Source organism: Hevea brasiliensis, chromosome 15, assembly GCF_030052815.1.
Source record: "Hevea brasiliensis isolate MT/VB/25A 57/8 chromosome 15, ASM3005281v1, whole genome shotgun sequence".
NCBI lineage: Eukaryota > Viridiplantae > Streptophyta > Magnoliopsida > Malpighiales > Euphorbiaceae > Hevea > Hevea brasiliensis.
The window spans coordinates 5107463-5179551 of NC_079507.1; the positions used below are offsets into that span (position 1 = coordinate 5107463).

The window sequence follows — 72089 nt, forward strand, 5'->3', positions numbered from 1 at the left end:
CGTTTGTGTATTGATTATCGGCAGTTGAATAAGGTGACAATAAAGAATAGATATCCATTGCCCCGCATTGATGACTTGTTTGATTAGTTGAGGGGTGCAGCTGTGTTATCCAAAATTGACCTGAGATTAGGTTATTATCAGCTGAAAGTACAAGAGCAGAGTATTCCTAAAACTGCCTTCAGAACCCGCTATGGCCATTATGAATTCCTAGTCATGCCATTCGGGTTAACTAATGCTCCGGCTGCTTTTATGGATCTGATGAACACTATCTTCAGACCATACCTCGATCAGTTTGTTGTGGTATTCGTAGATGATATATTGATCTATTCGAGGAATGCAGAAGAGCATGATAGACATCTGCGGATTATACTGCAGACTTTGAGAGAGAAATAACTATATGCCAAATTGTGAAGTGTGAATTTTGGCTGAAAGAAATATCTTTCTTGGGGCATGTAGTATCAGAAGAGGGTATCAAGGTAGATCCAAGTAAGATTGAAGCTGTCCTTAATTGGAGGCTACCCAGAAATGTCACAGAAATTCGTAGTTTTCTGGGTTTAGCTGGATACTACCGTAGATTTGTGAAGGGATTCTCCATGTTGGCATCTCCATTAACCAAGCTGCTTAGAAAAGATGTAAAATTTCAATGGACGGACAAATGCCAGCAGAGTTTTGATGAATTGAAGAAATGTTTGACTGAAGCTCCAGTCCTGACTTTACCTACTCCGGGTAAAGAGTACACAGTTTATAGTGATGCTTCTCACAATGGGTTAGGCTGTGTAATGATGCAAGATCGAAATGCCATTGCCTATGCATCACGCCAGCTAAAACCGCATGAGAGGAATTATCCGACACATGACTTGGAGCTTGCAGCTATAGTGTTTGCTCTTAAGATCTGGAGACATTATTTGTATGGAGAGAAGTGCTATATCTATACAGATCATAAGAGTTTGAAGTATTTAAGCACCCAGAAAGAGCTGAATTTGAGACAGAGGAGATTGTTAGAGTTGATAAAAGACTATGATTGTCTGATAGACTATCAGCCAGGGAAAGCTAATGTTGTGGCTGACGCCCTAAGTCGCAAGACTATGGCAAGTCTACAAGTTACTCCTTTGTCTTTGGTACATGAGTTGAGATCATTACATGCCAGTTTAGAGATTAATGATGATGGGCAGACAGTAGTTGCATGGCATGTACAGCCAGTGTTGATTGATCAGATTAGAATGGCTGCTCAGAATGATCAGAAGTATCAGAAGTTGATGGAAGAAGTCCGACAGGGTAAGAAACCAGAGTTCTCAATCAGAGATGATGGTTTACTATTACACCAGGGTAGAATGTGTGTTCCTAATAATGTTGATTTGAGGCAGATCATTTTGAAGGAAGCACATGAGTCTCATTTTGCCATGCACCCTGGTGGCACAAAAATGTATAGAGGGCTAAAGGAGCATTACTGGTGGATGGGTATGAAAAGGAATGTGGCAAAATTTGTATCCAAATGCCTAACTTGTCAGCAAGTAAAGGCAGAGCATCAAGTACCCGCTGGGTTGTTACATCCACTACCAGTACCAGAGTGGAAATGGGAGAGAATAACGATGGATTTTGTGATGGGACTTCCGAGGACACAGAAGAGTCATGATGCAGTTTAGGTCATTGTTGACAAACTGACTAAATCTGCTCATTTTCTGCCAGTTCGGATGGACTACAGTTTAGAAAGATTGGCCAAGTTATACATCAATGTGATTGTGAGACTGCATGGAGTGCCAGTATCCATCGTGTCAGACAGAGATCCTAGGTTCACTTCTAGATTCTGGGGTAGTCTTCAGAGAGCCCTAGGAACTAGATTAAACTTGATCTTGCATTCCACCCACGCATGCATGGATGGCCACCGAGAGGGTAATTCAGATCTTAGAGGACATGCTACGGGCTTGTGTGATTGAGTTTGAGGGTAGTTGGGATATACACTTGCCTTTGATTGAGTTTGCTTACAACAATAGCTACCAATCAAGCATTGGGATGCCTCCATATGAAGCTTTGTATGGCAGAAAATGTAGAACCCCGTTGTGTTGGGATGACGTGGGTGAAAGAAAGATGATTGGACCTAAAATCGTTCAGCAAACTGAAGAGAAAATCAGGGTGATTAGAGGTCGACTTAAGACTGCATCAGACCGTCAGAAGTCCTACATTGATTTGAAAAGAAGGGATATTCAGTATGCAGTGGGTGAGAAAGTTTTCCTCAAGGTTTCTCCTTGGAAGAGAATTATGAGATTCGGCAGAAAGGGGAAACTGAGTCCTCGTTTCATATGAGGTTCTGGAAAGAGTGGGTCCTTTGGCATATCGGTTGGCACTACCTCCAGAGTTGGAAAAGATACATAATGTCTTCCATGTGTCTATGTTGAGGAGGTATCGATCAGACCCATCTCATGTACTACCAGTAGAGGAAATTGAAGTAAATCCAGACCTCACATATGAAGAAGAACCCATAGAGATTCTGGCTTATGAGGTGAAGCAGCTACGAAACAAGCAGATACCATTGGTAAAAGTGCTGTGGAACCATCATTCGGGCCAGGAGGCTACTTGGGAACGAGAGGAGGACATGAGGAGACAGCACCCACAGCTGTTCAGAGATTGATACCAGGTAAAATTTCGAGACGAAATTTATTTTAAGGGGGGGAGAATTGTAACACCCCGTTTGCATAGCCTGGTAGATTTCACTGTTCCGGTGATCGATGTCGGTCCGGACAATTAAAGGGATTAGAACCACACTTAAGACAACTAGATAAACCATAAACACAAATAATTAGTAATGTTCAATTAGTTAAGTATAAACAAGAAAAACAGAACAGGAGAAGTTAAATGAGCCGAGAGTCACAGCGATGGGTGACCTTCTCGGGAATGACTGCGAAGTCATTTTAAACTCAAATTTCGAACCGTAAAAAGTGACGTTGCGGTCCTTAGGACCCTTATGGGCACAGTGGAAAAGAGAAAATCATGAAAAAGAACTGTTAAGTCAGTCAAATAATTAGGTTAGGAAACCGAAAGAAATATGGAATTATTTGCAAACCGGGATGAACCGGCGAGGGGCAATTTGGTCAATTGACCTCGAGAGCTGACTCCTGACCTAACTGTCAAATAAAATCGGAGAAAAGAAAATTTCGAAATCGATAATTAAATTAAAGAACTAATAGAAAAATATGAAAAAAAAAGAGAAAAATGAAAAAAGTAAAAAGGGTAGTGACATCATCAAGGTGACATCACCTATGAGGTCATAAATAATTTTCATTTACTTAATATTTTGACTAAGTCAATTAAAGGTTAAATATCCAAAATAAAGAAAAGAAAAAAATCATTTCCCTCATCTTCCTCAAGCTAGCCGAAACCCTCTCCCTCATCTCACCATTAGTGAAACCCCATTAAAGCTTGCTTCAAGCTTTTAAACACCCATTTGATCTTACCTTACCCCAAATTCACCCATAAAAACTTGTTTTAGTCACTTGAAAAGGAGATTGATCATTTAAGAAAGAAGAAAAGTGGAGAGAAACTAGAGAATTCAAATTCAAGTGAGGTAAGCACATCTATTTGTAAGTTTGAGATTTAGTAGTTGTGTTTATAGCTTGATTAACTTGTAATATATTTAAAATGAAATAAAAAAAATTTGTGAGGGACCAATACTGAAATTTCGGCCAGCCATGGATGTATGAGAGTTTGATGTATTTTGAATGAATTAAAGGTGTTAGTAAGCTTGTATGAGTATGGTAGTAAGATGGAAATGCATAAATGTAGTTAAATACAATAATTTAGTAAGTTAGGGTTTTGGGACTTAGGGTTTGTGAACCAAAAATGCAAGAAATGAGTAAATGGCATGTTTGACCTATTGTGAACTGAAAAATGGTCAATAATGACCAAAGGAGATGTGTGGGAATTGTTAGAATGGAAGTCAAATTCGTAGGGTAAATGGCAGCATGACCAAGCCAACTTTGAAGGACCAAAACGGAAATTTTACAAGTCCAATTGATATGCCACTAATTGGGGATGAAAATAGACATAAAATGACACAATTTTCATTAAGGAACCATGCCCAAAAACTGACCAAAACCTAGTGAACCAATTGACCAAAGTTGGTTAAGAGCGATGCCACACAAGCCCGACCAAATGAACAGTATTTGTTCATTTGGTCATAACTCGAGCTAGGAAGGTCAAAATGACCTGAAATTTTACCAGTAATTAGATAAGATATAGATCTAAAACTTTCATGAAGAACACCAACCCAAATTATTCCATTAACCTAATCAAATGATTTATCAAAGTTGAGTTATTGAACCTGCAAAACTGCAGATTTCCATTTGAATAGTAAAGTTCCAATGGCTATAACTCTCTCTAGAAAACTCCGATTTAGGCGATTCTTGAACCGATGAACATTTTGTATGAAGGAAATTAGACCAAATTATGGACTTAACTTGATCAAATTACTGAACGAAGTTGGATCAAAAATCTGCCAGAACCAAAATTGCAGCATGAACAGTGCATGTGAACAGTAATTGTATTTTGGCTATAACTTGAGCTACAAAACTCCAATTGGGGTGATTCAAAAATGAGAATACACTTAAGACAATAAGGAACATTTTCTATGAAGGAAGGTTTGCCAAATTCCAACAGTAAAAGGACCAATGAAACAGTGCAACTTAGGACCCCAAAACCGAAAATCGGCAATTTTACCTAAAAGACCTAAGCTTTGAGAAAATGACCAAAACCAACAAATTTAATGACCAAAATGTGGTATGTGGGTGAAGTTGGAGTTCCCATACCTATTAAGCCTTAAAAAGTCAACAACTTGACTTGAATAGTGTAATGAATAGTAACCCGAAATACAAAATTTCGAGAATATCGAATTTAACACGTTAGAGCTAGGTAAAAGTGAAGTTAAATTTATTTTGGATTTATGTTAAATTATGGTACTGAAGCACTGTAAAATTGTGTGTTTCAGTTGAAAGGAATACCGAGAAAGAACCCGAGGAACCTAGTCAAGGTCAAGAGGCGACTCGTTTGAGGTTTGTGCACAACGTATACTTTTTGTAATCGTCTTTTGCATACTATTTTGAATAATGTGAAATATTGGATTATGGCATTCTTATAATGTTTTGATTTAAATTGTTGAAAGTTATTATGTATATTGAAATGACAATGTTTAGCAAATTGTTAAGATAAGTTTTGAAACCACAGTGTCATGACCATATATTTGAACAGCTCACTAACACGACTAGTGGGGGTAATTAGTTTCGAATTTTGATTCCTTCTCTGGAGAAGTGTTGAGGTGTGCCAGTAGAAGAGGATGTAAATGGATATCCATATATGAGCTAGCTAGCCTTGTGATGTGATTTCTCTTTAGCCTCTGGCTATTGAGATTCTATTTGTTTCGAATGGCATGATCTAATTGTGGGTTTTATGAAATGTGTTTTGATACTTCGAAATGAACGTGGTTTGCATTAAAATCTCATAATTCATGTTTTGTGTTTAATGCTCATGTTTAGTCAAATTTTTGAATAAATGTGATTTTATTTTTGCATAAAGATTATTTTAGTATGTTGTGCACCACTGAGTCCTAGTACTCGTGATAGCTTTATTCTTTATCGCAGATCTGAGACTAGAGGAGCAGCGAAATGCTAAAGATTGAGGATCATTCAGCCTAAAGTCTTCGGGTATAATTTATACCCTAATTGTAAATATTTCTTTTGATGTATATATTGCACATAAATGTATGGACATGTAAAAATGGGTCTTGAGCAGTTGTATAAAATTTGTATAAAGTTGTAATACATATTGTAGTTTGAAATTCTCTTAATGTAAATTTTGTAATGATCTATTTAAATTGTTTTGTTTCTAACGAAATATGAATGGAACTATTTTATTTAATTTGAATGAAATGGATTGTTAGTATTTTGATGATCATTGGATAGTGGATTTGAAATTGAAAGTTGATAAATGTGTTGAGAACTTGATTGAGATTGCGTATGAAATTGAAGCAGTTGTTGATAAAATTTTTAGAAGTGCTTTTTACAGGTATTTGAAGAACTGTTTTCTCAAAATACAGAGGGAACTCTATCAAAATTTTTATAAAATTTGCAGAAAAATAAAATGGGCTAAAATTTTCAACTAGCTTTCAACTTAATTACATGTTTAAAATACTTATTAGAAATGCTCACCACTTATCAAAAATAAGAAAATTGTTTTAAAATCTCTTGTAGGGTACTTAATGAGTTATTGGTAGGTGAAGTTCGGTAGTTCATTAGGTATTCTACAGGATCATGTTATGCCTTACAGAGGGGTAAGGTGTGACAACACCCTACACTAAACTTCGTCTACTGATAACCCATTAAATACACTACAAGGGAATTTAAACTTTTTTTTACTTCTTTTTACAGTGGTGAGCATTATTTACAGGTGTTAAAAATTTTTTAACTGAAGTGAAACCAGATAATACATTTGAAGAATTAATAATTTTTGTAAAAATTTTGGCAGAGTGCCATCTGTATTTTGAATAAAATAGTTCTTCAAAAACCTGTAAAAAAGCACTTTCTATATTTTATTCAATCCCCAAACTCCAATGTTCAATCAACACAATATGTTTCTCAACATTTGCCAACTCAAATCCAGAATAATTTTTTCAGTGTTTTCAAAAGCTGAGATAAAACAAATACATCACTAATTTTACAAGCGAAAATAATTTACAAATTTAGTTTACAACTTTAATGTACAATTTTAATATACAATTTTAATTTACAACTGCTCAAAACCAAGAACAATATATACATACAGTGAACATACATTACAATACAAAATGCAAAATATAGTATACTCAATATACCCGATGAACTCTCAATGTAGCACTAGCAGCCTAGTTTGCTACCCTATCAGTCTGTCTACCTGCGACAGCAATGAAAAGCTATCGCTGAGCAAATATCTCAGTGGTGCACAACATTAAAAAAATGCAACTTAAAATCATAAATCATAAGTCATATAAATAGTGGATACTTAAAACCATAGTTAAATTCAAAGACAGTGAATGTCATAAAGAATTTAAACTCCATTTCACAATATCACAATAAATATCAATAAATCACACACACAGCTTAATCATGTTCCAAAGTTCAATTCATCCCAAAAGCCGATGGCTAGTGAGGAATAACATAGCTAGCTAGCAAATATATGAGTACTCATCCTATTCGTCCTCAACAGGCACACACCTCAACACTTCAGCCAGAGAGGGAATTCAAAGTCAATTCATCTCACTAGACAAGCTAGCGAGGAATTTAATCAATATACATGATAGCTGTGGTTTCAAACCATTTACAATGTTTTTTAAGCAATAAGTATCCATCAAATATCATTAAGACAATTTTTCACAATTTAAACAATAACAGACAAATAGTCATAATTTATTTCAATTGAAAAATTCAAAAGAAATAACTGTTGTGCACAAACCTCTGAAGTGTAGCCTCTTGGCCCTGACTCAGTGTTTCCTTCCCCTTCCCTGAGTCTTTGTTAACTGAAACACACAATTTGAAGTGTTTCAGTACTCATTTAAACTATCTCTAACAATAAGGCTTAATAATTAATTTATTGAATTCTATTCTTTTTTTTAGTCAACCTAAATTGTTGACCCTCGATGCACTATAGGTGAATTAGGTTTAATGTTACCAATATGTTACATTTTATAGCCCTTTAATATTGGTATATGTTACTAATTTCATTTCTAAGTATATTGCATTTTATTGCAATTTGTCGGATTTCGGTATGCTAATTTGACCTCGCCGGATGACCTAGTTTCCTCGGTTTTCGGGTTTTGATCCAAACTATAAACTTGTAAGTCTATATCTTATTACAGGCGGAGCAAAATTTCAGGTCATTCTAAGTTGTGTAGACCAAGTTATGGTCAGTTTACCAATGTCCCAAAATGGTAACTTTAGGTCATTTTTAGGTCACTTTTGGTTCGGCCAGTTTTTGGACCTAAACTTGTGCAAGCTAGTTGGCTTGGTTCTAGACATTTCTGGGCTTTGGTGTCTTCATAAGAATTGTAGATATATGTCTAAACTATTCATGGTAAAAATTTCAGGTCAATTGGACCTGTTTGGAGTGAGTTATGGCCAAAACACTAACTACTGTCCAAATGATCAATTTTCAGGCTTTCAAGTCACTAATTCGGATTTGGTCATTTTTTAAGTCATGTTCTAGGCAGAATTTTGGTAAGCTTCCTTCATGAAAGTTGGCACTTTTTATGCCTAGTTTCACCTCCAATTAGTCTCATACCAATTGGAGTCACACACTTAAGGTTCTAAGCCAAAACATACACTGCCCTACTACACATTGTTCATCCTTTACTAATTACACATTCAACACTTATCAAGTTAACTCTCCCATGCCAATTCTGGTTGTACCATACCATTAACACATTTTACTTCACATTTTTTATCATTTTGGTAGCTTGTAACAACTCTCAACGTACACACTATAATACAGAATTTTCCAAAGTCTCATTTACGACAATTCAACCACATGAACATACCTCATTTCCATGTCTAAACCCTAACAATTAAACACACACACATGCTGCCACCATAAGCAACATAATTCAACAAACCATTCCATGAAACTTAAATACTTCAATCTTCTTTATGAGGCTGCCACAAGTTTACACATACCCATCAACCTCCATTTGCAATTTTCAAGCTTATAAATCAAACCTTACACATGGAATTCAACTACAATACAATCAACATTTAAATCATCATTCAAACCACTATTTACATGCAAGAATAAGTTGTTCACTGTGAGGTTCCATAGCTGTCAAAATATACATCTCCATTAATTCATCAAACATCAAAACTTCTTTCACAAATCAACTCACCACAACATCCATTCAAAGTTTAATGAAACAATAATAAAAAATACACACTTACCACTTTTGAAGTTCTTCAAAACCTCACTAAAACTTAACTTTCTTGTTTCCTATCTACTACCCAAGTTGTATAGAACAACTTTAGTGAAGAGACCGAGAAGGATTGATGGCTTGATGATGGTGGTTTTGCCCATGCATGGTGGACGGCCATGGATGGAAGCTTGGGAGAAATGGGTTCGGCAATGGAGAAGGATAGATGAGGAAGAAGGCTGTTAGTGGAGGTGGCTGTCCCAAGTTTGATTATGTGTCAAATGTATTAAGTTAGTGGAGCACTAATTGAATAAAAGTATATTTTAATGTTAAACTTTCTAATTTTCCACATTTTCCTCCTATCTTTTGCTATTTAGATTATGTACCACTATTTTAATTTTTCTTGATATTTTTCAAGTGTAATATCATTTATTTTTAATGGACATTTAGGTCAAAAAATAACTTCGGGTGTCAAATGACCACAATGCCCCTGTTCGGGTTGTATTCCTGATTTTTCGGTAACACCGAGTTTTGTCGTTTTCTTGATTTCTCGTTTTTCTTTGTACTAATTATTTAATTTTTCTTTAATATTTATAATGATATTTATACTTCAATAAGTCTTTAATTATGTCTTAAAAATATTTTCTAGGGTTCCCCCCAGTCCAGGGCTAGTCAACAGTCCACACCGCAACTTCCCGGTGCAGTCACCCATCGCTAGGGTTCTCGGCTCGTTTAAGTTGGTTACATTTCATTGTTATTATTTTTCCTTTGTTTTTCTTGTATTTTCTTTTCTTGTATTTCATTATTTTATGTCTCCTCACCAATATTTAAGTGTAGTTCAAGACATCCTAGCTGTCCGGACAACACTGGTCACAGGAACAGTAGAACGCACTACCGAACATAGGGGTGTTACATCTATGGCATTTTTAACCAATTGGCCATCATACCCCTACCCCATAAACCATAATTCCACTGATGCAACTCAAGACATATAATTTTGACTTCCTACTAATTTAATAATAGTAATAGCTGTTGAATTACCAATGGAAAAAAATATGGGTTTGAGAATCTCAGAACCTTTGCTGGAGGCTGTATTGGAGGACTCCTCAATCTCAGACATATTGGCAAAAAAAGCACACTAAAATGTTACTTAGAAATACGTCAGAAAAGCCTACTGCATTAAAAGGTAGTGATAAAAAAGTGAGAAACAGGTGACAGGACCAACATGGTTGAGGTGGCCTGAGGCCGGCGAGTCAACGAGAAGAAGCGCGTGTACCAGAGTCTTTCACCGGTGGTCAGTGGAAAGGTCGATCTTGGGCTACGTAATCCACTGGGTTCTGCTATGATAGCCACGGACTGTCAAAAAGTGACCGGAAAAAGAGGGAAAGTTCCTCCCTATGAGGACTTTGTTTCAAATTTCAAATTAGACCCATCGAGGGCTCTGATACCATGTGAAAAATAGAACAGAAGAAGAATATTGAGAATGATTGAAGAGCTTGATTATTCCCTCAAGCCAATGGTGTCAATTTATAAACTGCACAGGATAACTAAATAGGAAAAATAATAAGAATTAAATACATAATTATAGCCACGATTCTAACACCTAAACATATTCACACAATCACTACAAATACACATATCCTAGCTATTTATGATACGTATCTTACCAAATATTAATTCACCAAGGGTGCTTATCTATTTACATGTTACGTTGTTGAACTTCAATCTTCAATTGTTACTATTTTTCTGAAATAGAAGGGTCTTGGAAGAGGGCCAAAAGATGTTTGCACGTGCAATTATTGCTTGGTGGAGGTGCAATGGTAACATCTTTTTTACTTGAGGAACATTGGCTTAGAGTTAGCATTGCCTGTGATCTGCCATTGAAATATTTTACAAAACTGATTTAATATGTTCAAAAGGTTGATTCAAGGGGCATGGATGGAGATGTTGTGCAAATCATAATGCCTTTAGAAAATGATTTTTCTGAGCCGGTAGCAACAAGTAAGCAACAATATAGGAGTCACTTAGGTAAATATTTTTTTTTTGGAGCTGTTAGCTAGATAGCTAGTTAGCCTGCCCCTCATCCTCCTTTGCCTTCTCTTAGTTTGATTTATTTTAATATTACTATAGCTTTTTTTATTGACAATGTTTTGATGCATTAAATCGATGGCATAACTATCTTCTTCTAATAATTGTTGTGCATGCTAAATATTTGGTGTGAAGTGATCATTCTTTTTACTGTATTCTTTCATTATATTTCTATTGTCCAAGTTCTATCTTAGTTCCTGCATAATTTATTTTATTTTTTGTTTCTTAAGTTGCCACTACTATGATATTATGATGAACAGATATGTTCTGACACTTCAAATTATTCTTGTTCTTGTTGTTCCTTCTTCCCCTTCTTTTATCCCCTAGTTCTTTTAGCAACAAAATTTAGATTTTGCTATGGCTATATACTGTATTGTTGGCATTGGCTTGAGATAGAATCTTTTATGGGCTTTTGTGTTTGATGGATTTGGGGGTTGAATTTATAGGATGTATCAGGTTTCTATAGTTAAATGCTATTAAGAAAGGTGGAAATTTAGCGCTTATCCTATATTGCAAATCAATTAAGAAGTTAATGGCTGAACATAAAGCTTAAATTAAGTTGTCTAATTCTCTGCATTTTCATTGAGACTAAAATGGAAATTTTGGAAGTGTGGAGACTAAAAGTAATATCTTGTAAATTTGGAAAAAATTTTGTTATGTAATAAATGATTTTTATATGTGGATGAATATGCCTCAGAAATAATATGTATTAGCAGCTCTACCAGCACAATTTTACCTATTATTTCTAGACCTTTAGGAGTCCTCTCTTTATTTATGTTATAGTTGTTTCTCTTATTAAAGTGGCAACTGTAAAAAAATAATAATAAAAAAAAAATCAATTCTCACTCTTGCTTCTCTTTTTATAGGATAATTAGTAAGTCAATTTCTTTCGTAAATAAATTTACTAATGAATCCTGAAATTTAAGTATTTCTATGTATCAATTATGAACCTTTTAGTTAATGTCATATTGATTGCTCATTGTTCAATGCAGAAAGTTTTAAGCATACCCCAGATGTTGAAGAGGTTTCGAGACCAAGGAGAGGAGAACTTTCTAAAATCCTAATTGAACTTAAAAGTGGTGATTGAATTGCTAAAATAGTTGCCTAGATTGGGGTAGAATTATTTCCATTGAGCACGTTCCTTCAGGTAATGATCATATTTTGGTGAAAGCATTCCTTTTAAAACCGGGGTTGGGACCTCCATCTTTATCATATAATTTTATCACATAAATATTTAACCATTTAATTAATTTTAACAAATCATTTAGTCATGAGAGTTAATATTTGTTGAAATTATGTAATGATTGTTTTATAATATTAGATATATATATATATATATATATAAACATGAAATTATAAATAAATATGATTAAAATAATTATAATTTAATGTGATAAACTCCCATATGTGACTATTCATTTTCTTTTTAGTGATTTTTCATTTTAAGAAAAGTTATTGAATTATTTTTCTTTAAGAAAAAAAAAAACTTGCATTTAAAAAACTAATAGGGTAACATATCAATGGTTACAAGCCTAGCAATGAACAAAGTCGCATATCCTATATGAATAGTTTCAATCCTATTATATGGGAATGCATGTGAAATCTATCATTAATGGTTATAATACATTGTTATACGTATAATAGAAATTAATTAAAATTAAAATTGAGAGACAGCTAATTTAGCTAATGCATGAGCAATAGAATTAAACTCTCTTTATTATGTGGATGATGAAATTTGTATAATTGTAATACAAACATTATATAATATCTATAAATTAATAAGTATTATAATGCATATGATAAATTATTGAATGTTTTCGATGTATGTGTGCATTCACTCACAAAATAGTGATTACACACTCCTAAATTTAAGGAACAACTGTTTTTTGTTTTTAATAATATATAGTGTGCGCTCATAGTCTATATATATATATATATATATATATATATAAAGTAAAGAGGTATTCCCAATAAAATGATATATGACACGTTTTTTGAAAAACTTATCACATCTCACATTCTATAAATACTCTCTTTTATACTAATTATTATTTAATTTTTAATTTTTCTTTTAATTATCATAATTATTTACAATATTACCTTAACATTTATTATTTAAATTATTATTTTCTTTAAAATTTAATTTCAAATCATAATTTAAAATTTTAATTAATTTTTACAGAAAATTATAATTTAAATCATAAATGTTAAGGTAGTATTATAAATAATAATAATAATAAAAAGAAAAAAAATTAGTATAAAATAGATGAAATGTGAAATGCTCCATTCAATGTACCTTACATCAATTAATACTCTCATGGTTGCACTATTGTTGGAGTTATATTGGTTCTCTTTCTTTTTTAAGAACCATAATGCATAGTGGGCTTTTATTTAATCTACCTTTAAATTTCAGTCCTAATTAACATTTGAGGTAAAATAAATTTGGGCAAAATTTTTCTTGGTACATATTTTTCCTCGACTTTTATTAGTTAAACTTAAATGAAGATTGGTATTTACAAATTTTTTGAATAGCATGACTACTAATATACTAGGATAAATTTTGACAATTATCCCTAAACTTATCTAGTTGTAATATTACAGTCCCTCAACTTAAAAATATAACATAAAACCCCATTAATTTTTAAATTTTGCACAGTAAAATCTCTCTAACCTCAAATTACCAGTTTTTCAGTTAGACGCTGACCTAGACAGTTCCAGCATAGAACTTAGTTAGTATTTCTCTTTTCTCTCTCAAGCTATATGTAAATTGAATCCTTTTTCTCTCTATAGACAGAATAATTTTTTATGCGTAAAGAGAATAATTTTACACTTTGCATAAGAGATAAGAGAGAAATGTTGACTAAATGTCATACGGGAGTTATTCACATCAGTTTCTAACTGAAAAATCAGTAATTGAAAGTCAGAGGGATTTTACTATGCAAAATTTAAAAGTTTATGGGGTTTTATGTTACATTTTAAAGTTAAAGGACTGTAGTGTTATAACTATATAAGTTCAGGGACAGTTGTTGAAATTTATCCTAATATACTAATAGTTGGTAGAAATGATGAAGAGGAGGAGTCATGGGTTGAAATTCGAACAAAGATCATGGCATCTGCATCTAATTTTAGAAAAAAAAAATTGCATGGTGAGTTTTACTCAAAGTGTTAGACAATTACATTTGATAACTTGTGTAGTTTTTAGGGAATAAATTTTAACAACTGTCCCTGAACTTATTCAGGTAGAACTTTCTAAAATCCCGATTGAACTTAAAAGTGGTGATTAGATTGTTAAAATAGTTGCCTGGATTGGGGGTGGAATTATTTCCATCGAGCACTTTCCTTCAGGTAATCATCATATTTTGGTGAAAGCATTCCCTTTAATACTAGGGCTGGAACCTTCATTTTTCATTTTCCTTCTCAACACCACCCCCTCTCCTCGCCACCCCACCCTTCTCCCAAAAAATAATGATAATGATATTGATATTGATAATGATAATAAGAGGAAAAAGTTGAAGCTTTTTTGGATCTCCTAACAAAAGTTCACCTTATATGATCCTCAATCATTATATGCATTTGAGATTACATTATGCACTTTTTGTATGCCGTTATGGCTTATAAAGTGGGGTCTGAAGAGGTTGAATTTGGTGAATTCTATTCCCACCATTCACCATTTTTATTAAATAACTACTTTCAAAGCTTGAACCCGAAATTTGGGTCTTGAATGTATAACTTTTACCATAGCATCAATCAATGGACCTGCTACAATATTTACATTAAAAACAAAAAAGGGTTTATTCACATTATAAAGGGAACTTCATAATAGACGTGAGGAACTATAGTGAAATTTTTTTGGTCCCCTCCCCTTTTTGTTGGTTTTGGAAAAGAATTGGATTTGTTGATGTGCTAGGAAAATTGACATTCTACTTCTAATTCTTAAATCTTAACAATCCACAAACATCATAAACTAAGAGATACCCTTTGGAATGTGCTTTGGCAACTCATCCACGAGCAAAACAAAATGCTATGGGGATTTGGCTAAAGGCTAATCCAAGATAAACCCATCCAATCAAACATTAGTGGATATATATATATATATATATATATATATATATATATATATATATATATATATATATATATATATATATATATACACACACACACACACACACACACTACAAGCACATGTATCTAAGTATTTAATAAACACTCCTTTTTCATTCCAAAATTCACCAAAGTATATTTTAGAACCCTTCTATAAGGTAGAAGGTTTCTCTTTCTTTTTTCAATTTGAAATAATTTAGTTACTAAAGTTTTGTTTTATTAACAAAATAGTCTTTACATCAAAATTTTATATTTAATTAATTATTTATTTTATATTTAAATAATTACATATTTTACAAAAAATAAATATTTTTTATAATTATAATTATAATTATTTAAACATGAAATACTAAAAAATATTTAATTAGATAATAATATGCTTTTTCAAATAGTAAAAAATAGATAATAACAAATAATATGTTTTATTAAATTCTTATTTTTTTATATTACATCCTATAATTATAAAATATTTTATTTTATAGTAATATTTTTCAATAAATAATTATAAAAATTCTTTTAACATGATTTTCAAGAAAAATATGGTACAAAAAAGTTTATTTTTATATAATCTAATATAATTTGACAATACATAATCATACATAAGTCATTTAAAGTAATAGTTTATTTATAACTTGTAAGTATTTTCAAAAATTATATCTTAAAATAAATTTTAATTTAACTTAGTTGTTTGAAAAATTAAATTATATCATATTCTAAATGAAAATTTAATTTAAAATGTAAAATTCAACAATAAACTTTATTTTATAATTTTTTAAGAATTAATTTAAAAATTGGATGCATAATTAGAAAAAATATTTAAATACTCAACTCAATTCAACTAAGCCTTTATCCTAAAAATTTGGGGTCGGCTATATGGATTCGCTTTCTCCACTCTTAACGATTTTGGGTTAAATCCTTAGAAATGTGTAATACTTCTAGGTCATGTTGTACTACTCTCCTCCAAGTCAATTTAGGTCTACCCCTTTTTTTCTTTCTATCCTCTAACCTAATGTGTTTTACTTATCTAACTGGAGCCTCCGTATGTCTACGCTTCACATGACTAAACCACCTCAATCTCCCTTCTCTCAACTTATCTTCAATTGGCACCACTCCTACCTTTTCTCTAATACTCTCATTACGGACTTTATCTAGTATAGTATGGCCACTCATTCACCTTAACGTTCTCATCTCTGCAACTCTTATCTTAGACGCATACGACTCTTTTAGTGCCCAACACTCACTACCATATAACATAGCCGGTCGTATGGCTGTACGGTAAAATTTTCCTTTCAACTTATTGGAAATTTTGTAATTACATAAAAATCCCGTGGCACGTCTCCACTTCAGCCATCCTGCTTTAATCCTATGACTAACATCCTCCTCACATCCCCCAGCTACTTGAAGGACTGAGTCTAGATATTTAAAGTGATTACTTTGGGACAGTACCACTCCATTCAAACTAACTCCTTCCCTATCACCAATTTGGCCTTCACTGAACTTGCAATGCATATATTCTGTCTTCGTTCTACTTAACTTAAAACCCTTTGACTCTAGAGTACTTCTCTAAAGCTCTAGCTTTCTATTGACTCCTTCTCATGTCTCATTTATCAGAATAATATCATCTGCAAACATCATGCACCAAGGAATACTTTCTTGTATATGTTTCGTCAATTCATCTAAAACTAATGTAAAAAGGTAAGGGCTTATGGCTAATCCTTGGTGTAATCCAATTAAGATCGAAAAATCTCTTGTGTCCCCTCTCACTATGCGCACAATAGTAGTTGCTCCTTCATACATATCTTTCAACACTTGAATGTACTTAATAGATACCCTCTTTTGTTCTAACACAATCCATAAGACATCTCTTGGAACACTATCATAAGCCTTCTCCAAATCAATAAAAACCATGAGTAAATCTTTCTTCACATCTCTATATTTCTCCATCAAACTTCTAATGAGAAAGATCGCTTCCATAGTTGAACGATCAGGCATGAAACCAAATTGATTAAGAGAGATAGAAGTATCATGACGTAGTCGATGCTCCACAACTCTCTCCCACAACTTCATAGTATGGCTCATGAGTTTAATTCCCCAATAGTTTGAGCAACTCTGTATGTCTCTCTTATTTTTAAAAATAGGTACTAAAATACTTCTCCTCTATTCATCAGGCATTTTCTTTAAGTTTAGAATCTTATTAAATAATTTAGTTAACCATGCCACTCCCATATCTCCCAAACACTTCCACACTTCAATTGGTATTTCATCAGGTCCACAAGCTTTACCCACTTTTATTCTCTTAAGTGCTTCCTTTACTTCTAAAGATCTAATCATTCTAGTATAATTCACATTCTTTTCTATTGTTCTATAGTCTATATTTCTGCTATTACTATTTTGACTATTATTAAAGAGATCATTAAAATAATTTCTCCATCTTTCTTTAATGTCCTCATCTTTCACCAACACTTTTCCTTCTTTATCCTTAATGCACCTAACTTGATTGAGATCTTGACATTTCCTTTCTCTCCTCCTTGCTAATATATAAATATCTTTCTCCCCTTCTTTAGTTCTAAGTTTTTCATATAATTTTTCAAAAGCCTGTGCTCTTGCTTGACTAACTGCCTTTTTTGCCTCTTTCTTTGCTATCTTGTACTGTTCATATGCCTTATTATTATCACATTTAGGTAATTTTTTATACCATTCCCTTTTTCTCTTCATTGCCATTTGTACTTCCTCATTCCACCACCATCTCTCTTTTGAGGGTGGTCCAAGTCCTTTAGACTCTCTAAGTACTTTTCTAGCTACTTCTCTAATCTTTGATGCCATCTGTATCCACATATCATTGGCCTCCATATACAGCTTCCATACTTCGGACTTGAAAAGCTCATTTTTGAACTTCACTTGCTTTACTCCTTTGAACTCCCACCACTTTGTTCGAGCTACACTATTTCTTCTGACCTTACTTGAATTGTTCCTAAACTTGATATCCAAGACCACCAACCGATATTGACTTGTTAAAGCCTCTCCTAGAATGACCTTGCAATCCTTGCATATAGCTCTATTTGTCTTCCTAGTTAAGAGGAAGTCGATTAGGCTTCTATGTTGCTCACTTTTGAAAGTCACTAAATGTGACTCTCTTTTTATAAAGTAGGTATTTGCTAGTATTAGGTCGTATGCCATAGCAAAATCCAGGATGTTTTTTCCCTCCTCATTTTGACTGCCAAAACCAAAACCTCCATGAACATTCTCTTAACCTTATCTATCACTTTCTACATGTCCATTCAAATCTCTACCAAGGAAAACATTCTCTTCATTCGGTATGCTTTGCATTAAATCATCCATATCTTCCCAAAACCTTTGTTTACTCTCACTGTCTAGTCTTATTTGTGAGACATAAGCACTAACTACATTTATTGTTTCTCCTTCTAGTACTAGCTTTACTAGTATAATTCTATCTCTTACTCTTTTCACAGCTATTACTGCGTCTTTCAATGTCCTGTCTATGATTATGCCCACTCCGTTCTTGTTTCTCTCCTTTCCAGTAAATCACAGTTTGTACCCTGAATTACCCACTTCCTTACTTTTCTCTCCTACCCATTTAGTCTCCTGAATGCAAGCAATATTCACCCTTCTCCTTTCCAAGGTATCCACAAGCTCCATTAATTTTCCTGTAAGTGATCCAACATTCCAAGTACCAACTCTGATCCTCCTCCTATCCTGTTCCTTCCTAATTAGTCTCCTTCTATGATATCTTCTATTGTTTTCTATGTCTATCTTGTGTTCTGTTCCACTATCTGTTCTACTATCTGTCCTATGGACTAACTTCTTTACCTACACCCGTCCATGATGTGGGAACCCTTGCTCACTTAACACCACACCCGGGCGCCGACATGGCGCGTCACTTTTGGTGAACGCCCTACACCCTTGCATATTTCTCACTACACCCAGGCTCCGATGTAGCTAGTCGTAAGTAGAGGACGCCCCAACGTTTATATCATTTGAATCCATATCATAAAGTGTGACGAAATTTTTACACTGGTTGTCACCTACCGCAACCCTTCTCCTTTATTCGGGCTTGGGATCGGCTAAGCGCAAACTACTTAGACGGAGTTAGAAAAAATACTTAAATACTTAATAAAATATATAACTTTTTAAATATAAAATAAATAATTACTTAAATATAAAATTTGGTTTTAGAAACTATTTTGTTAATGAAACAAAACTTTATGGACTAAATTATTTCAAATTGGGACAATTTTGATGGTAGGGACTAATCTATTAATGGAATCGAATCTAAGGGGCTAAATTGTTTCTCATAAAAAATACATTGACTAATTTGTATTTTTGAAATATCTTAGGAACTCATTTGTAATTTACCCTTACTAAAAGCGCTTCAGTAGTCAATATTCTTGGCATAAAATGAAATGGGTTGGGAGATATTGTGCCTTGTTTTTTCACCATTATGTTAAGATCCCTGATGTTTTCTATGTGACTAGTATATTATTGTTTATAGCGCTTGATAGCAAATATTGGAGTTTATAGTGCTTGATAAAAAATTATCTACATGGGCATCTGAACAATTAGCCAAAGTTTATACCTGTTACATGGCATTGAGTGTTGCAAACTGTTAGGGTTAAGGGAAGTGTATATTGAGTTGTCGGCTTCACACTGCTAAACAAACATGGGTATGTGCCGATGATTTTTCATAAATATATGGAGTTCAATAGAGGCACAAATTATAGTTGTATCTTTCTTTTTATATGAGACTATACATTTGGTTATTCTTCTTGTTTTCATGGCAATCAATCAATGGCATTTTATTCCGATCCATTTAGAAGTCTTCACGAGTTTTGAGAATGATAAAACTAAGAATTTCCTATCTTAATATTACTTAATGATACATTACTTGATGAGGTATTTGATTCCTTTTCTGTTGGTGATAACAATAGGAACACAGTGGCTTCATAGCAGGATTGAGATTGATGGATATGAAGAATATAGTGCCACTGAGTATCGGTCAGATGGATGCTCTGAGGAATATAAGGTCATTGAGTAAGTCTCTATGAAATCGGTCCAACTTTTATTTCTGTTTTCCAATACAAAACTGATTTTAAATTACATTTTCTTCTTCTATACTTCTTTTCACGTAATGAAATGGCTATCCATTTGATAATATGTGATAAGGTGAAGCATGTGAGATAATCACTAAGGAAAATCATGATATGCTGTTCTAACAGGTTAATATTTTTAGAATGGTGGCATAGACAACAAGAAGCCAAAGAAAAAATAAAATTAAGCAATCAAGAAGCTTAGAATTATAGGAGGAGTTTTAAATAACAGAGTTAGAAATGGTTTTGGAATTGGAAAGCACACATTGGAATCAGTTTGAATAAGTTTAAAATGGGCCAAATCAGCTACTAATTTCGTAAATTTTTTAAAAACCATAAACAAGATGACATGAATGAATTCAAAATACTAGTGTAAAATTGTTGTGAATTGGTGATGTGTATGCTTCTCATTGCACATTATTTCCTTCTTCCTTTGAAATTGTTATCCCGTCCTACTTTCTCCTCTTTCCCCTTGCGAGTTTATCAAACTAAACATAGCTTTGAATCACGAAGGACAAGGATCTTAGGAATCTATTATATCCAGAAAGGGTCAGAATCCTATAGAGTTTTCTAATAGTTGTCCATGGCTCCATGCATGAAAATAATTACAACAGTTCTCATTTGCTTCTGCTTTATGCCATGTGTTTGCTACACACTAGAAAAAATTTTCTTGTGGGCGAGAGTTTGAGCATGCAAGAGAGGATGAATCTCTGATATTAGAATGTGATATTGGTGGGGGATTGGTTCTTCAACGGAAAATATCAATTCGACATTGACTCCAGCATTAAAGCCTAGAAAGTAGGAGCCGGTTCTGGTGGATTTTCCAGTTTAGATTCAAAGATTCTTTTTTAATGATTTTGTTCATGGTTTCTGACTGCATTAGTAATTCTTTAACAGTTTGTATCTAACAATTGTAAAATCCCTTTCATTTTACCTTCTGTGCAACCTATCAACAACACTTGCAAATGAATCAAGCTAATTGGGAGATAGGATGCTAAAATAATGAATTTACTCTGCATTGTAGTCAAATATCCATTGAATTCTTTGCTTAATGCTTAGCTTACCATGTTTCTCATATTTATACATAGATTCTACAAGATAGCAGCATTACATATCTATGCCACGGTTGATCCCATATTTAGACATCTATTTGATTTTACTTGAATGTATAATGCATAGGTACTTATAACAAAAAGAGTAAGCATGTAAAAGAGTCTGGCATACCTCATTTTGCTTCTGTATGTTACTCTTTATTGTTTAATAAATCTTTTTTTTTTCAAAATTTTGACCTTTTCATTCTCTTCAATTGTGGAATAATATCTGAAAAAATAGAAATACTGTTTTCATAGTTAAGTCTTAAAAGGTTTTTTTTTTAATAACAAAATTTTAATAGTCAAGTCCTTTTTTTTCTAAAAGTGCTCATTACTAGTCTTATTTTTGCTTACATTATAAGGGTAGAGAGAGAGGGAGAGAGAGAGAAAGAGAGGGGGTAAATATTGTAAATTTGGGGTGATTATGAGAGTTATAATATTTTTTTAAGTGTCTCTAATGACTAATATGTACAAAAGAACTAACTCATTAATGAAAACAAAGTGCAGGGACTGGCTCATCTTAAGTTCCAAACTAAAAGGATGAAATAATAATTTACCAAAAATTGAATTGCAAATATTAAGAGATTTTTTGTTATATTCTCTTTATTGTAACATGATGAATTCAAATGGAATAAGGGGAAAAAAGAAGTTTTAAAAAATAAGAGTTTAACTATCTATAATTTAAGGATTTGCATTGCTTGCAATCTTTTGTTATTAACCAAACTCAATAATAATCATTTGATACCTGACATGACATTCCAAGTGATTCTAAGAGATGAAATAGATTCTGCAAACGTAACAGCATCCAAGTGTTATTTAGTGGCATTTATTATTTTAATGTGCTATCAAGTTGATGAGGACTTTGGCAAATGATAAAATATGAGTTTCTTGGTGTTTATTTTGCAAATAAATTCTTGCAAGTCAAGTCACAATGCATTTTATTGTCTGTACAAATTGGTAATTGTTCACATGAGAAAGTTGATCATAACATTTCATTTTTGTGTATTTGCTTGTTTAAGTCATCTTTATTTTTCTTCTTTCTTGGTGTTTCTCTTGTATGCTAGGTTTTTTCCTCTTTCTTTTGATCATTATTATTTTATATGGGAAAAAAAATGATGATGCCTTCTTGTTTGTTGCTGCTGTTAATTTTGTGATTTAGGTTGGTTTTGCTTGAGAGTACATTCAAACTTTACCCTCTTACATCCCATGGAAACCCTTGTCTTATTCACTTCTATTAATAGATCAAAGCATGAAATTCTACTTCTAGGGATCAATTTTATGAATGGAATCGTTTGCCGAATGGTAGTTTGTTTTGCTTCTACATTTTACAAATTCTTTTTTTTTTTTTTAAGTGAAAGCATGTGCAAAACAAAAGAAAACTTAGACTAAAAAAAGATGAACAAGATGGTCAAAAACAATATGTGTGTTAATTAACCACTCTTTGCTGGATGATGAATGGGCTCTAAATAGATTTCGTAACATGTCTTAACCTTTTAGGAGTTCTAATTTAGTCATAAGTTTGCTTATAAAACTAGTTAGCCCATGTTAAATGCTTCTATCACTGATTTTGCATCTTAAAAATTTATCATCTTATGAGCTTAGAGCGATATTTGAGAAAGAAACTCTTTTAGTTTGGGTTAATGTGAGAACGCATTTCTGAAACATTTTAGTGAGAGCTTGAAAAACATAAGTTACGGTATCTTATTATCATAATTTGAAGTATTTGTTGTGCATTGTTTCTTTTTGCTCATTTTTTAAGGACCTTTTACTTGGGGACAGATGCCAAATAAATGAATGGTAGGGGATAGGGATCACTGTGGGTTGGGTTTTTGCACATAGCAGACCGAATCCTAATACAATGGATTTGAGTATTATATAATCAAGTTTGTGATAGGTTTAGATTTGAAGAATAATGCCTGTTACAGGTTCCAGTTGGATTTGGGTTTTATATATTAGGTACTCGTTATTCGAACTTCTTTATATAAATACTTAATTAAATATAAAATATGTTTTTTAATAATATTTATAATTTTTATATATTTTATTTTATATAAAATAGAATTTAAACTATTTATGAAATTATTAAAATTTTAAAATATAAATTATTAATAAAAATAAATTTTTTATGTAGATTATTAATTAAAATAGATAAAATTAAATGGATTCAATTATTTTTTAAATAATAATAATAATAATTAGGTTTAGGACTGATAAAAATAAAGGTTGTGAGAAACTTTATTTTAAGCTTTCAAATCTAAATTTGAATATTCAAATGTTTATTAAAATTCTTTTAAAAACTATAAATATTTGATTCACATCAAACAATAATTATTATGAAGGACATCACATAATTAAATCTAATTAAATGAATGAAATATAAATATTTGTCTATGTAAAAATAGTTATTATTATAAAACTACCAATTTTACTTTTATTTTTAGATGGTAACCATAATGAAAATTATTTTAAATAAGATAAAAAAATAATAATAATATAAGATAAAAAAATAATAATAATAACATTTTTTTCCTTCTTCATTAGAGGGAGTGGTAATCAAATTAAAAAGAAAAAGTAGGGACACATCTATATAACAAGAAATTTCCAAAACTTGAGGAGTTGGGTAAAAAGAAAGGAAAAAAAGAGGCTATATCAAAAAAATATTCAAAATCTTAGGGGGCCAAATTAGAAAATGAAATAACACACCTTATCTGTTGATATTGTAGGGCTAATGCCTTTCTTTTTTTTTTTTTTTTTTTTTTGGTCCTTCTCTTCTTTTTCTTCTTGAAAGTTAGATGCCTTAAAATAATATTCAATTCTTTTGTTTGAGAGGCCTTGTAGAATTACATACATGATCATGAGATAATCTTGAAATATTATATACATATTAATTTGATCCTGGCTTTTCATTTTTAGAAAAATGGATGCTTGTTGATAAATGTTTTGGTATTGGGTTAGTCAATCAATTTAACCTCAATGAGGTCTAAAAGTGTTTCGTCCACTGGGGAACAAGAACAGTTTTAGAGCTGTAGTCTGAAGATAGACCTGTTTCAAGACAATGTCCGCTCATAATTTTCTACCAGTATGAAGTAAGAGTAACCTCTTAGTTTCTTCTATTATCAATTGTACTTGTAAAACTTCTATAAACTTCTATCAGAATAAGCTGTGTGCTATAACACTTTGCTACTTGAAATTCTATTGTGCAATCAGAAATTACTAAGTATGCGTGTGGAACTATTGTGGATTACCCAAAGAGATTGTATTATCTATAAATAATTGGATTTGTAGCATGTTTCTTTTTTCCCTGCTAATCTTTAATTTACTAATATTTAATATAAAATTATTTATTCCTATTCTAAATCTGCTCCCATTAATTTCTGGGCAATCATAACTAATGGTACTCCATCGGAAGAAGAAGGCATATTTGTTATTTTATATATATATATATATATATATATATGATTTAATTTTTTATATAATTTTGATATAATATTATCATAGTGTTAAAAATGTTTTAATTATTTAAATTAAAATATTAATTTTAATATTATTTTAATTAATTATATAGATAAAAATATTTATTTATTTAAAATTATTATATTTTTAATGATAACATAATTATAAACTTAAATAAAATAAAATAAAACTTTTTAAAAATATAAATAGGTGAAGATATTTAAATATTAAAACAAATTAATAAGAAATACAAGTTAGTTCATTGGATTAAATTTATAGTAATTTTGTTATTTTATTTTTGTAAATTGGTTTGCTTATATTATATTTGTTATAATTTAAAATAAAATTAATTTATATAATGAGATTGTAAAGTTAGATTAATATGAAAGAAAATTATTTATAAAATTAAAAAATAGGATAATTTTTAAAATATATTTTTGTAGCTTAGTTATTATCATTATGCAATTTTTATTTTTATTATATTAATATTTTGAAAATTTATATTGTGATGTTATTTAATAAAAATAATTTTAAAACTTACTTAATATATTATTTAATATATTTAATAAATATTTTTATTTTTAAAATTATAAATTATATTATGTATGTTATAAACGCATCAATTATATATTAAAATATAAATATAAATTTAATCTAATTAATTCATATTAATTATATAATTAATACTCTTAAATAGCTAATTTTCTTTTCTTTTCCTTTTATATCTCTCTCATTTTTATCATTTTGAAAATCTAAAACATATAATAATTTAAAATTAATATTAACAGGTGTTTATCTTTTCACATAAATATATTTAAAAATATAATTAGAATTTCTTATAATCTTATAGTCAAAATCAACGACCTAACTAAGATTGCAATGGTAATTTGAATCAAAACCAATGCCAAAGGCTCATCAATAAATTGCATGATGAAAAATAAAAATACGGAAGTGCCCACATATTGAATTAACATGTTAATGAATGATAAATTTATTTATAACATATTTTTATCAACTTAGAATGACTACGCGTTGGGTGTGGGAATCAGTCCCTCTGTAATTATTCCTTAGAAAATTGGGATAGAGCAAACTTTCTAACTAGAATTTTTCTTTTTATTTTAATTTATGATTATATAATATAAATTTATTTATTAAAAGTATAAATTACAAGATAGGAATGTAAATTTTACGCATAAATACCTTAATACATAAAAAAAATTAATTTTAATAAAAAATAATAATATACTATTACAAGAATTGAAGGTAAAGATTTTTTTTTGTTCGTCGCTATCTTGCACAACATCAAAGTCGCAAAAAATTAATCAAGTTAGATTTAAAAATAATTGTCATTCTATTTTAACACTACTAATGAGAATCAATGCTAAAAAATATTGAATAATTAATGATTTTAAAAAATTAAAAATTAGATATATAAATTATTGAAATGCAATTAAATATTACCGATTAATATTAAGCATTAAAGTAAAAAACTATGCAATCAATTTTAATTAATTTTATATTAAGATTTAATTATTATTCTGCAGTACAAAGTATAAATTATAAAATAATATATTTTCGTAATATCGAGAAGTTGATATATAATTTTTCTTTTAATTGTGAGATTCACATGTATGGATTTATAATTTTTTTTATAAAATAATATTTTGATTGTAAGAATTTCAATTTTGATTATGGAATAAATTTACAATTAAATTCTCAAATTAAGATAAATTATTAAAATTAAAATATTTAAATATAATTAAAAAAATTCATATAGATTTATTTATTTATTTATTTTTATTAAATAGAGTAATAAGGTTTAAAAAACAGAATAAGTTTTAAATATTTTTTTTAAACATTTGGACAGGGGCGTGCATTAAGCTGAGCAATGTTTAGTTTAAATTGATAAATCGAATTGAATCTCGTCATTTCACTTTAATTGATTCAGTTTTTCAGTATTTTCAATTTCATTTCCTTACCCATTATAACCGAACAATAGAGTAGACAGATCAATAACTTTTGCGATACTATGATGCTGGACTAGTCATTTTTTGATGCTGCAATACTGATTTATCTTTATGAACTTTTATTTATGGATTTTAATCCATTATGATTATAGACTTCTATTTAATATTGTGTTGTGTGGAGTTTTATGTAGCAAACTAGTAACGTGTAATGTTTTAATTTTATGGACTTTTATGTAGTTTAAATTTATAATTTTATGGAATGTGTTAAGGCTGAGCACTATTCGATTTAAATCGAATTAATCGAATCGAATTGTTCTATTTTGGTAATTCAGTTCAGTTTTAAGAGTGGTTAATTTTGGTTCGGTTTTATTTTTATGAAATTTTGATTATTTCTGTTCGGTTCGATTTTGATGGACAAAAAGTTCGGTTAAATCGAATCGAAATTCATCAAAACTCTGCGTTTTGGCCTTGGGAGTTAGGGCTAACTTAAGTAATTTTCTCCAGACCAGGCGCCGCACCATTCTCCTCCTCCTCCTCCGCGCTCACTGCTTTTTGGTCTGGTCATCAATTCTCAGTGTCAATCCTCTCTTCGGTTGGTCTTCAAGCTCCTCTTCCAAGATCAGTATTCATCACGACATCACCGGTGTTTATCAACCTGCAGTGGCAGTGTGGCTCAATCAAACAATTACTTAGTCCTTTCCACTCTTCTCTCTCGAATCGTTATTCTAACTGCCGCCGGCTTGGAGAGGGTCTCTCGCTCTCCTTCTCCTTCTCCAATCCACGGTAGGTTCAACTCTTCCCTCTAATAAATTCCTTGATCAATTTTTATGCAAAATGCAATGAACTTCTTATTGCTTGTAAAGTGTTCGATTCTATGGGTCAAAGAAATGTAGTGTCTTGGATTGCCTTGACGACTGGGTATTTACATATGGGGTTAGGACTGATATCCATATTAATGTTAGGACTGATACTAATGTAAAAGAAAATCAATAATGGCATATTACTTAAAAAAGATTAATACAGCTTCTTCAAAAGTGCATCAATAATCGTGGTTGCAGAATGTGCTAAAAATTGTGTGTTCAGATATCAAAGAACAGACCAAGCTATTATAGCTCAACTTTCTATAAGAAGATTCTAGTGTGAGACTCTGATTCAAAGTATACTAACATTCATTATTTTATGGTGCAATGACACGAGTATGGTTGTCCACAGCATGGGAGGGATTTGACTCTTCGTTGACTATGTCAAAACAGATGAAGTTGCGTTTAGTTGGCTATTTCTCACATCTTGTTGTTGATTTGAAATTTATTTATTATTTATTATTATTAGTATTATTTTTTTTTGGCTACTCACCCACCCTGATGCCCTATTTAGACTGTAATTTTATTAGCATGTTTCTTGTTTATATATCACATTAACCCACTGACAAAGTGGTAGGTTAGCGGTGTAAGCTTATACGAGGAATGTAAATAATTCATGCATCTTAGCAGAGGCAAACCACTAAACCTGAAGAGAGCATGGTTGTCTTCAGCTATGTTTTTGGATTGTTAAGGACTTTTGTATTTGCTTTTTGATGAATTTTCTTTTTTAAATTATTTTATTTTTATAGGGATTTTGTGTATTATATGTTTCGTTTTATTTATTAATGTGAAATTAAGTCCAAAAATAGGGTAAAAATCAGATAAAAAAAAGTAAAAATCAGGTTCAAATAAAGTGAAATCAGGTCCAAAAGCCTAAACCAATCGAACCGAACCGAGCCGAAATATTTCAGTTCAGTTCTGTTTCGGTTTCTTGTATATTTAGGTTCGGTTTGGTTCAAACCGAATACTCAGCCTTAGAATGTGCACTCTCATTTAGTATTGATTTACAATTTTATAGGTTTTGGATGAATTTATAATTTTATGGATTTTTGTATGGATTTTGATGTATTATTTATATTTATTTCTTAGGAGTAAACTGATTTTTATGGTATTTTGTAAAGATTTTGGTTTACGGCAATCGAACCGAGCCGAACTTTCTATTTTCTGTTTGGTTTGGTTTGTTTTGTTTATTCTTTGAAGGTCGGTTATTTGGTCTATTCTATTATTGAACGCTAGAAATAATTTTTGTAAATCTTTAGTTTGGTTTGTGTTGAACACTAATAATTATTGATGTTCCTGGATAGACCCCTATATCTTTCATACATAGAAGTGGTTAATAGTTTGATGGAGCAAAATATATAATTACACGATTTGATAGTTTGAGCTTATGATTTGTGGCCCTATATATTGAAGATACTTGTTTAGTCATTATATGCTTATTTTTAAATCGGATGTTTAGTTTATAAATGGGAAGGATCCATTTGTGCTTTAAGGCTTCTGACCGTCATTTTTTTTCTTTCCCAACCTTAAAGTTGTTGAATTTAGGGAAATAATTGTTTTGCATATGCATAAAACATGCATCCACCCATATCTCATATAATGTTTTTACAACATATTTTTAAAATCTACGTTTCTTAATTGTTGGGATCTTTTGATATTTTGAAATGAATATGGACAATGAGTTCTTGTTTTATTGAGTTGGGGCTTCTTCAATGTGTTAGATCACTTTTTCTAGTTTAATATCTAACTAGTGAATTATTTATTTCATTGGAAAACAATAGTTTGAAATTAAAATTAATTTAAATTGAATTGCTATAACAGGTTTTCTTTAATTTTCACTACAAGAAATAAAAAAAATAGCTACTAAAATCACCGACCAAAATAAATCTGTAGGTAAATATCGACTATTCACTGACTAATAAAAGATTAAATGAAATTATTAAATACTAATTATTTATAGCGAATCAGTTACCGACTATATACCTACAATCTTTTACCGACTAGAATCATTTAGTCGCTAATTATGGCATTAAGTTGGCCTGCAAATTATAGCTACTAATGTGGGCGCTTTACTGACCAAACTTTAGTCGGTACCTTATTAGGAAAAAATAAATAATATATAAATAATTTAGTAGCGACTATCTGAAACTTAGTTGGTAATATGGAAAATTTAGATGGTAATTTACCAACTACTAACGACTATATTGTAGGTAATTTACCGACAATAATTGGGATAGTAGGTAATATTAAAAAAAAATTATTTTAGTAAAAGTAAATATAAATAAAAAAGTATTAGCTACTATTCTCGTTCTTAGTAGGTAATGTACCGACTATTGCTGTGTTAGTAGGTAAATTAATAACGAATTTTGAATTTAATAAAGATAAATATAATTTGAGCAAAATATATTAGCGACTATGTATTCTTTTAGTAGGTAAATTGACAAAGGAATTTGTACTTTAATAAACATAAATGTAATTTCAATGAAAATGTTAGCGACTATTTGATCTGTTAGTAGGTAGTTTACTGACTACGTACGGTTTAGTAAGTAAGATATGAAAGAATTTTGAATTTTAGCAAAAGAAAATATAAAATGATCAAAATAATTAGCTACTACTTTGAAGCGGAGTAGGTAATTTATCATCTAAATGAATGCTAGTAGCTACTTGAATAAATATTATTATATTTTAACCAAAGAAAATTTATATTAATCAAAATAATTAGCTACTATATTAAGACATAGCAGGTAATTTACCGACTAAAACAAATTTAGTGGTTAGTTTAAGAAATATTATTGTATTTTAGCAAAAGAAAACATAAATTGAATCAAATAAAATAACGATTATTATCTTTATTAGTAGGTAGTTTACCGACTAAAAGTATGTTAGTAGGTAATGTAAAAAAAATTCTTTTCAAATAAAAAAATAGAAATTTGAATAAAATTATTAGCTACCATGCGGGAAGAAAGTTAATAGGTAAATTACCGACTATAGTTGAGATAGTAGGTAATTTAAAAAAGAAATATAAATAAAAAATATTAGCTACTATTCAAAATATCAGTATATATTTTACCTACTATATTTATTATATTTATTTTAGTCATTAATTTAAAAAAATATATATAACTTAATAATTTTAGCTACTATTCGCATTGTTAGTAGGTAATTTACCTACTACACCTTTGTTAGTAGGTAATGTAATAAATATTTTTTTTATTTTAGTAAAAATAAATATAATTTTAAAACATTAGCTACTATTTGAGGACATAGTAGGTGATTTACCGATTATAATTATAATAATCGGTAATTAAAAAATATAAATATAAATATAAATATAAATATAAATTAAAAATATTAGCTATTATTCTTTGAATTAGTAGGTAATTTACCTACGACATTTATGTTAGTAGGTAATTTTATAATTAGTAAAAGTAAATATATTTTTGTATAGATTAATTAGAAAACAAATTTATATACAAAATATATTTATATATAATCTAATTATAAAATATTAATTAGTGATATTTCATCGTAATTCATCAACGAAGTTAGTGATATTTCATTGTAATTTCATGAATATATATATATATATATATATATATATATATTTTGACAATGTCAAACAAAATCATGTGTATACTTTTACAAAATCTTGCTTTAAATTAATTAGTATTTAGTAATTGCATTCAAAATTTAAGAGCATAAAATCTTATAATCCAAGCATTTGGTAATTGGACACACTAATTTAGTTGTGTTGTTATGATTTGCAGGAAATATTAAAAACTTTAGACACAATAATAGGGCCTCCTAAATCTAATTAATCTAATTAACTTCAAGTTTTTGGGTTTAATTTTAAAATTATTATATATCAAAATATTATTAATTAATCATGAAATTAAAATATTATAAATCTCAATGAATTTATTTATTGTATGGCATTAATAAAATTTATTTCTCCCAATTATAAAATATAAAAATATAAAACTTATAAAAAAATTAAAATATTATTAATTAATCATGAAATTAAAATATTATAAATCTCAATGAACATATTTATTGTATGATATTAATAAAATATAAAATTATAAAACTTATAAAAAAAATTTACTGGCTAAAAAAATTTACTTGCCATACCATTTATGAAAGAATTTTTTATGATTAAAAATTTTTTATGAAAGAAAAAAAAGAAATAAAATTTATCATGAAAGAAATAAAAAAATAAAAATCTCTCTGTTACCTGCTCTCTCTCGTCGCTTGGTCTCTCTCTCTCTCTCTCGCCTTGTCACTCTCACTCGTTAGCTTTCGCTCTCTCGCTGACGCTCTGTTGGTCGCTTTCTCACTCACATTCTCTATCCAATTTTGTCAGGTTTGTTTATATTTAAAAATTTTTTTAGGGTATGGGCATGGCTAATTTTTTTAGGGTACTCGGATAATTGATTGATCTGCGGTGGGTTCTCTGGCATCACTTGGATCTAAGTTCTGGGGTGTGTTGAATTTTCTGTGCATTGTATCGAGGTTGATGTGTATGCTATTCTGATGTGTTTGAGGTTTGTAATGATGATTTGGTGCATACAGTTCTTGGTGTCTTATATTCCTTTCTTGTACTGTTAATTCATTTTTCTGAGTTCTTGTTCTTAGATTTTAGAGATGGTTTTGTGTTTTGATTGAATCCAGTTATGTGTATATGTTTGGAATATAACAGATTTGGATTTCACTTTCTTGATTAGTATCAGGATCTCTCCCTTTTTCTCCAAATTCTAAAAAGAGCAGAATGTAGGTGAAAAATAATAAAAAACAGTGAAAAAGCTATGCAAAGAGGGTTACCGAATTGGGCTTATGAATAAATACAAAACGTGTAAACACAAGTGTAAAGCAAAAGAGCTACCCCTAAGATTAAGTCCAAGCAATATACTAACAGGATCCATTGAATAGGAGTCCAACGCAGTACTAACAGAACAAGATGCTGCTGCAGGTGGCAATTTACTTCTACCACCAACATTGTAAGTCTGAAACTCTCTCTGAGTTAAATAGAGGGGATCAGCAAGAATGATTCTCTATGCAAAGGAATAGTATCACTGTATAGAGGAGCTGGCTGTCTGAGAAGGTGCTCTCTTTCCAAATCCCTCTTGTGCGGGTCTAGAAGATCATAGGTACGATACTGCTTTTCACTCATGTATAAATCACAAGGAGCTTCCTCTCTATGTGTTGAAAGGGAAAATTGGAATATATGTATATATGACTTCTAAATTACAGAAGTACACAACCACCAAACAACAAATAAAACCAGTAATTCTCACTTTTTGAGCTGTAAGTTCTATTTTGAATTTGTTCCTTTTATCATAACTGTCCTTTGTGGCCTTCTTGAAAACACTGAGGGAGTGGAAAACAATCCTTATGGATACTGAACCGGACCTGAACTTCAAAAGTATCAGTGTGCAAATCTGACTAAATTGGTGAAGAAACTTATAATTATTACCAAGAGAATTTAGGCTGGATATAATAAAACATAACCTGAACTGGTGAGGACCTACCAAAAGCCTTTGGCTTCAATCTATCCTGCCAGAAGATGTTGCTTTGTGGATTCCGTACAAAAGTTTGAGGTCAAAATCATACAGGAAAAGCTTACGTCCAGGTTTAAGTAGCATTCAGAGCTCACTGCTACATTTAACTCGGCCATAAACCATAGTACAGTCTAGTTAATGTACCTAGTACAGTCTAGTTAATCTTTAGCAGGGGAACATTATACTTTCGCGTTCCAATCATTTCTTATTTATTTAATCTCAACACACAAAAATGCACAATAAAACAAAAGAGCTACCCCTAAGATCACTTGGGCAGTCCATGTTCGTGCTAAATTTGTCTTTTGTATATATCAATAGTGAAAATCATGTAAACAGTGAAAATCATGCCGGAGCCAGTCAACAGTGGCTTTTCTCTTCTTCCTGTTCTGTTATTATATATCGATAGTGGGAGCACGTGCTTCAGGTGTATATATATATATATATACTGAAATAATGATAACCTGCCATGCATAATTTAATGTTGTATTTCTCACTGGAAACATTTATTTTTTTTCTTGTCTTAAATGATGGACTATAAAATGCAAACTATTGGACTTAAGCTTTAAAGCTTGTGATTATGGTGCCTACTAAAGGCTGTATGTAAAAGAAATTTTGATAGGGGGAAACAAAACAATCCTAGTTTAAGTGAGATGTCAAAATTTTAGTAGAACTTTAGAGAATTTTAGATAACATGTTAATTGTGGGAGTTCCATTGTTATATGGATAATTCAATTGAGTGAATTTATAACACTAAGTTTATCATACGTATTAAGAATACGTGGACCTGATCCTCCATGTAAAAATGAATGTACGTAGACAGCCTTCGGGTGCGGTCCAAAGTAAGTAAAATTTTATTCTCTTTGCTTTCAATGTCCCTCTTTCTAGTTCTCTAAATATTTGAATCTGAAATAATATTTGTAAATATGATGTCTTAATATATAATTGATTTATTAATATATTTAATTAGTCACTTGGAAAAAAATTATGTTTATATGAGGTATTTATAGTTAGTTGATCAGTTATTTATAAGAAAACTATAGTTTAGTTTCAGGTTTCTCATGTTTTAATTAGGAGAATGGGTGTCCATTTGTGTGATGTTGTCATGTTGGATTAATAACTTTTGTGATACTATGATGCTGGACTAGTCATTTTTTGATGCTGCGATACTGGTTTATCTTTATGAACTTTTATTTATGAATTCTAATCCATTATGGTTATAGACTTCTATGTAATATTGTGTTGTGTGGAGTTTTACGTAGTAAACTGGTAACGTGTAGTGTTTTAATCTTATGGACTTTTATGTAGTTTAAATTTATAATTTTATGGAATGTGCACTCTCATTTAGTATTGATTTATAATTTTATAGATTTGGGATGAATTTATAATTTTATGGATTTTTGTATGGATTTTGATGTATTATTTATATTTATTTCTTAGGAGTAAACTGATTTTTATGTAATTTTGTAAAGATTTTTGTTTACGGCAATCAAACCGAGCCAAACTGTCTATTTTCTATTTGGTTTGGTTTGTTTATTCTTTGAAGGTCGGTTATTTGGTCTATTCTGCTATTGAACGCTAGAAATAATTTTTGTAAATCTTTATTTTGGCTTGTCTTGAACACTAATAATTATTGATGTTCTTGGACAGACCCCTATATCTTCCATACATAGAAGTGGTTAATAGTTTGATGGAGCAAAATATATAATTAGATGATGAGCTCATGATTTGTGGCCCTATATATTGAAGATACTTGTTTAGTCATTATATGCTTATTTTCAAATCGGATGTTTGGTTTATAAATGGGAATGATCCATTTGCGCTTTAAGGCTTCTGACTGTTAGTCTTTTTCTTTCCCAACCTAAAAGTTGTTGAATTTAGAGAAATGATTGTTTTGTATATGCACAAAACATGCATCCACCTATATCTCATATAATGTTTTTACTACATATTTTTAAGATCTACCTTTCATAATTGTTGGGATGTTTTGACATTTTGAAATGAATATGGACAGTGAGTTCTTGTTTCATTGAGTTGGGGCTTTTTCAATGTGTTAGATCACTTTTTCTAGTTTAACATCTAACTAGTGAGTTATTTATTTCATTGGAAAATAACCGTTTGAAATTAAAATTAATTTAAATTGAATTGCTATAACAGGTTTTCTTTAATTTTCCTCAGGTGATGACTACTCAAATGAAGAATATATGTGTAAATGAATCATACGATTGTAATCTTGAAGAATGGTTGATTAAACACAACACTGACGCTAGGTGGTCAAGCAAGCACCACACATGGAATTTGGATCCTACTAAAGCATCTATCAATTGGAACTTAGAATGGCCCACATTGGAGACGGTGCAATTGGTGCAGGGCATGATAACAGCTGTTATAGAATTTCATGATAAGAATGGAATTCACGGTTATCTTCATAATCATAAGAACTTTTTGTTAAAATTTGGAATGAAGTGCTATCTAGGTGCACATGTGAGAGACATTGTTAAAGTTTTTATTGTGCATGATGATAAGTCAGAGAAGAAGAATGGTGATTTGAAAGAGAAATCCAAAAATGTAAATGTGACTAAGTTGGCTAGCATGATTTGCTATACCATACTTGGTAAAGAGATTAAAGAGCTGCCTTCTGATTGGATTAACCTAATTGACAGCGTTAATATGTTATACACAATTGATAGACAAAATAATGTTATTCCAGTGGAATTCGTGAAGAATCACCCAGCATTGTGGCCATAGCGAAGAAGATTCATGTTTTATGAGGAATGTTGGGTTCGAGCTAGACATGTGACGGCTGACGTACACCAACATAATAGAAAAAAAGATTTTATCTACAAGTGGGTTGGAAATATTGCATCCAATATCAAATTTGTTGATTGGTCTTCTAATATTCCTGTCGATACATCGATGCGACGACTTTTTAATGATATGTGTGGGCGGTCTAGATTAAAAAAAGATAATGGCTATGATCTCCTTCACTTTCTCAGGGTTTTTCATCATCACTACTGTGATCAAGATAAGTCGCAAAATCTCATTGTCTATGAAACTGATAGCAAGTATTATAAAGAGGAAGAATTTATCGAACTTGTAACGACACAGTGTTTTCCATTGTTTTTGGTGACCATATACAAAACATTATGCACGTATGATTTATTTTTTTAGGTATGTGCTTCTAGAATTTAATAAGCTATTATTTCTTTTTGTAATTAGAATTTATTATATTAATATATCTTTTTGTGCAATTTCTTTTTATCTGGTGTAGGAGGTGTAGGAGGAGACAACCATTTTTCTGTTGGAGGAAGTGTGAAGTGTGAGAATGGAAAGAAGGCACTCAGCTAAAACAAATTCATGTATATCTGATGGAGTCTACATTCAAGGATCTAGAACATACTTCAAATTTAGTTAGGTAATTTTTAGTAACTAGTTTTCAATTTTTAGCTAGTTTTGGTTGGTTGGGCAGTTAAGATAATCAACATTGGTTGGCTTTCAATTGGCTAGTTATTGTTTTTCCACTTATTTTCTTTATTCCACCCTCAATTGTATATAAGACAGAACAATTAACGTGATTGAATTGAATGAAAACTTGCAGTTGTCCACCAAGTGGAGGCATTTCTATCATTGTTTTTTTCTCCTCAGTAAGCTAATATTGTTGCAATGATTTATGGGTAGATATGTGGAATTCTTATCTCTACTTTTAGATTTGATTATCAAGATTCAATTATGTAATTCTGGATTAAATTGGTTACTACCGCAGATAAAGCAGTTGATTGGCTTAAACACTTTAATCCCAGTTTATTTGATTTCTAGTATTCTAAAATCAGTTTCATGAAGGATGGGAAGGAGATAATATTGCAGGGAGTTAGTGATATGGTGTCTCAATCCAAGTTACTGAATTGTTTGAGTTATCAGCAGCTATTACAAAAGGGAAAGATTTTCAAACTCCTTTATTATGTGTGCAAGTGTCGTAATCACCTTCAACTACATTTTCAATTACTGCAGTAGGTAATGTTGTTTCAAGTACTCTTGATACTAATTCAGTTGAATTGCAGAATCTATTAAATAAGTATCAGTGTATTTTTGAAGATCCAAAGACCTTGCCACCATTTAGAAGTCACAATAATTATATTCCCTTGATACCAATAGCAGAACTCTTGAATATTAGGCCCTATAGGTACCCTCATTTTTAGAAAGCAGAAATAGAGAAATTGATGGATGAAATGTTACAAAATGAGGTCATACAACCCAACATCAGTCCTTATTTTTCTCCAGTACATCTTGTCAAGAAAAAGGATGGTTCTTGGATGTTTATTATTATTATATTTTATTTTTTACCAGCTTTGGGTTTTTGTCTAGCTCAGCTGTATCTATGTGAGTGTGACATTTTGTGTTTGTGACCTCTTCAATCAATATATCTCAGTTCTATATGGTTGCTCCTGTTAGGTGCTCGAGCAGAATTAGAAACCATGTCACTTCTCCATGATACAAATGGATTAGAAGTTGGAATAAGTGATGCTACATTCTCCTCATTGTGCAGAGCAGTGCTTGTTTTATTGTCGTTGAATCACTATATAGGTTGCTGACTTAGTTTAAGATCATTAGTAGTGTGAGCATCTTTTCAATTAGAGTGACTCTACTCAGAAGTTGACTCTTTTCATAAATTGAATTGTAGCAGTTTTATTTTGCACTTGGGGAATCGGCATTTCTGTTATCTGCTCACTGGGTCTCCTCCTCGTGGTTTTGGATTTCCTGCTACTATTCAAGATGATTACTCCTGTATTGTTAAATTGTTTGTCTTCGAGGAAACCAACTGCAGTGCGTCCGAATTTTATCCAAAAATTGTTTATTCTGCTAGTTTTGAGATCAAAACTTCATTCATTAATAGGGGTGATATCATTAACCGCCATATCCTTAGCCCAGTGGGCTTTTAATTTTGTGTTTTTGTTACTATAAATGATACATCTTTGATTGTTTAGAACCATCCAACTTGTTACTGTGCTGAAATGGCTTAACCTTACTGTAATTCTTTTCTGATGGGATGATTTTGGTTTTAGCTTATATGAGGAAATTTCCTCTGTTGCATCCTTCAGTGCTTTTTTATTTGTGTAGTATTTTTGTTTGGCTTTTGTTGGAATTTGATAATGGTTGTGCAGGGAGAGAAGCATGAGAGCATGAAGAGGAAACAAGAAGATAACTGACGAAGTCAGATTTGATTAATGTTTGTTGACAAAGTAAGATTAGATTATTGTTTGTTTCCTTCTTGCCTTCCCCCTTGTTAGGTTTTGAATCCCTAATAAGGCAGTTATAGGTAACTGGGAAAGAAAAGAATCAGGAAGAAAAGAAATAGAGAATTTAGAGAGAGATAATAGCAGAGATAGAGAGAAGAAAGAATTAGAGAGATGTGGAAATTGGGACATGGTGAAAGAGGCATCCTCCCATGTTGCTGAATAGTGAAGCCATTTGATGAGAACTTGTGAGACTGGTAGACTGTTCCTGGTGATAACGCTTGACTGCAATACTTTTTCAGGGGCTACCTGCTGTAGTTCTTCTTGCAACACTAGAAGCTTGTTAGGGTTTATGAAAACCCTAAGAGAAAGAAATAGGGAAATAGAGGTAAGAATAGAAAGAAGAGAATAGTAGAGAGATATTGTGTTCTTGCAAATTCTGGGAATGAATTACAACAAGGTTACAGTTGAAGTATTTGTACACAATAACTGCCTTGTAACTACTTCAGCTGACTATTCTAGCTAACGCAACAGAATTAGTTACGCTTCCTGCCAATTACTAACTCCTCAACTCTTCTAGAATTCCTAATCACATCTTATTCTTATATTTCCTCCTATAATATGTAATAATACCCCCTCCTCTAGTATTTTCTTGTCCCAAGAAAGTGGAACTTCAGGGAACTGGCCTTCAGTAAAGCACTATCCTCCCAGGTGGCATCTTTTACCGACAGATTAAGCCATTTTATAAGCCCTTGTTCCACATGCTGGTCCCCTCTCATGACAACTCTAGTCTACAATACCTGCTCAGGAGCCACTTGATTGTGATCATCTTCCATAATAGGCCAATCAGTAGCAACAACAACACCAACTCCAACCTTGTTCTCAAGCATAGACGCATGAAAAAACAGGATGAATAGCAGATGTTGGAGGCAAATCCAGGTGATGAGTCACCTTCCCAACTCTTGCCAAAATTCTGTATGGCCCATAAAACTTGGCAGGCAGCTCAAGGTCTTGTCTTACATCAATTGAGGTTTGCCTGTATAGCAGCCTTGCAAGCGGAGCAGCTCTGCGAATTCTATGACTGGTGCAAGGCAAAGGGGTTGTGTGGCTCTTACGAGTACCCTTTCATAGAAAAAATTCCTGAGATACAGATTCGAGCTCTCGAGACTTTCCTCAATGGGATGTGGCAGTTAACAGAGTCTTCTTCGTCTGCTACGTCTCCATCTTCTTGGGTGGAGTCTAATAAATCAAGTTCGACTGAAGATGATGAAGCAGACAATAATAAGCAAATGGTTATTGCAGCTAGCTCTAGGTGGGTGAAATCTGAAGAAAATAATGGTTTATTTGGAAGAAAGATAGAGGAAATGAGGAAGAGATGGGTCCATTGATTCAATTACAAGATGGTGGAAATGATAACTGGGAGGTCCTACTTGATGCTTCACTTAATCTTCCAAGTATTCCTATCAACAACTACTCGATAAACCCTACTGGATTTAGCAATGGCTATGGATGTGAGGTTCTTGGGAAAGACTCAAACGCAGAAAAGAACAATCAATGGCAGATGCAAGTATATAATCCTAATAATGCATTCAATCCGTCTTGTCAACCTTATTATTACGCGCCAAATTGCACCGAATGGAGCAGTGCGAGTAATCCTGAATATCCATGGCGATTGTAGAAGAAGACATTAATCCATAGCTTTTGAAGAATGTGATTCAGTAAAACATGTCATTGTAACCAGGAATTGGCTGGAGATTAGTTTACTATGGTTGTTTTTTGATTAATTTAGATCTGTCGTATAGGAGATTAGAAGTTTATTTATAAATTATAAATGATTCCTAGTGGACAATGCCATTTTTACATAACCTTTGATTTGATGAAACATTGATATGATCAATCCGTAAGCAGCAAAACAAAAGGCCTCATACCATTGACAGTGATATCGTAATTCATTTAAAATGTTTCTCAAATTTTTTTTTTACACTTGGTATAGAATTTAGAAGAGAAACATTTAGTAAGATAAAACTACTATATAGTCTACAGTGCTCAGAATATAACGTATCGCACAGAAATGACATTGATCAATCTCAGTTAATAAACTTCTATACAAGAACCACCAAAATCATGTGCCATAATAGCTAGTCTGGTACAATTTAACAGGAAATGTAAGTGCTAAAAGGAACTCAAGCAATCACATAAACCCATTTTGATGCACCCAAACAGTTAGTCTTGATCTGTTTCCAACACCCTGCTTCCTGTGCCTCCACTTTTGTTCTGCTCTTTGCCTCTTGCCATCATCCCATTCTCAGTCATACATCCTATAACCGGATTAAGGACTAGAAATTTCAGGTAATTAATACGCTTCAAAAATATAGTCAAGCCTCGCATAAATTTAATGATATATATATATATATATATATATATATACTGTCCATTAAAGACTAGAATCGGATTTGAGGCCACATGTTCAAGCCAAGTCCAGCCGTGCCCCAGTTTTTAGGGCAATTGTCTAAATGGGTCCAGTTCAAGACCAAGTACTACTTGGATCTCTTTGAAGAAAACAAAAACTAGATTTTCATTGGAAGATAGCCATCATAAGCACGGCTTGAGCATAGTTTAACAGAATATGCATTTGTATTCTTAAATATGGTGCATACGCATAAATCATGAATGCATTCTTAAGAATGAGATTCAAGGATACGGATCTGCATCATGACGAGTCATCTTGTTGGCTGCTTCTTTACCATGAATCCTCATTGGAGGTTCATAGAAGTAACCTGCACGCTAGATCATGGCTCCTTTTCTATCTCCCCTATCTCTCCCATCATAAGATTGTGACATACCAATAGGAAGAGGTGGAGGTGGTGGAGCAACTGGAGAATACTCACCAGCTTCCCCCAATGATAACTGCTCTTTTTTAAGTTTACGTCTCTTAGAGGCGGCACTAATATCCATTTCGCCCTTCAAAAGGTTCACTTTCTCTCTCTCTCTCTCTCCCTTTCTCTTTCCCTCTCCTCCATCTCTATCATTGCTAAGATAAGCAAAAACCTTCAGTCTTCTAAGTGCAGTAAAAAAGTGAAAAAAAAGTTAGCATCTTAGGACACTTTGTCACCTAGGCTCAAGCTCTGCTTATTTATTAAACTAGCTAAGCTATACATTGTTCAAATTCCATGCATCGTTGTCTACTTTTAGGATACTTGTGAACCAAAAACAAGAACAAAGGAGCCATAAACATCAATACACATTAATTCATTATGGGCTTAACACCAACCCAATTCAAGCCAATGCAATCCAGCAAGCAACCAAACTACAGTTACCCCACCCCACAAGAAGAGGGAGGAATGGAAAGTTAAACTGGGTCAAATGCAGTCCATTTCTGCATGTCACCAAATCCCATCAAATAATCCTAAATGAAAATAGAATAAATAGTCAACACCTAATACATACCTTCATTGACAGTCCCTCTCGCTCTTCTCGCTTTCTCTCTCAAAAATCATCCTCTCTCCTATGCTTTGCATCATGTTGTGAAACCAAAAAATTTCTTCTGAGTGTCGCCTTTTATTTCTTCTCATGCCTAGGAGAAAGCCTCTGAGTATGCCTGGTAGTTCCAAAACTTCTATCAGCGTCTTCATCTCGTCTACCAGAATTAACAGATTGGGGAACCACACGAGGAGGCAAGGGTGGTGGAGGTGGCAAATTTTGCCCATAAAATCGGTCGTCATCATGAGATTTTACCATGGATGTATCACCATACCGCAGCTTGCTTCGGTCATCCTTATTTCGTTCATCTTTAGCTTTGTCAGAGGGCCAGTCAAAATTCCTATCAGCACCTCTCTCCTGCCCTCTCTCTACTGAATGCTCTCTTCCATATCTTTCCATTGACCTGTCTGTTGATCTTTCCAATAAAATATCATCTCCATGAGACTTATCAGGACGCTCTGATCTTTCACTATATTCCCTGTCATATCTCTCATTTCCTTTATCTTTTAATCTATCCATAACTTTATATATGCTTCTATGCATACTTTGTTCATCAGTTCCTGTCTTGTCAAGATCCACTAATCGAGCATCCATGGACCTCTCCCTGTTAGAGAAGCGAACTTCACCCTCTAAATCTCTCAATTCACTATCACCTTTCCAGCGTTTGCTTAATCTGTCAGGATCTTCTGCAGGACTTGTTCTCCTTTGTAGCTTATCACTAGACTTTGTTGTCACAAGAGAACTATCATGCTTGGGAGCGTGAACAAGTCTAGGAGGCTTCTTTTGAATATCACCACCTTTAGTAACATCATCTTTTACCACAGATTTGGCAGCTCCATTATCTACCTTTAATTCACCACCATGACCATCAGAGGTTCTTGCAGATGATGTCAAGCCTCTTGCTGTTGTGGAAACTGCATTACCATTAGATGTGATTGCAGAAGAAACATTAGTAACATTTCCTTGCCTTCCTTCTAACAAATGAGAAGGGATATCTTTGTCACCGGACGAAGTGCTAGGAGTTCTGCCCACTGCTTTTCCAGATTTGGAGTCTTCTTTTGAAGATCTTGTTTAGGTGTTTTAATTGATCCAGCAGGTATTGACTGTTTTGCTGAAGCTTTCACCTGCCCAACAAATAAAGAATATAATTATAATAACAATATTAACAAAAAATAGAACCTAATAAATCCTTCCACATTTTAAACAAATAGAGTTAGATTGTAGATCTAGGGTAAGTCTAACCCTTCAATAAAAGAATTTACAAAAATAAACAGATAAATGATTCATGCAGCTAAAGCCACCTAATAACTATATGATAATTGATCAATTTTTGTTTTTCTAGCCAATAACGGCATCCTTACCCCCTCCTATCTACAATGATTAACAGAAGTGCAAAACTTCATAAGTTGAGAAATTAGGACTAAGGTCTGATATTGATTACACCCCTTAAATATTCTTTCTACTAACTGAAAGGCTGGACATAGTATGCATTACACCATTAATGCTACTTCACCAAGAAAAGATCCAACAAAATTTAAACCATGGACCCATCTTTGATAACACAGACTAGTAATTTTAAGTGATCCAATGGCACCAGCATAACAATTGGTGGTGAGTCCCATTTCCTTTTTATTTTAGTCCCCAATTTATTTTCTTTGGATGTTTATTGAGTTGGCAGCTCAATGATGTGCAGGATCCTGTGCGAAAGCTGGTGACACAATGGGCAGAGACAAAAGATTGGTGTGTATTTATAATAAGCATGCCTACTAGTTATTGAAGACAATGTAAACATGATAGTTAAGACACAGAAAATTAACAAATTGATAAACGACAGAAATAAACAGGTAATTTAAGTAGGCACCCTTCACCACATGTTTAACCATGATGATTCCTCTGATGCAGTAATCAACGGTGAATAACTTAAAATCAGATGGCTCTTATTTTCTATACTAAAGGCAAGTGATTTCACCCAATGTTATTAAGGCGAAAGGCGACACTGAGGCGATAAGGTATCCCATGACCTTAGGCGAGAGGCGAGGCGAGTGCCTTTTTGAAGCAAGGCGTTGTAACCTATATTGCCTAATATATATATATATATATATATATATATATATATATATATATATATATATATGCTTCTAATATAAAAATTCATTCATTTAACTGGTTTAATAAGTAAAAAAGCATATTAAATTACCATTTGCAAATGCACAATACCTTTTTATCCTAAACCAAGAGGAGCATATCAAACTTCCCATTAATGGGACCTAAACCATTTTAAAATTAAATTAATTAACCATTCTAAATGAGATTTGCATTATCCATTTAATAAAAATCATATAACAATTGACAATAACAAAATGCATATCACAGTGCCCATATAATAAACAATATGAAACAACAATTTAACAAACAAAAAGTGCTACTACTTGATAAAAATGGCGTAACTGTTTGTAAGAGAAGAAAGCATAGAAAAGATAAGAAAAAAAATAAAAAGAAAAAAAAGGGAAAATAAGTAGGAGAGAAGAGAAAAAATGGCATTCTCCAAGTCTGTTGGTGAGAGGGGAGAAGAATACAGAAGAAGAATAAAGGAGAAGGAGAGGAAAGAAGGTGAAGAAGGCAGAGAGAGAGAGAGAGAGGAAAAATACTTGGTCTGGTGCCGTTCTGCAAGTCTGCTGGTGGCATGAGTTTAGGGTTCCTTTTTTTTTGTATTTTTATGCTGTTTAAAAAAAATAAAAAAAGGGAAAATAGACTTTCTTTAATCAGGCGACGCTTTGGTTGCCCAGCGCCCCTCGCCTCAGCAATCTCGGGCGTGCGCGCCTCCTTCAAGTTGCCTCGCCTCAGCCAGGCGAGGCGCCATGGCCTCGCCTCGCCTCGCCTAGCTCCTCGCTTGGTGCCTTTTATCGCCTTTAATAACACTGATTTCACCTAAACACAAAGAAACCAATAACAATTATGAAGCACATCCATACATAACAAATAACACATTTTATAAAATAAAATACCTCAGATTCTGTAGAGTTCTTTGAGGCAGCTCTGCCTGTGCTTTCATCTGGTATTCTATTTGCTGATTCTTACATTTGCTTTTGATTCTCCACTGATTTTGATGTTCTAGCTGCAGTAGCTGAGGAAGTAGCTGACTGAACATCTGACCATTCACGGCAAAGATTTTAGTGAATATAAGAAAATATGTACCTTCTGCAGCAATATTATATCACGGTAAAGATAAGGTCCAATAGTCGCAAGCATATGAAAAAGCTTTTTGGTAAGATCAACGAATGACCTATGGCCAAGAGAACTAATTGTGTCCTTAGAATCAATGCCAGCCCCTGAAGAAGACCCAAAATTTTGGAGATGCATTTGACGAATGATATCATATGCTGCTGAGACTAACTTTTCAACAAGCCCGAACATAAGCATGATAGAGTTATCAAAAAAGCTAATGCACACATCTAGTGGTGCTAATAATGGGTTAAAAAGAATTCTAGTCCAAAAAATCCTTTCTCAGGTCGACACGCCAATCTTGGTGTGCATTCAATTTACCTAGACAATGCATCGCATATTTGAACATGTTCCACTGGATTTGTTGAAGAGAGATGATCAAACGGTATGTAAGCATGATACTTGAGACAAGAGATGTCATATATAGCACAATAACACATAAATAAACTATCAATCTCAATTAAATAGGGCTATAAAGTTCTGCATGAGGAAAAATTTTTAAATGTAAAATTTTTTTTAACAAAAGCAAGCAATGATAGAATATTCAATCATTCTTTTGGGGTAGAGGGTACAACTATGCATGATAAACGTAACATTCATAAAACATATTTGTATAGACTATAAACCTATATCTGTAAATAAATTATAAGTAAATAACAAAGGAAACTATTAGAGATCTGGGGAGTCTACCAGAAGAGTGTCTTCCTGCTCCATTGGGCCTACCGGGAGTCACTTGACTCTTTCATCCACGTGTCAGAGCATCATGAGAATCACTGACTACCATTTTCATACTCATCCCTTGCCAAACCAAGGCTCCACTTGTTAGAGATCTGAGAAGCCCAAAGCACCTGAGGAGAATCCTTCTTGATGGGTCTTATGAAAGAATACACTCATGGGCTTGACACCACATCCAACCCAAAACCTTAAGGCAATGAGTCTACGGGTCCTTCCTACTTATATGTCTCTCATTCATCCCATCTTTTTCTGATGCGGGAATTCCACACTTGTATATTCCCAACAGAAACCATTGCACAAGGAATAATGAAAAAGAACAAAACACAATGAATCATTCCAGCATTCCTTAGGTGAAAAAGGGCAGAATTCCCAAGGACCATTAATGACAAACAGAACATTTATCATGTATTTATTTATAAATCAATCACTGTCAATCAATGTCACAAGGGTTTTGCGGTCGCCGGACGATTCTCACCGAAGTGGAGAAAGTGAGGAGTCGTCACTTTAATTTTGAGGGAAATTAAAGAAAATCTCTTGTAAAAATAAATTTAAAACCACTTCAAAAATAGAGATTCTAGGTTTGGGGTCCATATACGTGTGGGGAAGGTGTTAGGCACCCCACCTGGTCCCTCAACGAGGGCAGGCAAACTTAATGATGTGCTCTTCATAAATTAAAATTGATACTACGTTCTTGCTAATATAATCATCACAGCTTGAAGTGCTGAACCTCCATTAAGTGAAACAATATTCGTACATATTGTGCGAATCATTACTAATATTTGAAATAGATAATTAAACGACCAATACCATATAGCACCACATAAAATAGAAATCTATAAAAATCAATGCTTTATTCTAAATAACAATACTAACCAACTTTGTGAGGCCAGTCTGGTACTCTCAGGGCATTGTAAGCTGCAAAATCAATCAACACAATGTAATATAAAAACTTATTTTCAACATCTTAATCTATAGAACAGTTACTCTTTTTGCTATCAAGACACACTATCCAATAACTCACATCTTGAGCCATTTGGGTAATGATATCAGCAAAATTCGAGGCCAACTCTTCACCAGACACTCTATTCGAAAACTCTACAGAATCGAGTGCCACTCTGCACTTCTGAAACGGCGATTCTCCCCTAACCTAAACAATTTCACACACCAATAAAACGTCAATGCCAAAAAGAAAAACAAGAACGTATATTTAAAGAGGTATCTACCATGACCCAGCAGGGCTCTTAAAGGAAGCGAAGCAAAATCACAGGAATAGGGACGCGGAAGCTTTGGTTTCTGCTTTTCCATTCGTGCATATATTCTTCTGTAATGTATATACAGTCAATGGGAAGGAGAGACATTTTGTATTCAATAACTAACTGAGCATTGATATGGAAGAACTACGAAGGTATCCATAGCCCATAGGTTCCAAACGAAAGAGAAAGGCGTCTTTCACTCGAGCTCTATTTGCTGGGACGGAAGCCGATGAAAAATAAAATACTTGGGACAATTGGAAAAATCAAATCTCAAAATTTATTTTACTCTAATTTTGAGTGAAAAGAAAAAAAAAAATATAGGCTATAATTATAAATATTCATTTATGGCATGTTTATGTTCACACAACGTAATCAAAATTATTATGTTATATTACATATTTAATTATATTGTTTTATAATATAAATTACAAAAAAAAATACTAAATATTTAGGTCAATTCACATTTATATTTATAATTTATAAATTACCTGAACTTTTAAGATTTTTTACAATCCTATTCAAATGAGTGAAATTTAATTTGAAAAGTTAATGGCAAATTATAATATAGTATTTAAAATTTTATTTGATTAATAAATAAAAGTTTTGAATATAATCATGATTTAATATAAATATTTGATATTTTAGTCGATTGGTTAAATTTTATATTAAAAAGAAAATATGTTTTATATTTATTTTTAATTAAAATTTTATACTAAAAAAATATTTTTATTAATTAAAATTAACATGATTATTTTTGAATTAAACCAAATAAATTTATGTATCTAAATATAAAAATATAAAAATAAATGCATACGTTCTTACAAAGTGTTTTCACCTGAATTTAAAGCAATTATAAAAATAATATATAATTGAGAAGAATGTATTTCACATGAATTATAGCATCCATTAAATAAAATATATATTTTATATATAATTTACTATAATTGATATGTGTATTTTATTTAATAGATGCTATAATTAATGATAAATTGGATCTAAATATAAATTTTTTCACTAATTTTTTACTAAATTTTGAAAAAATATATCAATGAGTTTAAATTTTAATCGAAGAAGATAAAAAAAAAATCAATGTAATAATATGCATAGTTCTACAATTCTAATATTCTCTGCACAATGAATAAAAAAAAAAAAGAAAAGAAAAAAATAGTAAAAAAAATTATTTAAATCGAATTTATCATGAATTATAATCCATTAAATAAATTATATATGTTAATTAAAATAAACTATATAGAAAATACACATTTTATTTAACGAATGTTATAATCCATGTAAGATATATTTTTTTCAATTATATATTCTTTTTAAAATTGCTTTGCAAAAAATGTATGAATTTATTTTACAGTTTATATTTGAATACATGGATTTGTTTGATTTTATTTAAAAGATAATTACGTTAATTTTAATTAATAAAAATATTTTTTTTAATTATAAATTTTCAATTAAAAATAAATATAAAATGCATATTTTTTTAAAATATAAAATTTAATTAATGAACTAAAAATATCAAATGTTTACGTTAAATCATGAATATATCTAAAACTTTTATTTGCTAGTCAAATAAAATTTCAAATACTATATTTTAATTTATCGCTAATTTTTCAAATTTAATTTCACCCATTGGATGACTAATTTACACACATATTAAAGTTATGGATATAAATGTGAATTCATCCAAACATTTTGTATATTTTATACAATTGGCTTATAAAAAAATATGCGCAAGCACAATTACTTTTGACTTATTTTCATTTATCCCCAACATTATTATTAGTATTATTACTGTCATTATTACTTTTATCACCACTACCCTTTTTATTACCGTTACTATCATCATGACCTTCACTTGACCACCGTAGTAATCACATAACCACCAACGCCACTTAGCCACTACCATTATCATCTAATTCCTGTTGTTACCACCACCATCACTTAACTACCATTAGTACTCAACTATTAATCAATATAACTATTACTATTTATTATTAACACTAGAAATAACTTAAATATTAAAATTAAAATCATCATTACATTATAATAATATTTTTATTTTATAATTAAACATGAAAATGTAATAATAAGTATATTATAATTTTAATTGTATTACATAATTAATTACATTACATTACGCTTTGCTAAATCAAACCTAGTATTATATAAATAGTGAAATGCTAAAATAAATTTTATAAACCTGTTACTTATATCCACTTATACCGGTTATTTATATCCACTTATAGAAGATAACTAAACAATATAAATAAAAATAGTGTTTTTCTTTTTTTTATTTAATTTTTTTATTTTCATTTTCATTATATATATATATATATATATATATATATATATATATATATATTATTGATTGTGTTATAAAATTTTAATTAAAATATATACTTTTTGTAATTTAATTAAATTGTAATTAAAATATATACATTTTAATTGTTTTGACAAATTTATAATTATTGATTATTAAAAATAAAAATATAAATAATCTTTAAGTATTTATTGTAAATTATAAGGAAGAGTAATTTATCTATCTATCTATCTATCTATATATATAAATCAGGCCAAATTTTATTTATAAGCTGTCACATGACACTTTCTAAAGAGAGCTTGATTTGTTAATTATTATTATTTTTTTCTTTTAATGCTATTATATTAATATTTTAATTTATTTTTAATTAATTATATTAAAAATAATAAATTATATTTAGTGGCTATTGATTTGTAACTTATGGCCATTGTTTTATAACTTAAAATCATTAAATGGAAAAATTTTATTGCCAAAGTAAAGGGTATAACTTTTTCCAAATTAAAATTGTATAATGATTGAATTAAATTTATTTTTAATTTTTCTTTATCATTTTGCCAATAAATAATAAATATTTTATAAAAAAATAAATTTAATTTCTCTAAATTCACTAATTTACAGATAAATGAGAAATTTGAAAATAAAAGAAAAAGAAACTTTTTCCTACATGTAACTGTTAAAAGTGCGAAATCAAAAGACACTTTTTTTTATACTTTTCTTGAATTATATATATATAAATAAAAGCGTAAAAATGTGTGTATAAATAACTAATAATTATAATGATGAAATTATGATAAAATTTATAGAACACGTTTATTCAATTTATATTTTATTTTTATCATTTTATTTTATCACATAAATATTTAACCATTTAATTAATTTTAACAAATCATTTAGTCATGAGAGGTGCCAATTGAAGATAAGTTGAGAGAAGGGAGATTGAGGTAGTTTGGTCATGTGAAGCGTAGACATACGGAGGCTCCAGTTAGACAAGTAGAACACATTAGGTTAGAGGATAAAAAGAAAAAAAGGGGTAGACCTAAATTGACTTGGAGGAGAGTAGTACAACATGACCTATAAGCATTACACATTTCTGAGGATTTAACCCAAAATCGTTCAGAGTGGAGAAAGCGAATCCATATAGCCAACCCCAAATTTTTGGGATAAAGGCTTAGTTGAGTTGAGTTGTATTTAGTCATGAGAGTTAATATGTGTTGAAATTATGTAATGATTGTTTTATAATATTAGATATCTTATCATAATATATATATATATATATATATATATATATATATATATATATATATATATATATATATATATAAACATGAAATTATAAATAAATATGATTAAAATAACTATAATTTAATCTGATAAACTCCCATATGTGACTATTCATTTTCTTTTTAGTGATTTTTCATTTTAATAAAAGTTATTGAATTATTTTTCTTTAAGAAAAAAAAAATTTGCATTTGAAAAACTAATAGGGTAACATATCAATGGTTACAAGCCTAGCAATGAACGAAGTCGCCAATCCCATCTAAATGGTTTCGATCCTGTTATATGGGAATGCATATGAAATCTATCATTAATGGTTATGATATACTATTGTACGTATAATAGAAATTAATTAAAATTAAAATTGAGAGAGGGCTAATTTAGCTAATGCATGAGCAATAGAATTAAACTCTCTTTATTATGTGGATGATGAAATTTGTATAATTGTAATACAAACACTATATAATATCTATAAATTAATAAGTATTATAATACATATGATAAATTATTGAATGTTTTCAATGTATGTGTGTATTCACTCACAAAATAGTGATTACACACTCCTAAATAATAAGGTAGTATTGTAAATAATAATAATAATTAAAAGAGAAATAAAAAAATTAAATAATAATTAATATAAAATAAAGTGTTTATGCAAGGTGACACATGGCAAGTTTACAAGGAAAGTGCTACATGTCATTTTCTTGGGAATACATCTCTACTTCATATATATATATATATATATATATATAGATTATTTAATGATGAAATGTGAAATGCTCCATTCAATGTACCTTACATCAATTAATACTCTCATGGTTGCACTATTGTTGGAGTTATATTGGTTCTCTCTCTCTCTCCCCCCCCCCCCCTCCTCTTATCATCTTAATTTCTTCTCTTTTTTAAGAACCATAATGCATAGTGAGCTTTTATTTAATTTACCTTTAAATTCAGTCCTAATTAAATTTTGAGGTAAAATAAATTCGGGCAAAATTTTTGTTGGTACATATTTTTCCTCGACTTTTATTAGTTAAACCTAAATGAAGATTGGTATTTGCAAATATTTTGAATAGCATGACTATTAATATACTAATAGTTGGTAGAAATGGTGAAGAGGAGGAGTCATGGGTTGAAATTCGAACAAAGATCATGGCATTTGTATCTAATTTTAGAAAAAAAAAAAAAGAATTGCATGGTGAGTTTTACTCAAAGTGTTACACAATTACATTTGATAACTTGTGTAGTTTTTAGGTAACTTCTAGTTGTTTCTTTTCTGTCTTATTTTTTGAATAACTTTTTGATAGTGATTTATGTTGCATATCTATATTTAAGAACTATTTTTATGCCCCAGTGGGCCTTAGGTTATGAAAAATGCCGTTGGAGCTATGATTATGATATGAGGGTTCGTGAGGTACGGTGTTGATGCATGTCAGTATGTTGACCACTATGGGATCTTAAGCTAAATTGTTTTTATTGAGTTATAACTATGGAAAGTCAAGTTTTAATAGTCCCCTTTTGCAAAGTTTTGTTTATAGTTTTTACTATGGGCCTTTGATAGTTAGACATCATAAATCATTTTTTCTTGTTATTGAGCCTTTTGCACTTGAAAATTGCCGGAACACTAAGGAAGAAGGGCATTCTTTGTGATGTCATATGCATGGACATTGACTATATGGATGGTTTTCACTATTTCACATTTGACCAGGTATGTTTCCCTTATATCCTTTGTATGATAAATTCAATCCTAATTAAATTGAAATGTTAGGTTACTATATGGCTAAATGCTTCTCATTTTTTTTTTCGTTGAATAAGCTCAATGTGATCATATTTTCCTTGCCTCATTGCTAGGGTTGAGTATTCAGTTCAAACTGAACCGAACCGGATTAAATTATGAAAATCAAATTATATATTTTAGAAACAAAACCGAACCAAAATGGATGAAAAATTGAATCGAACCGAACAGTTCTATTTCGATTCGGTTTGGTTCAAACTGATCAGTTTTAATTTTTGATTAATTTTTAATTTAGACTTGATTTTCAAGTTACTTGATCTAATTTTGACTTTAGTTTGAACCTAATAACCATTGATCAATGAAATTAAACAATTTATATATATAAAATTAAATATAATTCATAAATTTCTTATAAAAATAAATCAATTCAAAAATCGATTTGGTTCGATTTGAATATATAAAATTACTATTCGATTCAGTTCGGTTTAATCGATTTTTTTTCTTCAAAACCGAATCGAAATAACTGAAATTTTTATAATATAAAACCGAACCGATTAAATTTTAAAACCGAACCAATTGAACCAAATTGATTCGGTTCAGTTCGGTTTTTCGGTTTGAACCGAAATGTGCTCAACCCTATTCATCGCTTCTTGCCCCATTTCTACTGTTAGACAATGTTGAAAATTGCCACTTGTGGATGAATCAAGAATGATATTTTTCCGTGGAACATATTTAGTGGGTTGTATTACCCAAACAAAGGACACGCTAACCTCCTAAGACAATAACAATTTATAATTTGACATGATCTCTCCAAAGTTTGACCAATCTTCTATAGTCGATAGAATAGCAAAGTGCACTTCCTAGCAATCAATCTCTATATATGACAACCTTAATTACATATAGATATATATAATTTTATTAAAATTATATATATATATATATATATATATATATATATATATATATATCCTTTTTTTATTAAATTCTAATTAAATATTATTTTTATACGGTTATAATTCGATTATAGATAATCAAAACTGAACCAAAATGTAACACCCCTATTTGTATAGCCTGGTATATTTCACTATTCCGGTGACCGGTGTCGGTCCGGACAATTAAGGGGATTAGAACCACCCTTAAGACAATTAGATAAGCTATAAACACAAATAATTAGTAATTTCCAATTAGTTAAGTATGAATAAGAAAAACAGAACATAAGAAGTTAAACGAGTCGAGAGTCATAGCGATGGGTGACCTTCTCGGGAAGGACTGCGAAGTCGATTTAAAGTCAAATTTCAAATTGTAAAATGTGATGCCACGGTCATTAGGACCATTGCGAACACATTGGAAAAGAGAAAATCACGAAAAAGAATTGTTAAGTCAGTCAAATAATTAGGTCATTGATCCGGAAGAAATATTGAATTATTTGCAAACCGGATTGAACCGGTGAGGGGCAATTTGGTCAATTGACCCAGAGAGCTGACTTCTGACCTAACTATCAAATAAAATCAGAGAAAAGAAAATTTTGGAGTCGGGAATTAAATTAAAGAACTAATAGAAAAATAAAAAAAAGAAGAAAATGAAAAATTGAAGGGAGATGACATCATGCATGATGCTATAAATGTTATAATTAATAAATTTAATTAAATTGATTTATGGTCTTCCTAAGAGATAAAAATACAAGAAAAGAAAGAAAAAAAAAAAAACCAAAAAGTCTTCTTCCTTCACCTAAGTTGCCGCCCCACCTCTCCCTAAGCTACCATGGAAGAAACTCCATTGAAGCTTGAGTTCAAGCTTCAAAACTCCTACTAAACTTTACCTTGACCCCAAATTAATCCATTAGAACTTGATAACCTCACTTGAGAAGAGGATTGAGCAAGAAAGAAAGAAGGAAAGAGAGGTGGAATTGAAGATTGAAATTCAAAGTTTAAGGTTAGTGAATTTAAATTGAAAATTTATGTTTAATATTTGTGTTCTTGGTGTAGGTAACTTAGATCTTAACTTAAAATGAAATAAAAACATTTGTGAAGGACCAAACTGAAAATTTGGCCAACTAGGGTTACTATGCATATGCTTGTATTTTGATTGAATTTAATATGTTAGGCAAGCTTGTATGAATGTGGTAGTGAAATTGATATGCATTGAATTGGTTAAATGCAATTAATTGGTGAACTAGGGTTTTGGACACCTAGGGTTTAGAGGCAAAAATTTGGAGAAATGGTGAAATGATGTCTTGGACCTAGTTTGAAGGGAGAAATGGTCAATTGTGACCAAATGGAATGTGTTAGAAGTGTTTGAACCAAAACCAAATTCGGATTCAATGTGGTCATGCTGCTGGCAGCATGACCAAGGTCCCTTTGAGGGACCAAAACTGAAAATTTACAAGTCCAATTGGTGTGAGGCCAATTGGGAATGAAAATAGACACAAAATGACACATTTTTCATTTAGGAACCATGCCCAAAAAGTGACCAAAACCTAGTGAACAAATTAACCAAATCCGAAAATTCTCAGTCTGCCCTGTACAAACTGACCAAATGAACAGTGTTTGTTCATTTGGCCAGAACTTGAGCTAGGCAGGTCTAAATGACCTGAACTTTTACCAGTGGATAGTTGAGATATAGACCTAAAACTTTCATGAAGAACACAAACCCAAATTATGCAATTAACCAAGTTATTTGGCCACCCAAATTTGGTGACCTAAAACTGCCAGAACCAAAAATTGCTCAGAAAATCTGGGTTGAGTCCAATCCGGCAACCATAGTTCAAATGACTATAACTTGAGTTACAAAACTCCAATTGGAGTGATTCAAAAAGGAGAATAAACTTAAGACAATAGGAAACATTTTCTATGAAGAAAGTTTTGCCAAATTCCAACAGTAAAATGACCAATGGAATAGTGCAACTTAAGACACCAAAACTGAAAATTTGCAAATTTACCTAAAAGTCTTAGAATTTGAGTAAACAACCAAAACCAACAAATTTAGTGACCAAAATGTGGTATGTGGGTGAAGTTGGAATTCCCATACCTATTAAGCCTTAGAAAGTCAACAAATTGACTTGAATAGTGTAGTGAATAGTAACCCCAAAACACAAAAATTACAGAACATCAAGTTTAGCACATTAGAGCTAGATAAAAGTGAATTTGAATTTATTTTTGGATTTACAATGAGTTATGATACTGAAATACTGTGAAACTGTGTGTTTCAGTTGAAAAGAACACTGAGAAAGAAATCGAGACATCGAGTCAAGGCCAAGAGGCGACTCGTATAAGGTTTATGCACAACTAACTATTTTGTTACTTTTTCACTTCTAAATTGATTTGAACAAGTTTATTTTATGATTTAAAATTTTGTTGTGTTGAGGATTTTAATTTGTTGAATGAAATTGTATAAATTAAATGTAAATTTTCCGATGCATTTAAGGATTTATTGCATAATTTTGAGGATTTTAAATTTTAAGTTTTATGTGTTACCAACTTTGAGCATGAATTTATGATGATTAAATATGCTGACGGTTTGTAAACACTTTGTAAATAGAAATTGTTTTGAATATGATTTGAAACCACAGTTGACATGACAAAATATGTTGTGAATTCTCATTAGCTTGTCTAGTGAGATAACTCCTCCACTTGATGGGGCCAGTTTCTTTCTCTCTGACTTGCCAGTTGGGGAATGATTTGAATGAGTACTCATAAATACTAGCTAGTCTTTGTTTCTCCCTTTTAGCTTCGGTTATTGGGAGAGTGTGAAATGTCGTGGTGTACAACACGGCATCTATTTGAATTTTGGGTCATGGGTTCGACTGTGTGAATTGTTGGCAACGCCCTTTAAATTATGCATAATTTGATAAATTGTGATTGAAATAAATAATTTGTCAGTGATTCAAAATATTTTTGTATTGTTTCGGAATTTAAAAGAAATGTAAATAAATAGTTACTATTTGATCAAAATGTTATTCAAATGAATAATTTACATGAATGGAAATATTGATTTCTGAAGGTCATGAATTTTGAAGAATTTAGAAATTTTAAATTTTTATTTGTTATGAATTGTCAAGCATAACTTGTATTAAGTTTTAAATTATTAGTTTGTGCACCACTGAGTTCACCACTCAGCGATAGCTTTGTATGCTGTCGCAGGTGAAAGGAAATATAGAGCAGCTGAGCAGAATTACTAAAAGGCATACTGAGACTATCTTCGGGTATATTATAGGTATACCCTTGTATTTTAGATTTTGATTTAATGCTGTAATTATATGTATGTAATCTCAGTTGAGCAGTTGTACCAACTCTTATTTTATAATATATATATATATATATATATATATATATATATATATATATATATATATATATATATATATATTTTATAATATATTTTTGGACTATAATCAAATACAAATTATTATAATATTATCTTGAGATTTTATGTACTTATAAAGTTTTGTACAACTAAATTTTTAATGCTCCAATGAATGTAAATATTAATTTTATTACTTTAATGAGATGTTTCCATATTTGATTTAATTTAAACTGCGTATTGAGTTGCTTGTGCTAATTTATGAAATGAGTTTGAATAATGGTATTTTGATGATTGTTGGATATTGAGAAATGAGGATTGTTGAAATTCGAAACTTGAAAAAAATTGGTTGAGATTGATTGTGAATTTGAAGAAGTTGTGATTGAGAAATATATTGGGAGCGTCTTTATTTTCAGGTTTTGAAGAACTGTTTTCTCAAAATACAGACGGCACTCTGCCGAAATTTTTGTAAAAATTACAGATATCTTAAACATCTAAAAATTAGATTTATATTGGACTTTAAATAAGGTTTTTTAATATCTGAAAAAAATTTTACCCACTAATTTAAAAAAAATGAACGAAAATTGCTTTAAAATCCCTTGTAGTATATTTAATGGGTTACCAGTAGGCGAAGTACGGTAATTTATTAGGTGTACTATGGGAGCATGTTACATCTTACGAGGAGTAGGGTGTGACACAAAAAAATAAATATAAATTCAGTTTAATATAATTTGATTCTTATAATAATAATTTTTTCGATTCTAATATAATTTGGTGTGATTTTTTGAAACCCTAAGACCATGCAGTGCCTTTATATCAAATGATTTATAGGTTATAATAAAATTTGTGTTAAATTTAATTACTTAAATTAAAATTAATTTAATTAATCAATAAAAATAATTCTAACTTAATAAAAATGTTTTATATATTTTAATATTTAAGTAGTTTTTTTATTGCTTAATTTAAATATATTACAAATATAATATAAAATTTCAGTCCTTTAAGGCCTTTATATTAATTATAATACAAAAAAATGCATAATATGAAAATGAAATTATAGAAATGCCCACAAATTGATTTAAAATGTTAAAAGTAAAAATCGCTCCTCCTATCTTCGCCCCCCATGGAAGATTGAAAATGGGGTATATTCATAGATTTATTTCATTTCTTTTTGTTTTAGTTTATCATTATATAATATAAATTTATTTATTAAAAATAAATTATAAATATAAATTTTACACATAATCTTAATAATATATTAACATTTTTCTATTAAAATCAAAATATTTAAATACATAAATGCATAAAAATAAATTAATTTTTATTATTTAAATATAAGAATTTACTTTGACTCTATAAGCCGTACAAGCCACAGCTACTTGTAAAATATTTAAAGTTTAATATTCAGATAGACCATCTAAATTCTACTCATAAATAGCTTCAGCATCATATTTAACTTGAGTAATTTAACTTCTTTCTTCAAATTGTACGTAAGAAGGAGTAGGTCTTGAATAATAATTTCTAGCCTTAAATAAATTATATTATAATATTAGTTTATTAATAATGCATTACTTGTAGTTTTTTATTATTATTTTTATTTTTTATTTATTAATTTTTTTATTTGAGTTAATTACTTCTTATAAAATTTTATATTTAATTGAAATTAAATATAAATAGGATTAAGAATTTTAAATTTATATGCAGTCTAAAATCAAAATTTTAAATTTATATAAATTTTAAAAATTAATTTAAATAATAAAAATATAATTATAATTAATTTGAAGGATGAAGCGCATTATTGGCAATCTCAATGTCTCTAAAGTTAGATGTATAAATTATAATTTAATATTATAAATTAACTAAAAGAATAATTTACTAATAAAAATTAAATTATAAATTCAATGATTAATCAATTTAAAAAAATGGTCTTAAAGGAAAAATATCATAAAAAAATAAAGTTAAACATTTGAATTTGGATTGGAAATACACAAGCTTTTATAAAATAAAAATGTTACAAAAAAGGTGAATTTTTGTGTACTTAGTTAATTATTAAAAAATGGATCAATTTTTTTAAATCAAGTAATGATTTTGGAAAAGAATTGATTGTACAACTATAATTATTGTTTTATAAAATTTTATTTTAAATTATATTAAAAATTTTAATTAAATAAAATTTAAATATATAAAGGATTAAAAATTTTTAAATAAAATAAAATAAAGTTTAAAGTTAAGTAGAAAATCAATCTAATCAATTAAGTTTAAAATTTTTAAAATAAAAAGAATTATTAAATTATTTTTGAATTAATCAAAATAGAGATTTCAAATCCAACTAATTAAGTTTATTTAAATGTTTTTTAATTTTTTTAATATAATTAATAATATAAAGAAAATTCTACTTATTTTAAAATTAATTTTAATTTTTATTAATCAACTAAATTTAATTATTTATTATTATAATTAATTTTAAATTACATATTTCATTTTTACGGTATTTTTACCCAATGTTCTCCTCCTTCGTCTCGATACCCAAATTGTGAGCCTAAGCCCTCCATCTGAAAATTCTTCAGACACTTCGAATTGAAGATTAGCTCCAAACCTATTCTTCCTTTATCGAAACCGAATTCGCCGAGGAAATGAGTACAACGATTTACATGTTGTTGCGTCATGGATGTGGAGAAATGGTTCTCTCTATGTTTGAAATCAAGATCCCAAAAGATGAAACAGCGGAACCTCATCATCTCTCTGCGATTCTTGAATTTCCGGAACGAGAATATCCCAGAGGAATGTGCTCCGTCCAGTTGGGGTCTGAATTCTACTTTCTTGGTGGGGAACACGACTTGGAGGATCCCAGGGCTCCTTTTGATCAATGGTTGCCAAAAGATGTGTATATCTTTGACCCTATTGACGGCAAAGGTTCGATGAAAAGGGGTGTGTCTATGAACACCGGAAAAGTTGATCCACGTGCAGTTGTGGCTGATGGTAAGATTTTTGTTCTTAGTAGCAGCATTGCGGTTGACTTCACTCTACCTTGTTATAACGAGAAAGGGATGCCCGTCGATAATTCTATCAGATTCTTTGAATGCTTTGATCCTGAGAGCGATAAATGGATGGTTCTTGATGATCCGCCAATAGATATTCCGATCTGGTGGCACTTCTCCTTTGTTGGCGGAAGGTTTATTTTCTTTGTTGGCAGTGATAGAGACAATTTCAGGGTACTTTCAGTCTTCAATCTGGACACCTTAGAATGGACATCCTCGACGAAGTTGGAGAAAGAGAAGATTACCGCTGACGATTTGGTCATTTTTACTGCAGTTGGGGAACATAGCAGCGACAAATACCTGTATGGTTTGCATGGACTTATCAACAAACGTATCTTAAGGTTAGGGCCCTTGTCTAATATAGACCAAAATCCAAGAATGTTCAGCACCCTCCCAATCAAGACTATATCAATGACGGAACAAGTTGAATCTTTTTATGAGTTGGATTGTAGCAGTTTTATTTTGCACTTGGGGAATCGGCGTTTCTGTTATCTGCACTCTGGGTCTCCTCATGGTTTTGGATTTCCTGCTACTGTTCAAGATGATTACCCCCGCAATCTTAAATTGTTTGTCTTCGAGGAAACCAACTGCAGTGCATCCGAATTTAATCCAAAAATTGTCTATTCTGCCAGTTTTGAGATCAAAACTTCATTCATTAGTAAGGGTGATATCATGAACTGCCATATCCTTAGCCCAGTAAGCTTTTACTTTTGTGTTTTTGTTACTATAAATGATACATCTTTGATTGTTCAGAACCATCCAACTTGTTACTGTGCTGAAATGGCTTAACCTTGCTGTAATTCTTTTCTGATGGGATCATTTTGGTTTTAGCTTGTATGAGGAAATTTCCTCTGTTGCATCCTTCAGTGCTTTTTTATTTGTGTAGTATTTTTGTTTGGCTTTTGTTGGAATTTGATAATGGTTGTGCAGGGAGAGAAGCATGAGAGCATGAAGAGGAAACAAGAAGATAGCTGGAAGCATGAGAGCATGAAGAGAAACAAGAAGATAACTGGAAGCATGAGAGCATGAAGAGGAAACAAGAAGATAACTGACAAAGTAAGATTAGATTATTGTTTGTTTCCTTCTTGCCTTCCCCTTTGTTAGGGTTTGAATCCCTAATGAGGCAGTTGTAGGTAACTGGGAAAGAAAAGAATCAGGAAGAAAAGAAATAGAGAATTTAGAGAGAGTTAATAGCAGAGATAGAGAGAAGAAAGAATTAGAGAGATGAGAACTTCAGTTATCATTTCAAGTGTTCTTTCTACTTATTTATACAGCTTCAGCTAGCTTCAGTTATTCTAACTGAAGTAGTTACAGCTGTTCTTGTCTAAATGACTCCTCTTAACTACCTCTATAACAGTTCATCCTCTTAACTATTCTCTAGACTTCTTCCTTCTGTACTTTTTCCTCACATATGTAACAATCTTTAGCACCTTCTTGCCCCAAGAAGGGTGCAAAATCTGGAAATTGGGACATGATGAAAGAGGCATCCTCGCATGTTGCTGAATAGTGAAGCCATTTGATGAGAACTTGTGAGACTGGTAGACTGTTCCTGGTGATAACGCTTGACTGCAATGCTTTTTCAGGGGCTGCCTGCTGTAGTTCTTCTTGCAACACCAGAAGCTCTATGTTAGGGTTTATGAAACCCTAAGAGAAACAAACAGGGGAATAGAGGTAAGAATAGAAAGAAGAGAGAAGAGAGAGACTGTATTCTTGCTAATTCTTGGAATGACTTACAACAAGGTGATTGTTGAAGTATTTATAAACAATAACTGCCTTGTAAATACTTCAGCTGACTATTCTAGCTAACACAACAGAGTTAGTTACGCTTCCTGCTAATTACTAACTCGTCAACTCCTCTAGAATTCCTAATCACATCTTATTCTTATATTTCCTCCTATAATATGTAACAATACCCCCTCCTCTAGTATTTTCTTGTCCCCAAGAAAGTGGAACTTTGGGGAATTGGCCTTCAGTAAAGCACTATCCTCCCAGGTGGCATCTTTTGCCGACAGATTAAGCCATTTTATAAGCCCTTCTTCTCAAGCATAGACACATGAAAAAAGAGGATGAACAGCAGATGTTGGAGGCAAATCCAGGTGATAAGTCACCTTCCCAACTTTTGCCAAAATTCTGTATGGCCTATAAAACTTGGCAGGCAGCTCAAGGACTCGTCTTACTTCAATTTAAGTTTGACTGTATAGCTGGAGCTTCAAATAAACCCAATCCCCAACAGCAAACTCCCTCCCAGTCCTCCTTTTGTCAGCCTGCTGTGTCATTCTGTGCTAGGCCACTTGTCAATTCTCTTTCAATAGATGCTTAAGGTGCTGCCTCTCTTTTAATAACTTCCTTACAGCCCCTACTGATGAATCAACTGAAGAATCTTCATGAAATGTAGAAGGAGCATACCCATACAATGCATCAAATGGAGTCATTTGAATAGCATTGTGAGAAGATGAATTGTACCACCATTTTTCCATAGGCAACCAAGACCTCTAATTAGTGGGCTTTAAATGGACCATGCCTTAAATTGGTTTTAACTCCCACATACATTTTGTCTTTGTGGTATAGAATCCCATTTTTCACCTAATCCCCAGAGACGGCATCCTTATCCAATGACAGCCTCTTAATTAAATTAGAGGCTCTCCCATAAATAGCAATCAACTTTTGCATCCAAGTAAGAATTACCACTGAATACATAGAATGAAAGTGGGTACCTAAAAGTGGGTACCCACATCAATAGACCTCCTGGATAAAGCATCTGCCACCTTATTTTTAATACCCTTCCTGTATAGCATTTTATAATCCAGTTCCAACAACTTGAGATACCTCTTTGCTGCATATTATTATTTAACTGTACAAAAGTGGCATTAATTTCGGAGTGTCCACCAAAGTGAGATTTGTGATAAAGAGCCAGTAGATGCTCTTTTAAACTCCTATTACTCCCTACATACAGCTTATCCTTATAAAGCAAGAGGCTATCCTTATAAGAGTATCCAGGATGAGCCTGCTCATCTATTGAAGGATGAGATATTAATTCTGCTGCTTCAGGATCCCCATCATAATTGTGAGACAATTGAGTCATCCAAGTAGAGTGTAAGGAGACATGAAGAGTGTAATTCAGCATCTGCTACTGCAGGTTTTCTGGACAAAGTATTAGCAACTTTGTTATCTATACCCTTTCTATACAAGATGTTGTATTGCAGCCCTAATAATTTAGAAACGCCCCTTAATTGCAAGTTGGTATGCAATATTTGCTCCATCAAATGCTTAATACTCTCATGGTCAGTCTTAATAAAAAATGGACCTTGCTCCAAGTAATGTCTATACTTGGAGACAACAAAAGTAATGGCCAACAACTCTCTCTCACAGACTGACAAGGCCTTTGTTTTGGGACCAAATGCCTTAGAGAAATATGCAATGGGATGCCCTTTCTGTTGCAAGACTGCCTCCATCCTAGAACCACTAGCATCTGTTTCAAAAGTAAATGGCTTAGAGAAATCAGGAAGTGCTAATACTGGTGCTTGAGACATGATTGTTCTAAGATTATCAAATGCATATTGAGCTGCATCAGTCCATTGGAAAGCATCCTTTTTTAACGTATCAGTAAGAGGTTTACTGATTATACCATAATTGTGGCCAAATTTTCCATAATACCTCCTCAATTCTTTCACTGATTTAAGGGTTGGCCAAGACGTAACAGCCTGAATCTTGGCAGGGTCTGTGGCAACTCCCTTTCCAGATATATTAAGGCCCAAATAATCTATCTCAGTTTTGCTAAATGGACACTTACTGAGTTTGGCATACAGTCATTGTTGTTTCAACACTTCAAACACTAATTCCATGTGTTGCAAATGTTATTCCCGTGATGAGCTATATATGAGGATATCATCAAAAAATACTGACACAAACTTCCTCAAATAGGCTGAAATATGTGATTCATAAGAGCCTGAAAAGTGGCAGGAGCATTTGTTAGCCCAAAGGGCATAACAGTAAATTCATAATGCCCATGATGCGTCCTAAAGGTTGTTTTATGAATATCAGGTGGACTCATCCTGATTTGGTGGTAACCTGCCTTTAAATCAATCTTAGAAAAGATTAAAGCACCATGAAGCTCATCTAAAGGATCATCAATTATTGGAATTGGGAACTTGTCTTTAATAGTGAGGTCCTTTAACTTTCAATTCCCTAGCTACTTTGGTATCCAAGAAGCTATGGGTACTTCCACTGTCCACCAGAATTAGGAAAATTCCCTGTTTTGAAACTTGCCAATAACCCTAATAGTTTCAGCCCTTTGAATTCCCTCCAAAGCATGAACTGAAAGAGTTATTGCCTTATCATTGTCAGGTACATCTCCCTCCATTGCATCATGCCATTCTTCCTCCTCTTCTTCGTTTCCCTGCAATAGGGAAATTTCTCTTTCCTTCTTAGTCACTTGCAAGGACATTAATGTTTTCTGTTTACATTGATGGCTAGGGTTGTATTTTTCTCCACACTTAAAGCAGGGCCTGGGTTGCTTAATTGAATTTGGATTGGTGGAATTGATGGAATTAGTCCTAGTGACAGGGCTGATTTGCAGAAGATTGACTGGTAGTAGGTAAGGTTTTCTGCATAGAATTTGATTGTTTTGAATTGGAATTCTGGTCTGTAATTGGAGGTTTGGGAGCATAGGGATAACTTTGAGAAGGTTGATTAAATTTATAGGTGAGAGGTGCTGAAGGTGAGAAAGTGTTAAATATGAAATTAGCTTGTTAGGGTTTAGAGTAAGGAGTGGATTTCTTGGTAGAATTTATGAGTTGTTCTTGCAATCTTGCAACCTCAGTAGCTTGAGAAAGATTAATTGGTTTCATCATTTTAACCATGGGTCTAATGTCATTCCTTAATCCACTAATAATGCTTGACAAAAAAAAAGAAAAAAAGAAAAGAAGATTCCCTAGGTTAGGCATAACTCTTTCCAACCTGATTCTCCATCTTCAAATCTATCTTGATACTCTTCAAGAGTGCTTTCTTGCCTTAATCTCAGAAATTCTTCAACTACATTCCCAAATCCTTCATCCCCACACCTGCAACACAATTCTTTCTCAAACTCTTCTCTAAGAATGACCTCCATCACCCTTACCCCAATTATGATATGCATCAGCTCTTTCTATCAAGAATAAACTTGCTATTCCCTTCCTCAGGAACCCCATACATCTCAAAATACTTAGTACATTTCCTTAGCCAAGCCCTAGGTTCTTTGCTATTAAAAGTAATCAATTTAACTTTGGGTAAAATCTTGGACATACCTTCCGCATCAGTTGCAGATCCAGAGCTATTGTTATCACCTTTCTGAGTTACATTATTGTTCTCCTTTGATGTGGAAAGAATTCCCCTTCCCCCAATAGTAGCAACAGAGGCATCGGCTTCCTTATTGTCACCCTGATGCATTCCTCTGCTTTTTCCAAGTAGATTTCCCCCAATTTTGGATCACAATTCTTCCAGAAGAACATTTCTGGTATCAATTATACCTTGTTGAACTCCTTGTTGCACACTTTGCTTAATTTCTTCTTTCAATTCCTCCTTATTCCTTCTGGTTTCCTCTTGCAAAGCCTTAATAACTTCCTCTAAATTAGAGATCCTTGATTCCTGAGTAACTGCTCCAGATAGTCACCTTCACAGTGTTTCGAATCCAAAAAGAAAGCTAATCCCTCACACAACTTAGCTCTGATATCAAATTGTTATGGACCAGATCTGATACAATCTCTAGATAGAGATTGGAACTCAAAACAGAGAAGAAAGATGAGATGAGAAGAGAATAGAAGAGTGAAAGAGAGAAATGTATTCTGTTATTGATTCTTGTAATGCCTTATTACAGAAGTTCTCTCCTTCATACAAGAGCAGTGTAACTGCATCCTAACAGAATGGCATAATGGCCTACAACAGATGCTGTTGCTAGTAAAGTATCTTTCCCTCCAATTCCTTAACTACCCAAGACTAACACTACTTATCATTATTCCTCTTTCTCCCCCTGTAGTATGTAACAGATCACTAGTGAGATGGTCATCTTTGTTAATACTTCGAAGATACACACGGACTGTTTTACAAAATTTGCTCCAGTAAGTTTGTTCTGTGATTTTCTTCATCACAGGAATCACATCCGCTATGATGGATTAACTTTCTGTCATTCTATATAAGACTACCACAGGCTAACTAAAGCATCACTTAATTCTTCACCAGGCTACCAAGAAACACAAACCTAGTGCCACAAATAGAAACCCAAGAATCAGTATTCGAATCAAACAGAAAACGCACAAGCTAGAGAGAGCAGCACCAAAAATAGTATGAAACAAAACCTGTAGTCACAAAGGATGAGCAGGAGCACTTTCAAGAAGTCACCAAATGGGGCAGTAGCACACCAGGGTGGAGTCCCGTCTTCAAGTTGACAAAGTAGGGGGAAGCCGGAGCTGAAACGATCGCCGAAAACAGCCTCACGTGTTGGAGCGTGGGGCGAGGTCAATGGAACAAAAAGGGCACGTGAAGGCCATACGTGCTTCCAGGCGCTGAATTCTAGGGGAAGGCCAGTTGATGGCCAGCAGTGCTTCTAGGGTAGGACGTGAGAACAAAAGATCATCTTATGTGGGTGACCTCATTTCACAGTGGGTTTGGTACACAGATAGAGTTCGAAGACATAGGACTCTTGGGAGATTTCAAATCAGAGAACTAAAATTCTCAAAGACAAAAATTTGCCTATACACTGGGCTATACAAGGAATACATAATAATTAGGAATATATAGTTGACTTTCCCTAACAGCTCTTAAGCATTGTTTTGGTGAGAATAAGCAGCTGATGCATTTAGTCATATAGCTACTGTTCTTCATGAAATGAGTGAACATGTCATTGGTTTCGATAGGGTGAGAGATGATGATGATACTTGTTCTGATTTTGGTCTAATTTTCTAATGGGAAATTGCCTAATACGGTTTGTAGTTTAATGCATCCATAATTATAAGCATAAATAAAGTCATTAGGAAACTGTCATTAATTTGCAAGCACTTATTCTAGTGATTTGATATAATATGGTATTTTTGTGGTTCCACAATCCAAACAAGCTTCTATTTGAATACACTGCAGTGTTCTGCCTTTGAGGAGGCTTGCTTTGTTGTTTTTGTTCATATGGTGAATAATTGAACTACTTGTTTTGAAAACTTGTAAGTGTTTGTTTGTGTAAAGATTGATGTACAAGAGTAGTGCCTGATTTGGAAATGAATAGGCGAATGAATTTGGAAGACAAATAATTTAAGATCTCTGTGTTATCTTCTACTCATTGTATAGTATTCAAGAGACATGATTATTCAGTTGTGTAAATTTTGATGTTGTGGCTATAAACACCCAGGGAGAGAATTTATTTAGTCCTTGCATTTTCATTTTTTCCCCTCTTTTTATTAATAGGAATCTTTTAAATCTTTTTATTCTATATAACATGGAAGGACATGGTGATTTTATTTTATATGATTGTGGTTGCATTAAACTGTGTTATGCAATTTACTGTTAGAAAATGATTATGTTTATAGCATTTTGTTTGTTATAATTTCATTTAATTTAACACAATTGTGAAATAAACTTTGCAGGGAATTTTGGTGGTGACCAAATGGAGATTGAAGCAACAATTGGTTACAAATAGATCTATTATTTTGTGGCGGAGGCTGTAGCACATGCTACTTCATTCCACATATTGACATACATGCAAATTCATGTATATTTGATGTACTCTCTTTTTAATATTTTGTTTTCAAGCTGGCTTTGTGTTTTAGTTGTTGCTTTGTAGGACTCTTGTCGTTGTTCCAACCATGGAAATGGTTTTAGTTTGAAATTTCTTGGACTTGGATTAATTTATTTTTATTTTTATTTTCTTGGCATTTCAGATCAGTTGGACTAACAATTTCTATGATGTTTATTCCCTATCTACAATCTAATAAGCCGTTAGTTTGAATTGTTGCTAGAGTTCCACTGATGGCACCTAGTGATTCTAAATTAGGCAATTGAGAAAAAGTTTCATCTCTGGATAGTAAATTACGATAGCACTGGCAAAATAATTTTGGGTGGTAGTCAGGGCAACGTATTTAGAGATTCCCAGCACCATACATTCGCCAAACAAGTCCCATTTGTATTCATTAAAAAAGTCTTCCTTATCCAAACCAAATTAGGAAGTTTATGGCATGATTCACGTCCAAATATAAGCAGTTTCATTTTAGAAATGTAGGTTTTCACGTGGAACACAGATTCATATGGTTATGGTTCTAAAACTATACCCTTGTATCAATCACATCCTGGGGTGCTGGCTATTCTTCCAAATGGTGGAGTTCTTGCTGACGACACACAATGTTGTGAGGTAAAGAGTTAGCAAAACTGTTTAAAAATCTTTAAGCTCACTCTCATATCTTTACCTAATTTATCGCCAAAGGAGATTGATTTTAAGAAGGAATCAATTGTTCAATTCATTGTTTCAGCCTCATATCCTGTCATTACATTTGGTCCGTTTGCTTCACACACTACTGTCTTGAAATCTTTATTTCATGCAATTGGTAATTTACTTGACCCTTTTAGCTTTTTCTCTTTGAATCTAATTTGTCCTCTTTTAATGACTTTTTTAGTGTGCACATTGTGTTGGGATTATTGTTAGATTTACATTCATATTTCATTAGACATGCAATATATAGCTTATGGAATGAATTTAACCTTTGAGAATTGACTGGTGAATATTGAGGTGTCTTATTTTGATGTTAAGGAATGAATGTTAAGTGTGAAAAGGTATGCCTCTGTGTGTGTTTGTGTGTATCAGTTTACACTATGCATTTATATCAGTTTGCAATCATCACTGTACTAGAAAAATCCATTGTAAACAAAATAGGTTATAGAGTCTATAGTAAGGGATGGGAAATTAGGGGACAAAAGAAAGAATGAAAGGAAGATAACTGGGGATATCTACTACCTTACTGTGTATGGCATAACCACTCCCTTGGTTTTCAACTATCTTTGTTTGATAAATGTCATGTGAGACAAATATTGTTTATGTTTCTGCCCTTCCCTCTCTGATTGACAATAAGATTTGTGGTTATATATATATATATATATATATATATATATATATATTGTTTAAAGTGCGGGAGAAGTTCGTAAACTTCAAGAGATAGCTAATTGCAGGCCTACAGTAAGTTTAGTAGCTTATAAAGCTATGTCCACAACCTTTAAGCTCATAAAATGCTGTTTGTATGGAACATTTGCTTTCCTTTGCTATTTCTCAAAGTTCTGTTTAGAATAAGGGTGTTTGTGAGCAAAACCTTGAAAGTGCCATTGAATGGGGTTCTATGGGTCTAGTAGTAGCACTAGCTTTGTAAGCAAGCTGTCTAAACTATGGCCAATCCATAATCTTTTGGCCATTGTGTATCAAAATTTTTGCCTTCTGATATAATATTTCTTGTTTTCGGAATTGGGTATTTGTAATCGTAATGAAATGGGATAAATTTTGACAACTATCCCTGAATTTATCTAGTTGTAACGTTAAAGTCCTTCAACTTAAAAATGTAACATAAAACTCCATCAAATTTCAAATTTTGCACAGTAAAATCCCTCTAATATCCAATTACTAGTTTTTCAGTTAGACGCTGACCTGGACAGTTCTAGCATGGAGTTTAATCAATATTTCTCTTTTTTCTCTCAAGTCATGTGTAAATTAAATCTTTTTTCTCTTTATAGATAGAATAATTTTTCATGCGTAAAGAGAATAATTTTACACTTTGCATAAGAGAGAAGAGAGAAATGTTGACTAAGCACCATGCGGGAGCTATTCACATCAGTTTGTAACTGAAAAATCAGTAATTAGAAGTCAAAGGGATTTTACTGTGTAAAATTTGAAAATTTAGGGGATTTTATGTTACATTTTAAAGTTAAAGGACTGTAGTGTTATAACGATATAAGTTCAAGGACAGTTGTTGAAATTTATCCCAATGAAATGGCTTTATCTTTGTTGTAATAGCCATAATAGTTTTTACTCGCAATGACAAAAGGGATGAGTAATGGTTGGGTAATAGAGAAGGGGGGGGGGGGGGGGGGGGGTGGTTTTGTGTGTTGGGGGGTTTGTGTTTTAGGTGGCGTACAATAAAAGTGGTATATGGGTGGCTTAGGTAGTTATAGGTTCGAGTGTAAATGTTCAGTCTAACTATTTATTTTCCATTTAAAATTGTGTGGTTACCCATATCAATATAACCCAAACAAACTCCAGTCTACCAATTTATGCATTTGGTTATAGATTAGTAGTGGTAGAGATAAATTTCAACAATTGTCCTTAAATTTATATAGTTGTAACATTACAATCCTTTAACTTTAAAATATAACATAAAACCCTTTAAACTTTCAAATTTTGTATAGTAAAATTTCTATGACTTTCAATTACTGATTTTTCAGTTAGAAACTGATGTGAATAGCTCTCGCATGGTGCTTAGTCAATAATCCTCTCTCCTCTCTAATGTAAAGTCTAAAATTATTCTTTATGCATGAAAAATTATTCTGTCTATAGAGAGAAAAATGATTCAATTTACACATGGTTGAGAGAGAAAAGAGAAATACTGACTAGGCTTCATGTTGGAACTGTCCAGGTCAGTGTCTAACTGAAAAACTTGAAATTGGAGGTTAGATGAATTTTACTGTGTAAAATTTGATAGTTGACGGGGTTTTATGTTACATTTTTAAGTTGAGAGACTGTAATGTTACAACTAGATAAATTCAGGGATGGTTGTCAAAATTTATCCGTAGTGGTAGTGGTAGCACCTATTGATTGGTTTGTTTTTATTCATTTAATTTAATACCCATTAGTAGGGGTGTACTGTTTTTCAACTGGAGCCAAACTAAAATTCGGTATGATTTTTCGGTTCAATTCATTAATATTTCGGTTTCAATTCAATTTAGCTATCGATTCTTCAGTCTCAGATCTATTTTGTACAGTTTCGATTCTTAAAAAAATTTTATGCTTTTTTTTTTTATAAAAAGTCAAACATGAATTAACATTTAGGGCATAATTGGTATTGCTATTGGAATCACTATTGAAAAAAAATCACTTTTTTAAATATACTAAATTGAGAGTATTAAAAATAATTTAAAATCAAATTTGATAAGTTTTAATTATAAGAATATGAAAATAATAAAATAGTTTTTTCCAAATTATTTTTTTCAACAGTATCTAAAATGGTATTTTTATTTAGAAAAGCGATTTTGGTCCTCCAAATGCAATACCAAACAGGCACTTAAACTCTAAAATTGGTTTGGTTATTAACATACTATATATTATATAACATACCTTTTAGCTATTTTTAAATTTATAATCTTTGACTATATGATCCACATAAATTTTAGAATTATGCATATTATATAATATTTGGGATTAAGGCTTAGTTATATATAATATAGTAATACACGTATATCATATAATATACAACGTCTTCTTCTTCAACAGTTTGTATACTTTGCCCGTTTTCTAATTTAACAAGTACATTTTTTGCATTCAAATACTATCTCTTTCTTTCTTAGTTTTGTTTCGAAAAAGAGAGTTTGTGAGCAAAACCTTGAAAGTGGCGTTGAATGGGGTTCTATGGGCATAATAGCTTTCATTAATGTTGTAGGTAGGGATGTGCATTATTCGGTTATAACTGAATAATTGAATTGTACCAATGAAATTCGGTTATTTCGGTGAGAGTAGGTTCGATTCGGTTCAAATTTTGATTAATAATGATAAAAACTTTCGATTTTAAATTATCGATTCGGTTACCTTTAATGTGGTAATTGAACTAATCGGAATAACCCAATTTATATTAATAAATGTATTAATTAAAATTTTATTAATAATATAATTTATAATTATTATTTTTATTATTTTGTAATAATATTTAACTTGCAATATTTTCTTATATATTAAATCATATTTATTGTCTTTTTATAAATAAAAAAGGATTGTAAAAATTTTTATTAATATTTAATTAATTAATTGATAATATAAAATGTATATTTTATTTTTTTTTATTAATTCGGTTATATAACCGATAATCAATCAAATATTTTCAGTTGCAGTTAATTTTGGTTTTTCTCTCAATTTCAGTTTGGTTTGATTTAGTTAATAATTTTAGAATCGGTTAACAATTCAATTAGTTGAAATTTTGATTTAGTTAACCAAATGCTCACCCCTAGTTGGAGGCAGGCTTCCAAACTATGGCCAATACATAATTTATTGGCCATTGTGTATAAGAATTTAGACTTCTGACATGATATTTCTTGTTTTGGAATTGGGTATTATAATCATAATGAAATGGCTCTTTTTTTATTGTAATAGCCA

The 72089-nt window shown here is 31.6% G+C and overlaps 1 protein-coding gene, 1 long non-coding RNA gene and 1 pseudogene across 2 annotated transcripts; 2 read left to right on the forward strand and 1 right to left on the reverse strand.

The window, feature by feature from the left end:
* Window positions 1-27256: 27256 nt before the first annotated feature.
* On the forward strand, window positions 27257-38343 carry LOC110668614 (uncharacterized). Its single transcript, XR_009144335.1, has 4 exons — window positions 27257-27508; window positions 35319-36311; window positions 36412-38065; window positions 38300-38343. It is a non-coding gene; the product is annotated as an uncharacterized LOC110668614 (long non-coding RNA).
* A 2106-nt stretch (window positions 38344-40449) lies between these two features.
* LOC110668615 (THO complex subunit 2-like) lies at window positions 40450-45211 on the reverse strand (annotated as a pseudogene).
* Window positions 45212-59174: 13963 nt separating this feature from the next.
* LOC110646600 (uncharacterized) lies at window positions 59175-67626 on the forward strand. The gene is made up of 3 exons (XM_058136472.1): window positions 59175-60430; window positions 60665-60790; window positions 67339-67626. Exons 1-2 carry the CDS (start codon window positions 59330-59332, stop codon window positions 60761-60763), a joined length of 1200 nt encoding a protein of 399 aa, XP_057992455.1. The 5' UTR covers window positions 59175-59329; the 3' UTR covers window positions 60764-60790; window positions 67339-67626.
* The last annotated feature ends 4463 nt before the right edge of the window (window positions 67627-72089 follow it).

What these genes read in the sequence shown, in the direction of transcription:
- LOC110646600 (XM_058136472.1), top strand. Translation starts at nt 59,330, where the DNA reads ATGAGTACAACGATTTACATGTTGTTGCGTCATGGATGTGGAGAAATG. An exon ending in ACTGCCATATCCTTAGCCCA is followed by an intron (nt 60,431 to 60,664) that starts GTAAGCTTTTAC and finishes ATGGTTGTGCAG; the next exon opens with GGAGAGAAGCATGAGAGCAT.